The sequence below is a fragment of the Aplidium turbinatum genome, chromosome 18 (genome assembly GCF_918807975.1).
Source record: "Aplidium turbinatum chromosome 18, kaAplTurb1.1, whole genome shotgun sequence".
NCBI lineage: Eukaryota > Metazoa > Chordata > Ascidiacea > Aplousobranchia > Polyclinidae > Aplidium > Aplidium turbinatum.
The window spans coordinates 8,740,277-8,812,365 of NC_137489.1; the positions used below are offsets into that span (position 1 = coordinate 8,740,277).

At 38.5% G+C, this 72,089-nt stretch overlaps 2 protein-coding genes across 4 annotated transcripts; one reads left to right on the plus strand and one right to left on the minus strand.

Annotated features, from left to right (window-relative positions):
* The first annotated feature begins 4,025 nt into the window (after positions 1-4,025).
* On the plus strand, positions 4,026-28,507 carry LOC145787381 (palladin-like). Of its 2 annotated transcripts, XM_082599113.1 has the most exons (16): positions 4,026-4,109; positions 4,426-4,622; positions 5,427-5,543; positions 7,947-8,040; positions 11,522-11,627; positions 19,323-19,394; positions 20,250-20,375; positions 21,357-21,455; positions 22,053-22,202; positions 22,860-22,954; positions 25,022-25,090; positions 25,960-26,097; positions 26,497-26,699; positions 26,807-26,969; positions 27,498-27,631; positions 28,096-28,507. In XM_082599113.1, the coding sequence occupies exons 1-16, from the start codon at positions 4,105-4,107 to the stop codon at positions 28,245-28,247; spliced, it is 1,920 nt and encodes a 639-aa protein (XP_082455239.1). In that variant the 5' UTR covers positions 4,026-4,104; the 3' UTR covers positions 28,248-28,507. The 2 variants fall into 2 exon arrangements, with proteins under 2 accessions (XP_082455239.1, XP_082455240.1); XM_082599114.1 differs by lacking the exons at positions 19,323-19,394; positions 25,022-25,090 and adding an exon at positions 19,145-19,255.
* Positions 28,508-28,510: 3 nt separating this feature from the next.
* Positions 28,511-51,480, minus strand: LOC145787379 (uncharacterized). 2 transcript variants are annotated; one of them, XM_082599112.1, is made up of 28 exons: positions 51,300-51,480; positions 50,258-50,380; positions 49,397-49,439; positions 49,049-49,214; positions 48,267-48,391; positions 47,920-47,947; positions 47,201-47,266; positions 46,586-46,688; positions 46,141-46,467; positions 45,599-45,694; positions 45,422-45,478; positions 44,610-44,693; positions 42,639-42,735; positions 41,847-41,926; positions 41,495-41,609; positions 40,339-40,477; positions 39,848-39,965; positions 36,753-36,876; positions 36,437-36,529; positions 36,266-36,315; positions 34,829-34,909; positions 34,529-34,570; positions 34,138-34,225; positions 33,408-33,574; positions 32,974-33,072; positions 32,642-32,700; positions 31,946-31,991; positions 28,511-31,179 (listed from the first exon to the last, which is right to left on the minus strand). In XM_082599112.1, exons 1-28 carry the CDS (start codon positions 51,397-51,399, stop codon positions 30,107-30,109), a joined length of 3,789 nt encoding a protein of 1,262 aa, XP_082455238.1. In that variant the 5' UTR covers positions 51,400-51,480; the 3' UTR covers positions 28,511-30,106. The 2 variants fall into 2 exon arrangements, with proteins under 2 accessions (XP_082455238.1, XP_082455237.1); XM_082599111.1 differs by having other exon boundaries at positions 47,189-47,266.
* Between the last annotated feature and the right edge of the window lie 20,609 nt (positions 51,481-72,089).

Consider the following 72,089-nt stretch of genomic DNA (forward strand, 5'->3'; position numbering starts at 1 on the left):
CTGAACGAACAGAAATTTATATTTCTGAAAACACTGAGAATCATTGAATAGGAAACTTTGCACGAAGGTGTTTTTATCTTTCTGAAACGATTTTGCGAGGTTTGTGAAGAAAACGAACATTAGCAACCAGTGGCGTTGCAATCGAGAAAAATATAAGGGAGGTAGTGCTAAAAAAAATACCCTCAAACTGGCGCATTACAAAAAAAACTACTCTTATGGAAGTTTAAGGGGGGCAGTGGACCGCCCCCGGGTAGGACACCAGTTTTACGCATCAATTACAGTACGGTACAACAAAATTAGGGCAGTACGTAAGGACCATCGGCTCATAAACTACATTCCTTATGATAAAGGCATGGCTCAACCGTGAACATTGCAAGTGGGTGAAGTGGCTCAACTGTTAACATCGCCGCCATTTTCAAAATTCATGAAAAATTGCCAAGAACCAACTGGCTAATCAAGCAACGAGAACTACTAAAACAAAGAGTAAGTTACCCTCACCTATCCCAGTATTTCCATTAAGACAACGATGAAACATCGTAGGAAAAAATAACACATTTCTTATTTTTTTCAAAACTACTTTTACCTACCATTTTACATTTAACTGCTTCACAATTTTTCTGCTTGTAGAAAATCCCTAAAACTACATGTGCTGATGGACTTCAAGTTTTTCCATATTTTTGGTATGAAACGGTTGACTAATCATGCACGACGTTGCGATAAAACCGGATGGATCAACCGTTACCCGGCTCAACTAACCAAACCTTCCCCTACTGAAAATAAACCACATAACTGAGAATAGAATTAGGCATCTGACTGGCAACTAAACACTTGTACAACTAATAATAATGTTATGGTTTTATTTATTGTCGCTCTACAACAGCTAAGGTCTTTTAGCGACAGGGCTCATTTTTAATTTGTATCAGGTTTACGATATTATCACATTATTACCCGACTCATTCTCACTGCGCTATGCAAGAAAGAACACAATCGGTACCGTTTTTAAAGTCTTCGGTTTGACCCGACCTGGAATCGATCTCAGATCTATCAGCACCAAAGCCGAAGGCGAAACCACTCGGCCACTGAGCTGGTTGACTTGTACAACTGATCGGGTTTGTAACGAACTGATTAGTCAACGCACAAGGAACACAGGCACAATACAGAGTAAGTGAAACAAACGTGTCAATCAACGAATACAAATGAACTCAGGCAAGTTTTAAGGCAATTGGCAACACAACGCATGATACAAATTCGTTGCTTTCATTTTTGCTGAAAAAATTTTTTTTGGGTTTATTTTACGTATCGTTTCCCGACCAGTCCTGATTTCTCTCGGAGGCCCTGGGCCTCCGAATGGAGTGTTGGTTGGTATTGGGAAGGACTGTGAATTGGGTTGGTCTCGCAACTTCTCTCCGTTCACGGTTCCAAATTTCGAAAATGTGAAAGTTGGATTTACAGATAGCTGCAGCATGTCGGGAAAACGGGCGTCGAAATTTCAAGCGCTGGGGCTTTTGGACTGTGCAGATGCTTTAAACCACTGACGCAGGCCAATCACCGAGCTTGACAGAGTGAAGTTTCCGATTGTTGCTGAAGTGAAATCAAATTGCCAAACTGAAAAAATGTTGAAAAATTCAATAAGAGCATGTACAATTGTACATTGCACAGCTGTTTGAAAAAAGAGACGTTGTGCTGAGTGTCGACATTGGAGAGCTTTAGTTGCCATTTGCAACAGAAACCTTGAAAGATTTCACTCTGGCTATCGATGAAGTTTCCTTGCAAAGTGAAATTTGAAACGATAATTTTTTTTAAATAGAAATCATTTTTGAAACTAACTTTTATTGACTGCATCAAACCTAAGGAATTGCAGAAACTGGGCTTTTTGAATATAATAGCCCTCCCCACTAGGCTTGTCTGCTGATGTAGCAAAACGCAGTTTTTAAACTTGCTAGGCCTACTATGGAGACTGCAAGTGCAGTAGTTTACACTGATATAAAACCAACCGTGCAAGTGTTCATAGAGTACGAATGTAGATAGTCTGTCATTGGGTTAAAGAACACACTGGTGAAGTGACATCATAGCAGATAACTTGGGTAAGTTTGGAATGGGAGAGCTGATAAGAAACGAAAGATGATGCTAAACATGACGATCCAGTCCTCGTAGTAGGCCTATCACAGTCGCCGCATTCCCAGACATAAAAGTTTGTCATTTTTATATTGATTCAACGTCTGCTATTTCTGTCTTGCCGGTAAGGATATAATAAATTAAGCAGTTCTTATACCAGGCGTTGAAGCACAGAATAGAGCCAATAAAATACATATGAAGCAAAGTCACGTGAGTGGAAATGCGTTTGGAGTTTGCTCATACACTTATCTTTTTCAGCTGTTCTGTTGATGACGTCAAGTTGACTTGCGCCGGCATGCAGACACTGCGTTTGATAGTCTAATAATCTAGCTTTAAGATTTGCAAAGTTCGTAGGCCATAGAAAATTTAGAAATAGCCTATTGAAGAAAATAGCAGCAAAATTTTTAGTGTTTGCTTGCATTCGATATATCATAACGATAACTGGTGCCGTTGTTGAGAAATTTTACTGCGGCATATTATTTTAGTCTATCTATAGTGTAACAACAAATTCAGTGAAAAATATTTTCTGGAAACAAGATCTGCATTTTAACTTCACTCTTCTTATCTTAATTTCGTAACTATTTTCAGTCGTCGAGAGATATGAACAATCTAGTGCAGATCTAATAGTTTCTGAATGCACACTTTCGTATAGTTAGTCACTGATCAAGTGTTTTGTCGGAATTACAACTGCTCAGGAAAAATCCAACTAGTTTAAATTGTCGTCATGGCTGAAAGTTGCGGAACAACAATTAAAGCTATGAGCACGACTTTGGACTGTGTTAACCTAATAACCTACTTTAACTTTCGAATCCAAACGAAAAATTTACATAACAAATTTAGCAGTTGCGCATAAAACTCCAGAAAAAGTTAAATCCTGACTGAGAAGCGGAACAGCGAAGATTCTTTTCCAAGTTGGCAGTTGCTGTCCTCCACAGCAGAGTTTGCTTAGTCACCTTAGTCATAGTTTGATGTTTACAGGACAGCTTTTTTCATCTTTGTCTTTAGACGAAAGCCTTTTAGATGATTTTGGTGAGGAGCAATGTTTATTGATCTAACCAAATCGTATCAGTTTTTTCCTTCTAACTGTTACCAGAGAAATTTGGAGATTTAAAAATTTTAGTAGCCTATATTTCTCTTCAAATATAAAAGCTTGAAACAAACAATTATTGACGTTTTTCGATTTCCACAGAGCACTGATATACGAAAAGGGGCTAGAAAACTGCTGTCTACCCACCATGTGTTTATCCATAATTCGGTTTATTCGGTTAATAATAACTTGACTTACAACGACCGACACATGAGTTCATAGGTTCGTGTAGCCCAGTGGTCTGGAAACTTCATGTAGGCCCACTGCCGTCTTATAAATGAACAAAATTAAACAAGTAGACTAATCATAAATAGTGGACGGTGTTTCTTCAACAAACTCTGTAATATTTGGAGACATTTTAGTTGTATACAATGGTAAGTCACCCCGTTTGCCGATGGAAAAGCGATTTCTAAATACTTTACAACCAGCAGATAAACAAAACACGTTTCGTGATTATTTTAACTTTTTCAGAATGCCCTATCGCAGCTCAATCGCCCTTTCGGGGGTTTTCGCCCCCTATTGCATCTTCATGGCACCTCAAGGGCGATACCGCTCACTTTAAGAGCAATATTGGTGTAACCTACTCCATGAAATTGTTGACTACTTCAGCTGACGCCCATAATAATACCATAGTGATAATACCATATTATTGTGTCTTGTGTCCTACTGTACATTAGCCAGACCCCGTTCTTGAGTCGGTTGTTAAAATGTTTGAAGCTTCTTAAAAAGGTTCCAACGCTTTCAAGCTATTTTTGCATTTTACGAAGCCTGCTGTGTTTAATCAATATTTGAATTTTTTTTCTCCTTTTTTACAGGAATTTTTATGCATATCTTCTTTCCTATTATTGTATCAGTACAATTTTATAAAAGATACTTCTATTTTGTTAAAAAGACAAGATAGTATGAGGTAGGTTTGATCAGTTGGTTTATAAACGATTTTCGAGTACTATGATCCAGCAATACTTGCATACTGCCTTTTCAAAATTTTATATTCTACGACGTGAAATTTGCATCATCCGCTGTTAAATACGCATTGCAAAGTGCACAAAAGATCACTGAAGGGCCAAATCTTCGGTCACTAAATTCAAAGTTCAGGCTGTGTAGCGATCCAGCCGAATCTTTTTTTTCCATAAATTCGTAGAGTAGCAGAAGAATTTTGAATATCATTCCATAACCAATAATTCCTTCGAAGAGATTAAAGTTAGGCTAAAATATCTTTTCAGTGAATCTCAACAACAAGAGAAAAGAAATTTCTTTGTTCCTCCAGTTTTTCATAAAACACTCCAAGATCTCTCATCCTCCCAAGGAGAATGTTTAGTATTGGAATGTCGAGTGAAGGGAGTTCCACCGCCAAAGATCACATGGCAAAGAGAAGGATACGTCATAGATGACTGTGCAGACTTTCGAATGCTTCACAAAGGTTGCAGTATTACTTATAGCATTGGTTTTGACAAACCAAAATAGTGAACAATTTAGTTGAAAAATATGGATTAAAATTGATTGTAGAATTATAAAAGTGATTAGCTTGATGTTGGTTGGTTTGAATCTTTGTCCTCGGACTAGGAAAGCTTTTTTGCGAATATAACCCTGGCAGTTTCGCATATTTGTGGAGGCTTTGAACCACTGACGCAGGCCCGATCACCAAGATTGACAGAGTAAAATTTCCACTTGTTATTGAAATGTTGTTGTCTGCGAGTTATTCCATCCACTAGATGCCGCTGAATGGGAAGCAATCCTTAAAATGCGTTCTTCAAGCGCACACCCCGAGAGTCGAACCAGTGTTGTTTGATCTTGTGCTGATGTCTTCTTGCACAAAGCCAAGCGCTTAAGCAACAGAGCTACCGGGAGGACTCGATGATATTTCCTCACTCAACATTTCAACAACGAAAGTGTCCTCAAAACATTATCACATTGCTAATTTTTATCAAAATCTTCTTGAGCATTTATTATTGTTACATGAAGAACCAAAAATGTTTAGTGTGACCGAATGTGACCTTGCGTGATTAACTGCCTGGAAATTATCAAACACCAGTGATTAATTGTCGCATTGTTAAATGTGTGTACACCAAACGTAACTCAATAGACAGCTATATAAACAAGTCTAAAGTTTTAGTTTTTAGCATCAGTAATATCCTAGTTACGGTAAGTTTTAATTTAGAAATATTTGCAGTGACTTAGGTCGACCAATGTTTTTAACAAGATTTCTTTCTATGGGCACTATCAGGAGAAGTTGCAACACTGGTAATTGGTGAAGTATTTCCTGAAGACACGGGTATATTTACCTGCGAGGCCACTAACAAAGCCGGAACTGCAAGAACATCGTGCAAAATAACAATCAAAGGTAAAAAATGCTAGGCAACCTAGGGTTTTAGCCTACTTTTAAAATCAACTGCTAATTCATGTTTCTAATCTAAGCCCTAATGTTTACAATCTTATGAAGGCTGAAACAGTTGTTTGACGTAAACCACCTTTGTCGGTCCGGTCCACTACTGAGAAAAAAAAAACAATGGCTAAAACAAATGTTTACCCCTTACAATTCAAGGGAGTGAATTTATGTCCTTAGGGTAAATTTCATCCACTGAGGGAGTAAGTTTATTGAATAAAGAAGAGATAAACTACATTTCCAAAAAACTTTGTCTGAAAAAGCATACGGAAAAATTTATTTTGAGCGTAGAGACGGTTGACAATGAGTGAATGAGAGTAGAAAGGCCGGGAACTTTTACCTTCATTGATGAATGGCAACATTTTGTTTCAATGTAGACAACACATTTGTTCCAAGTTAGAAAATTAGCTCTTAAAACAAAGACCTATGGTCAAAATGAAGTTGAAACATTTGTTTAGTATCATCCACGTTGCAAAAAAATGAGAAGGCTGCAGTGTGCGATGCGAAGTGATGTTTCCTACACAGTGCGCAGCCTGCATTGTGCCTGCTGTAAGCATAAGACAGACGATAATTTTATCTTTGTAAACAATATAAAGCGACGTATTTACGCTAGTTCTTGTGCGGTGGGCAATAAAATGTGAGCTTTATTTTCGTCATATCTTGAAGCGTTACCTTGTTGGGCTTCTGAAGTAATTTCTTTCAGCTTAATTATTTTACAAGACTCCTTTTATGGCAAAGCTGTTGCATGAGTAACTACAAATGCTTTTCCTGTTGCCTTTTCTTAGAAAGATTTGCTTACAATGTTGATAAAGTTGTAAAATCTTCAATTTAGTATATCTTCGCTGTGCTGCAACGCGAAAACAGAAGTTGAAATTCTTCAAATTGCTTTTGCAAAATGATGCTGTTTGTAAATGAAGATTTAAGTTGCAAGACAGGAAACTTTAGTTTGAAAAGTGATCTAGTGGGCAATTAGGTACATTATAAGATACGTACTTTTGAACTCGGCATGGGTCCTCTTCAGTGGCTCGGAGAGTTTTGAGGGGCGTGATATACAGTAAAAATGGTGCTTTTTGTTTTCCCGTAACACACGTGCCTTTATGAGAGCCTATCTAAATTTTTAAAGAGAGCTAGTTTGATTGATTGATTGGCGTTTATTTTGTTGCGAGTATAAATACACACTAAGCAAGGTCAAATAGTACAAACGATCACGTAGAATCTGTGGATACTGCAACGGGTGGCTGCGATTCTGCGAAGTGACCTGGAAGGTCTTGTAGTCAAGCAGCCACCTTCAACAAAAGAAAAGGTAACAAATTAAACATAAAAGAAGCAAACGAAGCAAAACAATTGAAACATAAGTTTACAGTATAGTTGTTGAAGTGAACACAATATAAACGAGTCAGCTAATAAGAGATCTATATAGGCCTAAAGCCATCAACATTAGTAATAGGCTACGATAGTAGAAAATTTTCATAATGATATTTAAATGGGTTATGTGATTTTTTTCTCATTTCCAACGGGATTGAGTTCCAAATTTCCACACCTTTATATTTGAAGCTACGTTGAAGTTTTGACACATGACCAGATACATGACATTTGCTTGAAATTGGGCCTCACGTATTTTCTTTCAGCCCTGTATAGTATTTACCGGTCTTGCAAGGAAGTTTATGTTGGCCTTAAACGTTTAAACCGCCGAGTCCAATTGGTAAAAATAATAATGTTTTGCATTGCTGCATCCACATAAAACTGGGTTGGTTTGATATTTAAATGCCCAATAATGCCAGTTTCAACGTCGTCATATTAGTGATAGAATGTTATCCAACGGTTCGATGTTCAAGTAATAAAGGCATATCTTCAAAATTGAATAAAACGTAGGTACTGTAGCGAGAAGTAGGCTACTGTAGGCTAAACCTAGTTTATGTCAGTGGCAAATCCAGGAAATGAGCGATTGGAGCGATCACCCCCCCTAAAACACAGAAAAGTAACATTAATCACCGTGTAGGCCTATTTGAAAGGTCAGTTTAATGTAGACTTACACATTTTTGTGTTTTGTTGAAATTGACCCTCCTATCCTAAAGCTACTTGCTGGATATCTCCTGTTTCACGTTAAGGTGAAGTAGTGAACGCGGTTTATAACTAATCATTTTGCCTTCACTTGTGATCCATTTCCAATGTGATATGCTAACTAAACAAACTATGGTGCGCCTTAATAAATTTAACACAGAGCACGAGTCAGCATACTCGCGAGTGACCAGCTTTTAACTGGTAGGGTTTAACAGTCTTTAGGCTAGAAGTTTGGTAGCCTTGTAGAATCTTTTATCCTATTGAATACAGTGGATTATGAAACAACGATATTCTTTACAGGCGGTGGTCAAAATAGCATTGCAACTAAAGCTGCTGCCGTATCTGTACAGAACTTTCAACAACCACGTCTGACTCAAGTTTTGCCTTCCACTACGTAAGATTAGTGAGATAAAAAATGTTTTGCAGCTAATAAGATATTTTGAATGAACTTACAACGTACATTATAGGCTAGCAAAGTAGATTGGTCAAGATCATTACAGCTCATTGAAGATAATACTGTATGATTTAAATTAAAAGACAATATCATGAAGTTTTGTTATTATTATTATTTATTTTACAGCCAATCATCGTGCACGTTTATGTCATCGAGTTCATCATCCATAGATTATCACTCAACTTGTGAAAATCATATTTCTCATTTAAATTTTGAACCGAAAAACCCACTTCACAACTGCAAAGAAAAGAAAAACCCATTTAACAGTAACTCATCGTCAGCAAACACACCACTGGCTATCCAACGACCTTTGAGTCCTCCTCTAACGGAAACAACGTCATCATCCGCTAAAGCTTGCTCATCGGTTCAACTTCAAAATTATCATTCGCGCTTGACATCCTCGAGTGGCAGCAGGTGATAAAGTTTTTCAGATAGTCACAAAGTATGACACATCTTCAATGATGAATTTTAGCCTACTGTTTCGAAATCAGCGCAATTTTTCAGACCTGCACTCCTGCGCACAATAGCCATACAATTTACAGTATGTTCTTAATTTGAAGTGTTCGGCAAGAGCCTGTTTCAAGGCCCATTTTCGTATAATTTTTCATAGGATCTTATGAGGTCTTAAATCAAGCAAATGCAGCAAATCTTTGCAGCAGACTACAAAGTTTTGCTGATGGTGCGCAATGTGCATGCATCAAAAGATCAAAAACGGTGCATTGCGCACTTGGGCAACCGAATTTTATTTTAATTTAGTCTTATATAGTAGAGCTTCGGCAGAGAGTTTGTCTTGTTGAACCATGGGCATATACAAAGCCGAGCAACTTGATCAAGTTTAACATTATTCAAGTTTATCACATTTACAGAAACACAAAACTACGCAACAAATTAAATATCGAACGTTTTCGACATCACAAGATGTCCTCTTCAGGAATAACATAGCCTACATACAATTTAACTAGGCCTACGTTCGAATAAAACACAGTGGTTTACTAAATCTATAAACAGGAAAAAACAAAAAACTGCGCAGTACTTCTGACTAGCTCAAACTCAACGATATAGGCTTAACGAGAATCAAAGGTAACTGCATCAAAAGGTGTTGAACAGATTCACATGATGTGGTAGAAAGGAAGGTGCGAAAAAACTAATTTTAAAATAAAGAGAGCAAGAAAGATGAGCCGCAAACATACAGTTGTCTGTTCAAAGGTGGATTGTTACGTTTTATGTACAAGGTTTCTAAGATCTTCGTTTGACACTCACACCTGCCTCTGGACATGATCTCAAATGGCTTGATAGAAACATTTTTTTGCATTCTGCACATGAGATATTGTTGCGTAGTTAGGCTATGTATTTTTGTGAATGTAATAAACTTAAATATGACTTGATCACGTTGCTCGGCTTCGTATGCTTATGGTTCTCATATAGTGAAACCAAATAGTTGCTAAAGTTTTCTTTTTCTCTCTTGTTTTTTTTTTCATATCATCAGCATCAATTCATCGTCATCCTCATCTTCAGCATCGAGACAAGTAGCCATGGCAACTGCTATCTGCGACAATGAGCTAACGTATGAAGTTTTTGCACAAGCAAATTATTATCTTGCGGAATAGTCTATAAGCTTTGTATAGGCTACGCCTGATGGTTTTCGTTTTTCATTTAAAATATTTTGCAATGAAAATTTTATCTCTGATGGAATTCAGAGAGACAGTTGGTTTACTACAAGCCACATGCACAGGATTATCATATGCATTTCAAATTATTGAATTCGTGCCACACATCTGCCACATTGTCTACACTTGGTGATCGTTTACGTGTCGCTGCAGTGGTTCTCAACCTTGTTACCTTGACAGGCCCGTTTTGGTGCCTTTGAAGCGGTCGCAGACCCCTAAAAGATTTCTATCGGAAATTTTGGTATATTGCGTCTCCTAATGGAATCAACTGTTCTATAAGTTTCGAAGTGACACACTTTGAAGAATTTGCTGAACTCGCGACGTAGTTATGACGATTGATGGCATAGACTATGAGCTATTTACTTCGGCACACATTTAATGTTTTGTCAAAAATCAGGCTATCTATCAGAGTCATGGCAAATCTGTGAGTGCTGGTAGACTGCTGACAAACGTTTGCATTTTTAAAGAAAGCATTGATCAACAATCTTTTGTTTAAAAAGAATTAATTTGAACATAGCCATCACAGTATTATTAAAAGATTTAACTCATTTATAACTTATGACTTTTTTTAGTTACGAAACCAAACCTTTGTGCGATGTCCTTTGAAATTTCAAACGAGACACCACTGGGTTGCAAAGTACAATTTGAGAATCACTATAATAAACAAATAAAGCACAACCAATTTTTAAATTTTGTAATTTATCAATCATGCTGCAAACTTGGGAACTTCTACGGACTCCCTGAAATCGCTTCGGGGACCCCCCGTTGGGAACCATTGCTGTATGCATTCAACAATCTTACATATTCAGTTTCATGTAACAATTGGATTTTTAGCCAATTTGTTGTTAAATCTGCATTCACACCAGGGATTCATAGTATAGGGATCGCCAACTAGGCTGGATTTCTGACAAGCGGAGTGTAAAAGTGTTGCCAGATATTAAATTTTTAGAAAAACTAATTTTTTTGGCATTTTTAAAGAGTAGTGGTCGCCCAAAGCTGGTCTATTTAAAAAATAAAACTCACCTGAAGTTTAAAGTTGCACAAGATTGAGTTAAAGTAGTTTGTAGTTGTGTTACTTTGCAATAAGAATGTGAATTTATGCACAAACTTAAATAAAACTTAGAAAGAGAGGTTAAATTTGCAAAAAATATGATAGTTTAGTAAGTGAATAATAATTTTTTTTTAGATTAGTTTTAAAACAGTTATTCACGGGCAAGCTTTGGAGGACTATTACTTTAAAAATACCAAAATAATATTTTTCTAAAAATTAAAAAAATATCTGGCAACACTTTTACACTCCGCTTGTCAGAAATCCTGCCGAGTTGTTGATCCCTATACTATGAATCCCTGATTCACACCATGTTATGATTAAAATTTATTAATTGGACGATTTATATTGTGAAGATCTTTATCCACAGATTGAAAAACTTTGGAAGTTTCATACCTGGCACTTTTGTATACTTGCAGATTGCAGAAGCTTTGAACCATTTTCCTCTTGTTGTAGAAATCTTGTCTACCAATATTGTTCCATTTAATAGGTGTTGTTGAAGAAAAGCTGTCCATGAAGAGCACTGCATAAGCGCATAAACCTAAAGTTGATCCATGTTGGTCCTTGTTAGGCTCATGATAAAGCAAACAACGTTTTTAAAACATTATAAACGCGTTAGGATTACATCTACTCAGCTACTTGGTAGCCTACGATTGAGTTATGCGTGACCAATTTATTTGCTGATTTTAAACATCTGTATTTCTAGACATATTCCAGATGAAAATCACAACTTCAAAGTAGAAAAAGATCAAGTAATACAAGAAGTGGCTAACACTGTATCTTCTCCACCTCAAACAAAACTTGGAAACCAGGTAGCGAAGTTTTTGTGTTTATCACATAGAACCAGCATTAATTTGACTTTTTGTGACTAAAGGCTACCTTTGCAACTAGACCACTAAACTGTCTATTTTATTCTTAAAGTGAACAATCTTTTTTAAGTGACTTACTTACAACCTTATTATAATTAATTATGTGAAACTGGTCACAGCGGTAAACCATAATTCTTCGTGGGAAAATTGTAACATAAAGTTCCCGGATCCGTTTGTCTGTACGTAATGACCGAAAAATAAACACACCTTCGAAACGTCTATTCAAAGTGTATTCCAGTAAAATTAGCCCGTGGCTATCGAAATGACTGATGCAATGCCTACACCTCTAAAACTGTCACTACGATACAGATTACTTGGATAAAAGACGGAGAATTTGTCCAGCTAGCAAGCACCAAATAAACCAGTTAAATGTGCGACCGACTTCCAACAAACAACTTCGAGAATGAATCAGAAAAATTTGTGATAACTCAAAGGCACGCCAGCAGTAGCGCGACGCAACAACATGTCCAAACAGGTTTAAACCGGTCTGACACGAGTCTTACGGACGATGGTGCAATTTTGGCTCATGTTTTAGGAATTTCCATGACGTAATATTCAGTAGACCCGAACGGTTTCTACATGACGTTTGACCAGGCGAACAACCGTCTGTAACATAGCGGCCCCTAGTTATGACAGTCTGACATGGCATAACTAAAAAAGAATTGACGACAATTGTGAGCCAATGAATAAAAACACATGATACACAAATTGTTTGAATCACTCACGTTTAAGTTAATACGCAAATACAAAGGGCATGCAAAGAATGAACAGCAATAAGAATAAACACGACGATACATGAAATTGGTACCATTGGTAGTAGGTACACGCAAAAAATGACGCTATATACCATGGTTGCGATAATAACCGACTGTTCTGGGCTCAGACAAGTGTCGGCCACCGCAGACAAAACCAGGCTCAAACCCTAACACTTAGGTGTTCTTTACGGGGGCGAGGCACGAAATATCCCTCAACACACAGTCTACTTTCACTTTCCCCGTACTCTCATCATAGTTGCAGACGGCAACTTTAGCTCTACGAACCACAGGCTTCCCTTTCCTAATTTGTGGAACTACCTCATGCACCCTCCCAAGTTGATACTTCCCACGTTTACCAATGTCCTGGAGAGAACCTACCACTACAAGTTGACCAGGCTCCAAATTCTCGGCCATTTTTAGCCATTTTTTCCGGCCCTGAAGACCTGGCAAGTAAAATTCGATCCATTTACTCCAAAACTGATGAGAAAGTGACAAATTGAACCGATAATCCCTTCTTAATTGGTCACGATCATGTGGTTGCCCAACAGCACAGTATGGGTCTAAGTATGGGGTCAAAAGTGAGGCAGGGGTGATGACAGTAAAATCCCTAGGGTCGTCACTCAAAGGTACTAAAGGGCGTTCGTTCACGATCCGAACGGCACTGCCTGTGTACGTAAGCAGTTCAATAAAATTGGGCTTACGAATTGAAGAGTCCAAATTGTGAAAAAATGCGATTTTAAATTGTTTATCCATTGCCTCCCAGGCGCCACCTTGCGCCGAAGCATCACTAAACCCATGCAATTGATATGAAACAATATCATCCGGACTGCACACACCAGAGTTTGCAAAATACCATCTCGGTAACGAAAAATCCTTAAGCAGGTCCAAAGAGCGAAGCCACGACTCCCACTCTTTAACAAAGCTATCAGGGACCTCGGTGTCCCAATCAAACTTGTCTATCGCCAATTGCTGAAGTATAAGGCGTGCTTTTAGAAAAAATGGCGCTCCAAAGCCTAGCGGATCAAAATTTTGTCCAAGCTGACTGAGCATACTTCGGCGCGTGTGTTTAGCTAAGGGCTTTAAGGAACATGCGATACGCATCTCGTCAGACTCGGTTTGCCACACACAACCCAATGTCTTCGCTGATGGCAAAGTCATATTTTCAGTCTGAAAGTCAATGTCACGAATCAAAGGTGAAAGCATCTCATTATCCAAATTTGACAAGACAATCATAGCCTCCTTGTTAGCACTCCACTTACCAAGTTTAAACCCACGGCTATCAAACAAAGCAATTGATTCATGAGTGATTTGCTGAGCTTCCTCTAAGCTATCAGCCGAAAATATAAAATCATCCATGTACATATTATTTGCAATATTGCAGAGAGTCAATTCACCAGCACTGCTGGGATTCTGCTCGATCATTTTCTTTATAGCCAAGCAAGCGATATACGGGCTACTCTTTATTCCCCAAGGGTGTACACAAAAACGAAATGGTACCATCCTACCATTTTCAAGGTCATCATCTTCAAACCACAATATACGAAACAAATCCCTTTGCGACTCAGGTAACTTTATTTGAAAGAAGCATTTAGTCACATCAGCCATGAGACCAAATCTACCAAGCCGAAATCTAGCCAAGACATCTACCAGAGGGTTTAACAAGTCAGGACCCGAAAACATTACATCATTAACACAAGTTCCTCGAAATTCAGACTTGCCATCGTAAACAATGCGCTTTTTTAATTGTGACGTAACAAAGTATGGTAAATACCATTCAAATCCCTTGACATTTCCTGCTTCACCAGTACGCTCAATATAGCCATTTGATTTAAGATCTTTCATGGTGTCAGTAAGGAAATCACGAAGTTCAGGTTGTTTTAAAGCTTTCTTCCTTAAAGCAGCAACTCTATCTGACGCCAACACAAAATTGTTAGGTAGATCAATATCTTCCTTCAACGGAACAGGTATCTCATTTCGACCATCTTTCAACTCAATATTCGGTTCAACAAGTTCTCTAGCCAACTTATCATTGCGAGACAATTCACAGGTTTCATTTTGCAACGTCAAATCCTGAATGACTTTATTCAGGTCTGCTATTTCCATATCACGAGACTCAATTTTACGCTGAAAGCCAGAGATTACATCCGACTCTGAAGACGTCTGCACTCTGCACACTTTAGCAATGCTTTCCTCTAAGGGTGACTTACCACCACAAGCCAACCAACCGAGAGGAGTGAGTAAAGCATGCGGTTCACTACGATTTTCACCAACACGTTCTTCTTTTGCCCACATCAAATAAGCGTTGTCGTTGCCAATCAGTACATCTACAGTACTACAATCATTCAAATGAAACATATTCACGTCATGAAAATGACGGAAACCATTTAAATCTTGTTTATGCGGTAAAGTTTTAACATCATCAGCCCAAGCTGGGTTAACCACCGAAGTTATATCACAAAACAGTTCATCTGTCTCTAACGACTGGATGTTGAGTTTGACAAGGTCAGCACAAGTAGCTTTCTGACCAGCCAGGGTATCCATTTTAAACGACGCTTTATCGTACGGTTTAAGATCAAGTTCACACACCAAGTCACTCGAAACAAACGTCAACTGCGAACCAGGATCATGCTGACAATACACCAACTTCGATTTGCCAGTCATTGGATTCAAAACACGAGCAGCAGTAACGCGGTTAAAGGCTGCTTTAACATTTCCAATCTTAACATTACGCACAGGAACTCTGGCACGAGCATCATCTTTCCCAACAGAATCCAGAGAATCATGTGACGTCACATAAAAATCATGCAGAAGAAAATAGTGTTTCCTATCGTTGTTAGGCCCACACTTACGACAGTTATTTGCATGAACGCAATCCCTAACCATATGCTGGCGCAAACAATTCAAGCATTTGCCAGCTTTCACAATGACATCTCTCCGATCTTTAGGTGTCAAGCGCAAAAATTCTTTACAATTAGACAAAAAATGATATTCAACTTGACCACGTGACGAACAACAAATGCATGCCGGTAGGTTTTTACGTCTGGCTTCACCACCGCGCGGTGCGCCAACAACAGTCGAGTACTGCGAACTCCCTGACATCACATCATCATGGGGTTTTACGGACGTCTGCCTAACCGGACATGAAGGCAATTTTCCTTTGCCAAACTTTTTAAATTGCTGCGACTCACCAGAATCGCCCATTAGCATAATGCTAAAATCAGTCGACTTACGCGTTTCCTCCCGTACTACAAATTCAAACAAACTCTGAAAGGTAGGCTCATCAGTGCCACCATACTGATCACCTAAAAAGTCAAGATAACGCTGCTTAGCGTCAAACGGGAGTCGCTTAGCCAAATCCAAAACAAAACGTCCTTCTAATTTATCACGCTGACCATAAGCTTGCGCGTAAAGCAGACACTGCGACAATTCATCTTTAAACTCTTTCAGATCACTGGAAGAGGTCGAAGTCAATTTGCTACCATAGCGATACTTTCTAATTTCCGGTTCTGCAAAAAGACCTCCACGAACCCCAAAACGCTGGGACAAGCGAGCTAACGACATTTCTATCCTGTCTTCCTCTGACAAGCCAGGGGTGTCAGAAACCAAATTAGCAATCGTTTGCGCAGCTGTCCAAACACAAGCTGCTTGTAACAAAGTCAAACGAGTCCCCTTAAAGGGCGAAGCTGCCATTAAGGCCGTAACACGATTTTTAAAGAAGATAAATGGCATATTATTACCATCGTAACCAATCAAGGCCGCCTTATCGAAAAACGTCCTACTATTTTGGTATTCAAAAAAGCAATCCTGCTGTTGAGAACTCGATTTAGCGGGAGAAGACAAGCTATATCCCTTAAGGGGCTGAGTGGGCTCAGTCACATGCACAGCCCGACCACGATCCTCACACACGTTAAAATCAGGAGACGCGATACGCCTCTCACAACCACCCAAATTACGTGTAGCTGGGCGATCAAAACCTAGCGGCGCAGAAAACTGTAAAGGGGGCAAAGCATTACTACTAATGGCGGCCCCGTGACCTGTACGCGCTGGGGGAGGAGTTCGGTTGTAATTCGCAGACCTTGGCTCTACAGCATTCGGAAGACCCTTAGCCGCGGCCCCGAGACCTCCTGAAACAGCTGGAGAACGTGTGGATTGCCCTGGTCCACTCACAGGTTGAACGGGCGTTTGGAAAAGGTTATGTAAATTAAACTGCGATTGATGTTCATTTCTGGAATGCCTAGAAGAGCCCTTCTTAGAGCTACGCCGAGAGCCCACCTCTGATCGATATTCAGCTAAAACTACCTCTTTACGTTGTTCAGCCCTCAACTGAGCGTCTTTGAGTGCGAACTCAGCAGCTCTCGCGGCTGCCTCAGCTCGAATGGCCTCAGCTCTCGCGGCAGCCTCAGCAGCTCTCGCTTCGGCCTCAGCTCTCGCGGCAGCCTCAGCTCGAATGGCCTCAGTTTGTATCTGGAGCTCCTCTCGTCTTAGCTGCAGGTTAATTTGTGCCACTATCCGAGACGAAGTCCTAGACATCCCAGTGCTTACATTTGAGGCGCTATCCTCAGGATGTATGTCAGCATCCAACATATCTGAGAACTCACTTTCTTTTTGTTCAAAGTTATTTTTTAACGAGTTAAATTCGGGATCTACCCTATCACGAAGTTCTGCCAAGATTGCAGAGTTAAAGATTTTAGTCAAAAGAGCATGGAAATGCCGTAATTCCTCTTCTAAAGTAGATAACTTAGATCTAAAAATTAACAGTTTCTGCTTATCACTCAAAGAACCTAGGGCTACAGAAAGTTTCCCAATTTGAATCAAAATATCCCGTCTAAGATGCCGGGCCTCTCGAACTGACTTAGCCTCATCGTTATTGGGTCCCTCCCCAGAATGGCCTGCCCGACCGCAAAGAACATCATCAGGCTTAAACTCAGTCGAGTCTACGGCGGTCGAGTCCTTGTCGCCACCGAGTGTAGACATATTAAATGTTGGGGCTAAATTTAACAATTAAAAAAATTAAGTTACACAAACACACAAATTATTAGGCTACAGTAGTTATAAAAAACTTAACTGCAAAGACAGTAAAAATACAAAAAAGAATTTAAATGCACGATACCGTAGCTGTACGAGTATGAAGTCCTAAAGTCCACAAAACTTGCTTGGATTCTTCCACTTGAATCTACAAGCACAGATGGATTGTCTTTTAATCTTCTTTCTTGCCAATGATTGTCAAAGTTATTTTTCTTCAGTACCAAACTGAGAAGAAATGTCTTTACTTTTCTTTGCTTCTGTAAGAGTGTAGACTACCAACCAACAAATCTTCTTTTATTATTTCTTGTACTTCTAATTAGTTCTTCTGCACTAGCTGACAACAAACACGTCGTTTATTTTTATGCCTTCAAGTGCTTCTTGGCCTACCAGCTAACAAATTCGTTTTTTATTTTTCTTGCTTTAATTTCTTCTTGACCTACCAACTGACAAGAACTCGTCTTTTATTTTTTATGTTTTAATTTCTTCTTGACCTACCAACTGACAAGAACTCGTCTTTTATTTTTTATTGCTTCTAAGTGCTTCTGTGCCAAACACTAGACAGAGAATCGTCTTTTATTTTTTATGGTCACAGCGGTAAACCATAATTCTTCGTGGGAAAATTGTAACATAAAGTTCCCGGATCCGTTTGTCTGTACGTAATGACCGAAAAATAAACACACCTTCGAAACGTCTATTCAAAGTGTATTCCAGTAAAATTAGCCCGTGGCTATCGAAATGACTGGTGCAATGCCTACACCTCTAAAACTGTCACTACGATACAGATTACTTGGATAAAAGACGGAGAATTTGTCCAGCTAGCAAGCACCAAATAAACCAGTTAAATGTGCGACCGACTTCCAACAAACAACTTCGAGAATGAATCAGAAAAATTTGTGATAACTCAAAGGCACGCTAGCAGTAGCGCGACGCAACAACATGTCCAAACAGGTTTAAACCGGTCTGACACGAGTCTTACGGACGATGGTGCAATTTTGGCTCATGTTTTAGGAATTTCCATGACGTAATATTCAGTAGACCCGAACGGTTTCTACATGACGTTTGACCAGGCGAACAACCGTCTGTAACAGAAACTAGTCTTCGCAAGTCGCAACCATACGTTTCAGTTGTAAAACCACAAACAACTCACACAAGATTGGCCTACACATATTGTAAAGATACGACAAATGTTAATAATATCACAAAAGAGTGCTCAATGTCAAGCGCAATGCTAAGCAGAGCTACTTCAAGTAGATTGAATCACTATTATCAAAGCAACTTGTATACAGTCTGTTTTACCTTTTGAGGGATCGTCAGAAGCACCTTCTGACAATCCCGCAAAGGGTGAAAGGCTGTATGTATAAGGTTACTTTGATAATAGGGATTCAATCTAGTTATATTGTAGAGATGTGATCTGTGGCTATAGCCTACGTTGGAATGCATATTCATTGCAACTTCCGCATTTAAAGTTGGTCTGATAGAAAAAAACTTTTACAATCTCTTTTCTTGATAGAATGACGTTACGTCATGACGTGGTCCGTGGACATAGGGATAAACTAGATCGTGAAATTTTCATGAAAGTGAATTTGGACGAACCTGTGAATTCCTCTGGTGATAAAACCCACAAACCAAAAAGAAAAGAAAGTTTTTGAAAAAAAAGCTTAATGGAATATGAATTTGCAGAAAAGGCCGTCCCGAGAAATGGCTATTATAGAGAGAGACATTCAACATATTCAGCTTAGGCATTCCATGGCCGCAACAGCTACAATTCCAAACCAACTTCCAGATGCGCAGGTGCCGATGATAATTATTGAGGCTGAAAGCTTAACCTTCTTCTTTTCTTTCTCTTCTGTTGTCGTAGGAAGGCCAACAGCAAGGGGATTACATTCTTTACTCTCCAACGCTTGCAGCAATTCTTGAAATTGAACCCCAGGTATTTTCTCTTTTCTTCATGCTGAAAGTCAACCAGTCTACATTTCACACAAATCATCTTTGCGTGATGTGAACATATCGGATCATATTAGTTGTTTGGACTTTAATGTAAACATGTGGCCTGAAGGCAGCTTATTTTGAATCTTTTTTTCTTTTAAAACACTGGATTTTAGATAAATCGCATAAACAAACTAGTCAAAGTCGGTTGTAGGCCATCCTATTAATCTTGCTTGAGCATGAAAAACATTGTTTTTCAAGATGTTTACACATGTCGAACGTTTTTAATGTGGTTTGAAGTGTAATATAATATCACTTACTTTCTTTTCAAAAGCCTTCATCTCTATCTTTCTTACTAATGATCTTCCCCAAATAATGTTCTTTCTTAGCTGCATGATTGTTGTGCTTTTTGCTACCATGTTTTCACCCTTATTTTATTTCACTTGGTTTTAATGAGGAACCAACGACCAAGCGATTCTTTGTTTTAAATGCGATACATAAATGCAAGATATTTAGTAGTTTCGCATACTTGTGGAGACTTTAAACCACTGATGCAGGCCCGTCACTGAGATTGACAGAGTAAAGCTTTCGCTTGTTATTAAAGTGTTGTTTTATTATCTATGAAATATCCCATCCACTATAGGTGCCGCTAAATGGAGAGCTGTCCATAAAATGCGCTGCTCAAGTCCACATCCCGTCCACATAGCGCTGCTTGATGTTAGCGTTTCTTTGTTCAGAACGTTACAACTCAATTGAGCAATAGGGGGTAGATAATGTAAAAACGCATATACGCAGGTAGGCTAAGATGCCTGTCTACATTTTTTAATGTGATGTACCATAAATATTTACTTCATTGCAGGAGTACAAGATATCCACATTTGAACAGAGGTTAATGAGCGAGATAGAATATAGATTGGAGAGAACTCCTCCCGTCAATGAAGACCCGGAAGACGCAATTTTTGAAAATGTTCCTGTCGATAAGCAAGTAAGCTAAGCAACGCCGATTATGATCGATGACACTCCATGACAGTTTTTAAACATTTTCTCATGATTGCTTGAGCAGTTGAGTGTTTGTCTCCGAAGTGTCAAAGTCTCTTCTGAAGTTTGCAATACATGGAAGTTTTGCATAGTGATCCTAGAGTAGAAGACTACAAGTCCAGGTCAGGTCACCGAGTTAATGAAAAGTTCTCGCATATTTGTGGAGTAATGTTGCACTAACTGTGGTTGAGTGAAGCATTCTTGAAGCGCATTGCCCAGCTGGACAAACCAAGTTCACCTGACCAGGCTATTGCGTGAGTCACAAAAAGCCAAAGGATAAAGGTGACCTACTGCCAAAATCGCTCACATTGATAAAATGTGAGTACGGTATCCTACAATGGTGCACTGCATACGAACAGCCAGGGCCGGATTTAGCTGATGGGGGCCCGGGGTATTTTTAGATCGGGGGGCCTCCCTGCAAAAAAAAATCACTTCTGCGTCTACAGTAGCATCAATCCAGCACTGCACAGCATTTTGCAGAAACTTCAAAGGCTGAAAGGAAGAAAAAATAACACAAAATCACATTTTTTCCACGTAGGGGGGCCCTTCAAAAGTCGGGGGGCCCGGGGCACCTGCCCCCTCTGCCCCCCCCTAAATCCGGGCCTGCGAACAGCAGTATTAGATAACAATCATGCTGGTTAACAACACCACTCTTTGAAGACAAAATCAATTTGAAAGTAGAATATTTCTATGATCTTAATTGTTGATTTTCTTAATTCTGTAACATGTTAAAACTAAGATAGGCTATCATTGCGTACAACTATCAATACTGGATCGGACAGTAGCATGTAGGCCATATAGGATATTCGACATTAATTTCATGATACAGTATGGTGCAGTTCGAACAAACACAGCAACACCGTATGTTCACTGCACAAATAATTTGTAACATCGAAGCGATGTCTGCATTTCTCGTTTTGTATTTTAGGCTCCACCAACCTTCACACAAAGATTAAAAAACTTTAAAGCTATGGACACAACGTCTGCCACATTTTCGTGTCATGTTTCCGCCAATCCCAAAGCCAAGGTAGGCCTACCAATTTCAATGTGAAAAGACAGCTTTCAAGGCCATAACCTGACTTTGAAAATTTGTGACACTTTATCGGAGACACGCAGATCGTAATTGTAGATCGTATACTTTAGGATAGGTCTTGTAGCTTACAAGCACCTTTGTAAGTCTTGGTTAAAATTCGTGTCCTACATTTTCAAGTGTTTGTAAGTTTAATCTCAACTTCATATGCAGCAAAAGGTATAGTTTTAGAAATGAAAACAACAACTAGAATAGGATTCTAAGACAAACAAAAACACTAGGGCTCATTAAACCAGCTACAGTTTTCATTGTCACCGATAGGTTACTGGAAGGATTTTGCTGCAGTTATCTTCTCATTCGATGCTTGGATTCAAGCATAGGACTCGACTTTACCTTTACATCCAAAAGACTTTTGCTTTCCAAGATTAGCCTACTGAATTTATGACGTCGATCAAATTTGTTCAAGCTCTGCAAAAAAAAACAAAAAAAACAGTTTCATTAAGTTTACAACCCTATTACTAATTTTTAATTTGATTAAGCTGTTTCAATCTTCACATTTCAGTCTGATTACTCCTTCAAATAACATTGCTTCAGGTTTATTGGTTCAAAGATGGAAAGCAAATTTCAAAGCGATCTCAACATTTCATTCAAAAAAAGAATGAGGATGGGGGACATGAATTGCATATTCCTCATCTTTGCGTCGAAGATGATGGAAATTATACCGCATTGGCAATAAATCCACAAGTAAATGCATTGCTTGTGTGGTCGTCAGATCACTCAGCATGCGGCAACTCAGCAAGTGCTTCAACTCAGCAATTACATTTCAGCAACTGCCAAGTCAGCAAATAAGATTTACCTGAATACCTGCTCACGTCTGACTTGCTTGGTCATCGCTTGCCAAACTGAATTTGCTGACTTGTGACATGCCAAGTTTTGGCTCGCTCAGGTGTTACTTACTCAGTTTCATCATTTACCAACTTCAGCCACTTGCTGAAATGTTGCTAGCTCAGTTGTCACTTGCTCAGATGTCGCTTGCTCATTTCACAACTGCTGACTTATAGGGGACTCTGTCAAAGTAAACTTTAAGCATTCTGGTTGAGTTTGGGGATGAAATTTTGGTATTTATTAAACTAACTGTAACCTGTAGCTTATTTATCTCTGGCTGTTGTATTTGTTTCATAATTTCTTTATGCCTTTATTTTGTGTTTGAAATCTGAGAGCATTGGAAACAAAATAGGTGATCAGTGAGCACATTTTAGCTATTTTTCCCCTTGACAAAATCACAGATTGTGCTATCGAGAACTTTTCTTGAAATAAATGGGCTCCGTGCACTGTAAATATCAAACTTTACATAAAAACAACGTCACTTTACATGATTTTCTTGCAAAACTCCTACTCCAGGGCAAAGTTAGCGCAACAGGAAGGTTAGCCATGATATCTGAATACCGCGGTGGGGGTGAAGTGAAGTCTCCAACAAACTCAATTTCAAAACAAAGGTAAATAAAGCAACTGGTTACAGCTAGTTACAACTAGTTATTAGCCTACAGCAGTGGTTCCCAACCGGGGTGCCACGGCACCCTGGGGTGCCAATTGCAATGCTCAAGGGTGCCGCGAGATATTGCAATACTGTGGCCCAATCTTTATTTTAACTTTAACCCGTTAAGTGCGGAATTTATTTATTGTAACTCTAATCCGCGGTAAGCCTTTGTTTTCTCGCCCAGGAAAAACAACGTAAAAAAGATTTTGACTCGTTGCTGTTCTTTCCAAAAAAACGTCCGCCCCGATGGCTCAGTGGTTACGCGCCCGGCTCAAGATCACGCGGCGCTGGTTCGACTTTCGGGGTGTGCGCTTGAGCAACGCATTTTTAGGACTGCTCTAGATTCAGCGGCACCTAATGGATGAAATAATTCCCCGGCAACAACACTTCAACAATCGGAAAACTTCACTCTGCCAATCTCGGTAACCGGCCTTGCGAGAGCCTCCACAAGTATGCGAAACTACCAGGAATAACCTATCAAGGCTTTGTCAGTCCGAGGATAAAGATTCAAAACCAACGCATCATTACCGCCAGGTTTCATGATTTTATTTTGCGTTTCACGGCGCACAAAGTCAAATTGCAGTGATGGATTTTATCGAATTGTGTGAACCAGCACGATTATAAAATTGCACGATTGTTTGCGAAACATTATAAAATTGGAAACTTATGTTGGATAAAAATTTGACGAGTTCTGGATAAAAATTCAAAATGAATATCCTTGCGTTAGAAAGAAAGCTATTGTACTTTTGCTGCAGTTTCCACATCATACCTATGTGAGAGTGGATTTTCCGTATTAACGAACATTAAAACTAAAAAACGAGAACGACTGCTTATAGTCGAGGAAGAAATGCGAGTGGCTTTATCGAATGTGCCCCCAGATGTTAACCCTTTGAAGGTTGGGGGGGGGGCTGCCATTTCAACTTTTTTGCATCAACAGTTGTATCTCTAAAACCACTGAGGCTGCGACTACGAGATTTTTTGACTTTTCCGAACTTTTATTCACCTTTATTGAGCTGAAATTTTGAGCGAATAAAGGTTATAAATTAAGAGATATAAGGCATTTCTCAGCACATCCTCTGAAATATTTCATATTCTATTGTTCAAAATTTTCCCACCAGCTGGATGAAAGTAATTAATTTGGCCCATGTCTCGTTAATTAAATGATTCAAATTGAGATTATGTAAAAAAAATTTAATCACAACATTGCAATGCATGTTCTTCATTACTCTACCAAAAAATACTAAATAATCCAAACGTCATAAGTCACTTCAACATTTCAACGTATATCAGCAGTTCTAAAATTCACATAGCTTTAGTTTTCGGATATGCTCAGCGTGAATAATTTTACAAAGTGATTCCCAAATTTTGAAACCGTGCCTTAAAAAGTAACAGAGATATCACTCCTAAACCATAAGAAGAATCGACAGCCCCCCCCCCCCCAAACTGAGCAAGACTCCAGGAGCCCAACCTTCTAAGGGCTAAGGGACTTTGTGCAAGAAATCAAGCTCAAATTATACTGTACAACTCATTCTGTGTTATTTCATATAGTTGTTTGAAATACAGAAACCTCATAAAATTGATCCAGTTTTGCTAGGGTGCCGCAAACTATTTATCTCTTTGATAGGGTGCCGCAAGATCAAAAAGGTTGGGAACCACTGGCCTACAGCATCAAAAACATGTTTTTGCATGTTCGAAGTTCTACACTCATGTCAAATGTCTCAGTTTTCTATCATGATACCGTGGTCTTGAGTTGATTGTCTTATTTGATTTTCATATTTGTTGTGTACCCAAGCAAATCCTTTATTAAAGCTTTCTCCTATTGATGTTAAATATGACATGAAAGAACTTTATTTGCATGCATCAGACTAAACTACAGGCACTTGTACAGTTTTCTTCAATTTTTTTTAGAACTAATTTGTCTTATTTGTGAACTCCTTTAGCATTTTTCTTTTAAAACACCAAATAATTTGAAAAATTTAAGCATGGCGTCACCACACTCACTAACAACGCTCATGGCGTCTTCTAGTGCCACATCAAATCATGTTGCCTCTTCGGGTGCCAAATCATCAAAGTCACCGTCATTTGAAGAATGCATGTAAGAAAATGTGTATACAAAAGTTTCAATTTGCTGTGCATAGATATAAACCATAGTCTAACACTGCTTTTGTGCTCCACAATTTGATAAGACAGGCCTATATGTGCCTAGCAAAGAAACCGAAGTGTGTTGCAGGAAAATTCTAACACAAACATTTTTTTTAGCTACTTTAGCCTATTTTAGCTTATTCTCGGGCTTGCTGATTTTTATTTGTATCAAAAATACTATAGTTTACAGTTGTGATTTGTGATTGCGTTATTGAATATAACCACCAATAATAAATATTATAATTGATTGTTATAATCAAAAAGTGAGTTTGGATCCCCACATTTTATTGTTGTTCTGTAAGCATGGCGGCGAAAATAAAAGTAACCTATTTTGGCAATTTTTTAAACGTTTGGAAGTGCACCATCAGAGAAAAGTTGTGAAGCGTTGAATGTTACTAACAATGCATGCACTAACCTTGCCTGCTCATTGCTCGGTGTATACCACATTTAGGGTCGCGGAGAAGAGAATTGGGCTCGGTACCAATGAGATTCTCTGGGCCCAAGTAAACCCACTTCTAATAAAAATGCACCATATGTAAAGAATAAGCGGTGATTCATTTTAGTTGTGATGGTCCGAAATAAAAACAAACTAAACTGAACTTCTAAGAACGGAACACAATATTTAAGGAATAATCTGTGACTTCTGTAAGTTCCTGGGCTCTTTGGAAGAGTTTAGGCCTGGGCCGGGTCCACAAGTACTCCCTGGACCTCCCTATCAACGCTACTGTTTGTAGGCTACTACGAAAAAATTATATTGTCTAGTTTGATATTTTTAATAGAGACGTGGATTGGTTTACTTACCTATGCCGTTCAAATATATAGATTACCTGGAAAAGGCGAACTAGCTGCAGATGAAGAAAGTCCAGTAGAAAAATATTATCGGCCAGCATTTTTACAAAAGCCTGCAGCAGAGGTCCAAGGCGAAGAGGGAAAGCTTATTCGGTTTGATGTCAAGGCAAGCTATCAATAGTTCATTTTTTTTCAATACTTTAAATTTACAGAACCAGAAGAGCAAAAGCCTAGGCTACTCGTTGAGAACCTGGTACCTGCAGCTCTCACAACAAAGAAGTGGGCTATCCCTTGTGCTAACTGGATGGTCATAATGTCACCGAAAGAGTGATCCCTAACTACAGCATATTCTTTAATTGGGGCAGCTCTGCAGCCAAATGAGTAAACTACAAGCAAAAATTAATGCATCGTAAGTCTATAGCTACTCCCAGTAAACAAGGCTAAAGCCTTTTTATTTTTACACTTTGTGTCCACAACGAGTGTGACTTATGGGTAATGTTTTTTTTAATTTATTTAATATTTTAGTTTCACAGCAGAAAGACGGCAATAGTACTTTTCTTGTTAGGTCACTGGATTACCGAAGCCAGATATAGTATGGTTAATTAACGGCCGAGCCGTGCGACAAGACGCTTATCACAAAATCTTGGTGCGTGAAAATAATGTACACAGTCTACTCATTGAAAGAGCGTCACCAATGGACGAAGGCCTATACACCATCACAGCTTCTAACATAGCTGGAAGCTCAGTCTCTCATGTCAAACTGCATGTTACACGTAAGTAGCGTGGATTATAGGCTAACTTAGCCTACATCTCTAGCTTTTCGTGATTAATTATTTTAAAAACTGGTTTAAATTTTGGTGATCTTTTCGCTATTTTGCAGCGAGAGAGCACATGACACCACCAGCGTTTGTACAGCGCCTGGCTGGCCAATGTATCGCTGAAGGAGATTCTGTCCGCTTGGAGGCTCGCGTCATCGCTGCTCCTCGACCTGTCATCACTTGGAAGCGGGGTTCCGATCAAATAGTTGCCGATAGCAGAACTCAGTAAGTGCATTAAAACTACGTGGATATATGAAACACACAGAAATTTGTTGGTTGCAGATGGCTTACTTCATTCATACCGGTAGCCTATATGTGAACTTTAAAGTTTCTGCAAAATGCTGTGCAGTACTGGACTGATGCTACTGTAGACGTAGAGATGGTTTTTCGCGCCGTAGGCTTGAAAAAAATTTTTGCACGGGGCCCCCCCCGATTTAAAAGTGCCCCGGGCCCCCCATCAGCTAAATCCGGCCCTGGGTGGCAGCAAGTTTCCACCTTTCTTTTAACCAACCGCAACTCAGCTACCACTACAGACAGAATAACACGAGTCTTTGTTCAGTTTTCAACGTGGAGAGAATAGTTTACATGTGGGCAGTGGGCTAGCCTAATTTAATTGGTTAATTTAAAGTCTGGTAGGAGTCACTTGGAAAAATATGCCTGAAGCACTTACTAAAGACGCAGCCTTCTGGAATGTCTAGGTATAAGTGAGTATCGCAATAATTCATTAAAGCAACTCAAGAGATTTTGTTGCAGGTTGTACTCTGATGATTCTGGCTACGTTTGTCTTCAAATTACTAAGTCGTATGCAAGTGATGGAGGATGGTACACTTGCAGCGCGGCCAACAAAGCAGGAATTGCAAGTTGCAACTGCAAGCTGGATGTGTATTGTAAGTATTCCCTCTCCAAAGTGATCCACACTTTCGTTTTTACCTGCCCTAAGCTTTGGGACACGAACATGAGTACAGCACCTCATTCGTTCACATTCAGTGCTCTATTTTAATGGTTGGTTTTGAATCTTTATCCTCGGACTGACAAAGCCTTGATAAGTTATTCCTGGTAGTCTTGAATACTTGTAGAGGCTTTTGACGCAGGGCTGGTTACCGAGATTGACAGAGTGAAGTTTTTCCGATTGTTGCCGGGGAATTAATCCATTAATTGTCCTTCAAATTGATTTGATCTTTGTCCTCCACGGAAATTTACCAGCGCCATTTGATTTTAGTCGGGCGCGCAACCACTGAGCTAACCAACGAAGCAAATATAATGCAAAAATAGAGAAATTTTTATTCGCAATGGTTTCGCGCAGAACTGCCTACATGTCAAAACGTGAATTAAAATACAAATAATTTTTCAGCTCCGATAGCCAATGTACCAAGCAACCGTCGCCGCATCAAGACGCCTCACCGGTACGCAAACCTGGCCAAAGTGGCAGGCGTCGACATGAGAGAAGCACTTTCGCCAGAAGCCCAAGCCCATCAGATGCTCACCGAATCAGAAGAATTATAAAGTTTCGATGATCTTGTCAAAATCTATTTCACAATTTTTGTATAGATTGAAAGCGTGGGATGCCGTACGAAGAAACTGATATCTTGCGTAGTTTTTGTGCGCTTGTCACGAAACGATACATATAAAGCAGTTGCTTAAAATTTAACAGCTAACATTAGAAGCTGCAACTTCTATCTATAAATTATTTAAACATGTGTAAATAGCCGATACAGTGCATGCGAATGGAATGTTACAAAAGTCTAAATAAATTTTTATCGTGAGAATAATCTGCGTAAGGGTTATCACGCACCCAGACGCGGGTGCATTAGACTTTTAAGATATTTGCCGGCAGTGGCCCAGTGCCGGCAGCAGTGGCCGAGTGGTTAGCGCGTTGGGCTCGCAGTCGAGAGCCTGCAAGTTCGACTCTAGCCACCCGCACTTGCTGTTGTTTCTCCGGGCAAGAAACTTTACGATAATTGTCTCTACTCAGTGATCAATTTCGAGTAATGGGTAGTACCAAATTGAAGTCATAAGGAGAGTAGACAAGCGGAAACAGACATTGCCGTCGGCTGCAGCGTGGGTCAGGTGTACGTCGGAAGGCGTACACCGATGCATAGCGCTCAAGTCCGCTTTCCCGCAATGCAGGATAAAGATATGAAAAACAATCAAACTATTTTAAGATAACGAGTGAAAAACTTTCTACTTTGTTTTGGCACAAGCCAACACCTCAAGTACTCACGGAGTAGGCCACAATGCTTTATTTTCACTGAGCAACTTCTGCACCAGCTGGAAAAAATTTTCATTTTTACGTCGTTTCATCTTCCACAGACGTTTGGAGTTGAAACGATGTAAAAATGAGAACTTTTTGCTAGTTGACGTGCGATCTGGCATTTACACATACGAAAAACGAAAGAACACACTGACGAAAGAAAGAACATACTAAATTCCAAAGATACAAGCTGTGACGATTACGTGAAGCAAGTCAGGTATTTGTGTCATTTGAAGACATGTCATTGAAAGTCAGTTTTTTTACATTTATTCAACGTCTGCAAACGACGCATCAACGTAAAAAGAAGTGATTTTCCTGAACTAGTTAATGCATGATATTGAGTTGACGAGAAATTTTGTAACGAGAATATGTAAGATCATTGCATAGGCGCCGCGTAACAAGACACGAGTTAAACAAATAGCACCCAGACTGCAAAATTCGTCATTTTTACACTGATTCAACGTCTGCTGGCGTTGAGATTTTGCTGTCTGGGTAGAAAATATTGTGTAGCAAAATATTTTGTTAGAAAACTATATTCACAAAGTATTTAACAGACAAGGCAAGTATTTGAACGAGGATGTGAAACATTGAAGCAGCGTAATAAAAAAAACTGCAATAGGATGTTAAACTCAAAAATACATCGCTGGACACTGATTATAAAAGTAAAAGCAGCAGGCAAAAAGGTAAACAACTTGTCAGTATCTGAAGAGGAAATTTTTTTTACTGCACGTGGTTAACTTGCATATAAAGCGAGCTTGACAAGTTAAAACGAGTGAACGGAACATGTACACGATTTGAACTCAACAAAGACTGCAAAACACGCAAAACAGTTTTATTCAAGACTGACGAACGATTGCTTTGCTCGCTTTTTGGACAATTTAAGCTAATAAAACCCTGACCACCACCAGGGTGCTAAAACACACCCAAGCGTTCTTGCGTGAAAACAGTTTGTTCCAGTCTGCTTCTTCCTTCAAGACAAAAGTTTCATTGTAAAAAGAAAAAAAACGGCGGCATTTTTAAACAGTCGTGTTGTTTAGATGTGAATGTTTCTCTGGTAAAGCACAGTGAAGAAGTTAGTATTAAAGTCAGAAGAAACGTTAGAAATGAGCGTTCACGATTCGCCGCTCTTGCCAGCTGAAGACGTTGATTTCGATTCGCTGTTCGACCTCGATTCGAAACGGTTCTTGGCACTCAAGAACATCGGGTTTTTCAAGGAGGCAGCTGACGATTTGGCAGCTTTCTTTTCTTCTCTGTCGTGTCCAGTAAAGTGCTTGCTCAGCCTGCTGACAATGCCCTTGGTAATCTTTGTGGGACTAGAGCTGTGGCGATATTGGGAGTCCTCTGTGAACCGTTCGGACAATTCAATGGCTCTCGTCGTCTTTGCTTGCTGTTGCTTTGAAGAAATTGCTGTGTCTTTCCCTACGTTACTTTTGCGTTGTTTTGCTCTTTCTTTGCTCTCTCGCTTTGTTTCTCTTTGAAATTGAAACCTCTCATCGTCATCGACGGAGTAAGCTATCTTAGGAGACTTGACCGATTTCTCTTTGAAAGCAAATACACCGTTTTGCCTGCTTTTCTTGTCAGGCAGCCGGGCCGACTTGGGCGACGTGGTCCGCCGTGATTTTGGTGAAACAATATTGAAACGCTTCATGACTTTGTGAGAGATGGTGCTACGGTTTTTCTTCAACTTTCGTCGGCCATTTTCGTTGACCAAAAGAGGTTCCACAAATGAGGGATCAAATCTGAAACTTTTTCTCATTGACCTGCTGTTTTGTAACTTGGTCACCTCCCAACGCCTTCGCAGTTCGCTCAGCTGCCCTTTATTCATGATTCTTCTCGTGAGGGATGTTGTTCTAGAATGTGACGCCATTCCAGTGTCGTCATCGGGAGGATTATCGGTCACAGAGGGTGCGCTGCTTGACAGACGTTTTCTCGCTTTTAAGGTAGAGTTCTTCCGGTCTACCACAGTGACCGTGTAGCGGCGATTCCCTTCGTGTTCCTGCCATCGATCAGCCAAGCGGCTGATGTTCGAGCTCAAACAGAGATCGGGCAAACTAAAATACATCAGCGGGGATTCGAGCTCCTCAACTAGGGGCGACATCGAACCCGGAGAGGTCATGACGTCACACGAAGACAGATGAAGCGCTCCGACGTGTTTTGATCGCCGGGAAGAAAGGACACTTTGATCTGTACACAAATGTTTTGTAAATTCTTAGCAAACCTGACGGAGTTGCCTGGTAACAGAGATTAAACAATTTTTTTTTAATAGATTTTTAACATCAAATTAAGTGGAGTTTGACTTAAATAAGCTGACAGTTAAAAATAATTATATTTTTCAAATGAACCAATGACACATGATATTCATGCAGCACACGTGCAGAGTTGATGTTTCGAAACCAACTCAAAGAGACTATTCGTTGGATGCAACAACAACGAATCTTCTAAGCGGCTGATAGCCAATCGTTCGATTAGTTAATCGAGAATCAGTAGGTGCGGAGTTTATGCAAGAGTCAGTAATCAACGAATTATGGTTGGTGCGTACGAAGAAGTGCTTAATCCGCGTAAAAAATTACTTAATCAGTATGTTAGCAAAATCGGTGAATAATTCACTGTTGAGGCAAGTATTTAGAAAGACAAGTGGAGACAAAAGGTGTTTTATTTCAAAAAGAAATCGAACATGCCGTACAAACCTTCTTCGGTCTGCATCCCCGGATCCCGCGGAATCTACGATAAATTGAAACCAAAACAAAATGATGTGAAAACATAAAATAATAAAAAACAAGAGTTTTCAACGCAAAAAGAAATGTAACTTGTTGAAATCATGACAGAAATAATAAAAAAAGAAAACATTTTATCTTTGGTAAAACAAGACCAATGGGAAGTTAATTTATAATGACAATAAATCAAACAAATTTCAAAAAAAAACAAAACAGTTATTACATTTGAGACTAACCCCTTAAATAGGATGCTTGTTCCGACTCACCGTCCATTTTATGCAACTGCAAAAAAAATCCAGTTCAAACGATGAGTAAATACTGTGGCAGCTCTTTGAAGCGGAGAAAGTAAAATCATTTCAATAGGATTTCAATCAATATCATTTAATAAAGAGCTTTGGTAGAGAGTTCACTTTGTTAAAGAGTACCACAAACGCACAAAGCAAAGTAACATTAAGGATTTCGGCTTATTTCTTTCAAATACATAAAACTTGTTGAACCATAGGCATACGAAGCCGAGTAACGTTATCAAGTTTAACATATTCAAGTTTATTACATTTACAGAAACACAAAACTACGCAACAAATCAAGTATCGAACGTTTTCGACATCACAAGATGTGTTCTTCAGGAATAACATATATACAATTTTACTACATCTGAATAAAATACAATGGTTATTATAACTATAAACAGGAAAAAACAAAAACTGCACAGTACTTCTGACTAGCTCAAACTCAACGATATAGGCTCTGCGGGAATCAAAGGTAACTGCATCAAAAGGTGTTGAACAGATCACATGATGTGGTAGTTAAAGCAAGGTGCGGAGGTACATAAAACTTGCTTAACAAGTATATTTAACATGTCGACACACCATAGCGTTCTTGTTATTGTTACTTCCTATTGTGGGGTTTATCTACGCATGGCTAAATGTTACCTTCTCTCTCAGGATGGCGGTGTTTCTTCTCAAGTGAATCAATTCTTCATCGTTTGCACCTAAGCAAATCAAAGTGTTTCTCAAACCAACGAAATTTAGTCCAGAAATGATACATTTGGTGGAAAATGCGACAATTTAAACTTTAACCTGTATCAATCTAGGTGTGGTTTACTTTGGTTTAGGTTAGGTTTATCTTTGGTTAGGTTAGGTTTATTAGGTTATCTTTGCTAAACTTGTTCTGTTTGTGTTGTTGCAATGCCATTTAGCTCGGTTGTTATCATTTTTGTTTGATTGTTTGAAGTTAAGTTATGACTAACGCTTATCCAACCCACCTGTGGAAATACCCTTCACGTCATACTGGTCGAGTTGCAAGGTCAACTGATCTCCCATCGACTCAGCAAGTTCCACGTTCGAACGCAGTTGGAAGTCACCTGAAGTTGAAAACAAATTTGCAGACATGTTATAGGTCAAAACGTACATAATCGTATTAGTGATAATTCGGGAAGTATGTGGTAAATTCAAGCTTTAAACATGACCCATGTCGTGCAAGCAAGTAAACATGACCGTTTTTGTGTTCATTGACATGCTGGTATACCGCAAATCGTAACTAATACTTTTTCGTTCAGGACAGGTTAGACAAAATATAAATGATCAAAAATAGTAGAAATTGATTAAAACCCTTTAAATTGATTAATTGTTTTTCACCACCGACTGGGCACTAATCTGAGTACAAAAAAAACAAAAACACTTTAATTTAGGAACCCACCAGAGTTGGGAAGGTAATACTTGTGAGGAGTTTTCTTTCCAAAAGACCAGTTTCTGCGTTTGTGGGCCTGGTTGCTCTCCTTAATTCTGCGCAATGGCGGTGGCAGACGGGAATGGCCACCATCAGGCAACCTGGACGAGCGTTTTGAAACGGAGTCAGAAACAGCGCTGGTTAGAAAATAACATGTAATTGAATAAAGAATATGAGATGCCCCAGCCAGCAAAATCCGTCATTTTTGTTGTTATGACGAATTTTGTTGTTAACGTCTGAATTTACGTCTGCAGCCGGAGCTTACAGCAGAGTTTACATCTGCAGACGTTAAATCAATGAAGAAATGACGGATTTGGCTGTCTGGGGCGGTGAATGTACTCATGATTTTGCAAACGGGTTTAGAAACTGGATCACGTACAATTTCGGTGTTCAAGAAGAAAATAATGCAATACAATCTACACAATAAACATGTCATTCAGATTAGCTGATCTCTTCGTCATTTGACGTTTGGATATACAACTACGTTCAAAACTGCCAACATAAAGTAGGCACCTTTTGAACATTCATCACAATTTGAATGAAAATGTTGCAAAAGCGGTTTCTTCAAATTAATTGTTTTGCAAGAAATCAGCCTCAGTTGGACGTGTTGAGTTTACACTACTTTGTAAATCCACGTTCCAATTACGTAGACAGTTGCTACATGCTGTACGAGCATCATTACGTCAGTAGCTAGTCTTGCCTTGATAAAGGTTTCTCGTTGAATTGCTCGGATGTAGGAAAGGCTTCTTGTAATCCTGCCCACTCAACGGAGTTTACGGAGTTGTACACTGAATTAGACACAAATGCAAAAATATGTAAATTTAATGTAGGAAATCTTTTTCACAAAAATGCTTCCGTCCTTTTATGTATTTATTTCAGTATGATAATTGCTCTTGGTATTTCAACGCAAGACAAAAATTTGACTAGATAAAAAAAGCATTTATAAAAGCAATTAAGCGTTGAAGGTTGAGTTGAAAAAATGGCTGGCTTTCTGGGCCAATGTGAGTGTGTTGGCAAAACTTTTTAAACACAACCAACTAACAAGGGCTTTCATCTGATTATGGACTTATCGTACTTCAAGGCATGTTTACCTGAACTTTTCTTCGCTTGTTGTAAACGGTTTTCTGAAGAGGCTGCAAATGTACATGATATTTTATTCGTCTAGCAATTACGAAAAAAACATTGAACCATACATCAAAGAGTCGACTAATTTTTATAAAAACTGGGAAAAAAGATCAAAATTTTTTTTTTTACATATGACTTTGCGTAGTGGACTCGGAGTTTTCTGTTCTGAGCCTGGCGCTGTCACAACTTAAAAAACGTCAAATCCTAAACAACAGCTATCGCTGCTGCCCGAGCAAGTGTTTGAAATGATGATGCGACCAACTTACCAGTCATAACGCATGGCATTGACTTGTGGAAGTCGGCTTCAGCAGACATTGTCCTGCTGTGACGTATTGTGACAGGCGCAGCTGCAAAAAACAGCGGAAAGCGATAAAAAATAAATGAAAATTTGAAGTTTTGCGAAGGTGCCACATTAGTAGATACTGCACCGGAACTGTGGTAATGACAGCCAAGAAAGTCAGGTCAAATGAAGATGTTTGGTTTCAACACAAGAAAGAATTGAAAATCGTGTAAGGTCGTTTTCAGTGCAATCACTATCAGGTTGCCAACGAAGACAATTATAAATACTACGCCAGTAATGTACGTGCAAGTGAACTGTCAACAACAAAGTCCACCCTTAGCTATGTGAAAGCAAATCTCCGAGAGCTTGAACGCGGAGTATTTGAACACAGCAACAAAGACTAACAAAGTATCTCCTTTTTACATTGATTTAACGTCTGTAACGGTTAAATCAATAAAAATAGATTTCGTGAGTCGTATGATAATGTTGCGCAATATACGTGAATCTGCCCCTGACGATATGAGATCATGGGAAGTATCTTTGAAAAGGTTTGAAAATCACAATTTGAAAAGATCACGACTTTCATGTTGAGAGATCGTTGTAACGTATTGCAGAGTGTAGCACTGCAGCAGACCTAATTTATACCCTATCGCTGTAAGTATAAATTCTCCTGTGCTCTTGTTTTTTATGGTACCTGTGTGAGGTTCAGCGATAGTTTGACTCAGGCTATGATCTGCAGAGGAATGTCATAGAGAGGCCAGTTTACAAGACGGTTGTAGGTATTAACTTTCTAGTAACTTTCTGCGTCACTTCTGGAACGAAGAAACTTCAAGACCAAGCGGCGCTGGTTCGACTCTCGGGGTGTGCGCTTGAGCAACGCACGTTAAGGACTGCTCTCCATTCAGCGGCATCTAATGGATGGAATAGTTCCCGGTTCCCCGGCAACAAGACTTCAACAATCGGAAACTTCACTCTGTCAATCTCGGTGACCGGGCCTGCGTCAGTGATTCAAAGCCTCTACAAGTATGCGAAACTGCCAGGATTAAGCTCTGCAAGAAGCTTTCCCAGTCCGAGGATAAAGATTCAATCAATCAACCACTAGGCACATGCAGTTTTTGAAAAAAAAGGTTTTGTCTCCGTGTTATAACTAAAAAATGGGCCGATTTGAAAAGTTAAAAAAGTTATTCAAGTCGACTGCGTGACTAAGGGATGGAAAAACGTCAGTTCGACACCTGTTGAAAGTAGCAGCTGCGTCTTGGCAAGAGACTTAAAAATGTGCTTGAAAGGTGGACACGGATTGGCTTCCTTGCCTTCTCGTCCACTTCTCAATCTTCAAACCAAAGGCAAGCATCAACCAGAACGTTACAAATAAATACGGGGTTTGTAAAATCAAAAATAACATTAGCAGCCTTGCAATACTGACCACTTGGTGTGTCCTTGAGCATGTTCATTCGGCCAACAGAATAGCTTCGTCTGAAAAAACAAAAGCGCAACAATTAATTCAAGATTGAAATGTTAAACAACAACAAATTATAGTTGATCACTGATGACGTTGATTTGATGTTTTCTACAGTCAAAAACAACAAACACTTACTTTTCTAAGGATAACTTTTTGGCAGCTGCCTTCTCCCATTTGCTCAACTTCTTTCGGAAGCTTGACTTGTGAACTGCATCTGATTTTTCATCACTGAAGATAAAAAAAACGGTCCTGTTTAGCCCATTAGCATGCGGCCATCAATCTAATGTAAATATTATTATGAGTTTGGTTGATGTACTAAAATAATAGGCCTATCTGTGTAATGCTCCACTCATGGAGACAGAGCATCGCATGTCCCTCAAGGGACGATTCGGCACTCGCGAATGCATGGACACAGATTAAAAAGCATGTTCAAACATCTGGACCAACTTACGCCAACATGTGATGAGCTTTGAAGCGACGAGAATCGTCACCAGATGGAGATAAAGGGACTCCAGAGTTCGACTGGTTGCCTCGGCTGTGAGTTTCTGATCCGGCTTCTGACGAGCGGGAATGGGCTGAAGAAAAGAACAAGCTTTGCAGGTTTCCTTTTTGAAACTAAAAACAACTCCCATCCAAACAATCTCAAGTATATATTTGCAAAAAAAAACTTAGCAAGAAATTGAAAACGCGTTTTCTTGCGCACCTTTAATTCTTTATACCACCACGACATGTTGTACAATGGGTTTGGTCTTCGTCAATTTCAACACCAACAGAAAAGGTTTTAAGCAATCGCTAGGTTATAAGCAATTTACAAATACTATCTTATCGTAAAAACAAAGAAAATCGAGTGCAACCGCATTCAAAAGAACTGGTCAAGAAAAAATTCTAATCATTTCTCCAATTTTGCAGTGAATAGCATTATTTAGATCCAACAGATGATTTCGAGTGTATATCACACGCAAACAACTTAGCGTAACGAATGCAACGGGCCTTAGACGTTTGTAAACGGTAATGTGATTTGATATTGAAGTAACGGCAGCACACCGATGCGTTCAATGAATTTCAAAAATATGTAAAAAATGTTTGAAAAAAAAAATTCAAAAACTTCTTTGACATAATTTGGATATCATTTGGCCAAAAGACTACAGAATTGATAAAACATAGCTTGATTACAGCATTTCACGATCACGACTTGTAACTTACTTTCAGAGAAATCAACACCTCCCAAACCGATAAAAATGTTGAGTTTCTAGATGTTAACCACCGCATTTGCAAAACTTCGAACTTCAAATTTGTGACCACCAACTACACCAAAGAAACAGCTATAGACCGCTTGTACCTCAATGGTAAATCACATCACCCCACATTCAAGGCAATCATACATGGAGAAACATTACGACTCAGGAGATTGAATGAAACACAACACGATTATACTGCAGCACTTGAACAACTTAAAAACAAAGCTTTGAAATCAAACTTTCCCCAGAAAATTACCAAAGAAAAAATTCAACTTGCTGAAAAATGGACAGAACGACTACCTAAACCCACAGAAAAAAATGCAACCAAAGCCAACAGAGTAATCTGGCCTACATCATTTCCTAGTTTACTCAAGACCACCAACGCAGAGAAAAAACTACAACCCAATCAAATGATTACATATAAAAAGCCAAGCACGCTAAGAAATTTACTTACAAAATATAAAAAACTTGCCCTGAATACAGAAACACCAACCAACGGCTTCTCCAAACCATGCGGCAAATGTGCACTATGCGGTAACCATGGAGCGCATAAGCCTATGATAAAAGAATGCACCTCTATTAAATGTAAACCCAACAAAAATTTCAGTCTTAAACAAAAATTAACTTGCCAAAATTACGGAATATACATTGCAACATGCACTATATGTCACGAACACTATGTAGGCCAAACCATCACAAAGTTTTCCACACGTTGGGCCACACACAGATCTATTTGGAACAGTTTTAATCACTCTGATAAATCCGGTGACAAAGCAGCATTATTGAAACATTATGCAAAATTCCACAACAGTGAACTAAAAAAGAAACCAGCTCTGGCAGACTGCTTTGTTGTTACTTTCGCCGAACAACCCAGCAAACAATATTTAGACATCGCTGAAGATAAATGGCTACATAAAATTAAAGCCACCATTAACATACAAAAATTGATTCGACCAACCACTTAGTCTGCTTTGTTACTCCCATGTCATCAGCAACCTCCGACCCCTGTAGTGTAGATTATTCAACTATGCCCATTCACAAGTTATTCTTTTTGGCGTTATATCAATGTAAACTCATGGCAGTGGACTGTAATCTAAATTGCGTTTTTCTTTGTATTTGTCTGGTTGAACGATTGTAATTTACTTGATGGATGATAATGTTCATGTGTTCTTGAATTTTGTACCAGTATAGTGTTGAAAATCGTGGCAGAACACCAGTTTAAGATTTAGGCTTGCAGGTTTTGATTTTGATTTTATGTAACCATCTATTTAGAATAGAATTTTATGCATGTTGATAATATCGGAGTTTGCTTTATTTGTTCGTTTTACGTATTTTCAAATTATCTTTTTTACATGTGCTAGCTGAAGATGCTATTACTATAGCGAAATCGATTCTTATTTAATAAATAACACTAAGAGGTTAGATTGTTGTGCAAATGCCAGCATTTGATGAATGCTGGCAAATATGAAATAGCAGAAATATGAAATAGATGAAATAGCAGTACCTTCTTCAGTAACCGAAGAAAGTGTTCAAGACAACAATTTACTGTCAGGAGCCATGCTCAATGAATTCTTCTAGTTTTCAATTGCGTCTAAACAACGTTTGATAACAGAAGTTAGCCTATTACAAAGTGTAGATTTTTTATGGTCCGATTGTCAAATTGCCATCTTTTCGGTCTAGTCGTGGTGACGTGAAAATGTTGACGTCAAATCTTTCTTTGTCATCAATCGGTAAACGATCTAATGAAACTATTCCGGCACCGAAAGTCCAACCCAAGTAAAACGGATGGTTGGTGATAATAACTCGTATGTACAACATATCAGCTGAAAACATCTCACTCACTAAACTGAGCGATATATCCCTCAAACCGTAACTACACAGAATATTTTGTTGCGTTTTATGCGTATATTTCTGCTGTCGTCAGTACAGGGCACGAGATTTAAATTTACTTTAACTTAAGAAAAATAAACATCTTGATTTTCAAACGACAAATGAAATCAGGACATGAATCAGGACCATGCTATCTTCAGCTGGTGACGTCATTTATTGTGTGATAACGACATCAACTCAGAAACGGTTAAGAGACTAAATTGGCAAGCTACACAAAAATACCAGTTTACTATCAACGCAAAAAGAGTGAAATCGTTGAGTTAAAGTAGCGTAAGGTGACGTGAAGTTACAAAACCAAAGCTCACGGCAGATTCCCAGACAGCAATTCCGTCATTTTTACATCTACAGACGTTGAATCAATGTAAAAATGACGGATTTTGCTGTCTGGGTTGCTTTCGGGTTGTACGACAAAACCTACCTCTGCTTGACTTGACGCTTGACTGCCATTGCAACATCTTTTGACTGAAGTCGTTGTCAATGTTGTTGAGCAGAGCGTCCAATGTCACGCTTGCGCTCTTCAGATGAGTGGCTGAGCCCTTAAAGTGTAGGTCAATTGAATCAACAGATGTGGTAGTTTCGCAACGACTTTTTGTGTGAAACGGGAACCAGTTTACTGAACTAAGCTTATGAAAGAAATTTTGTATACAATCATGGTTGAACGATGCTGAATACGCTTGGACGTAACGCAGTCTCACAATTGCAGAAAGAAAAGTATGCGCGATACAATAAACCCATGCAGAAACAGAAGTTGTTCTTTTACAGTTCCATTTTTGATGTGGCGTGGCAAGGCAAACGGTTTAAAAACCAGTGCTTGTGCTAAACGCTGTAGTAAACTCTTTAGAAAATTGCCAACTGCAAAACACTCAATAGTATCTTTAGCAAAATCTCTGATACCATGTCACTTCATACCTGAGCGTGTTCAGCTTTGATGGACGAGATAACTTGTTTTCTAGATGGCTGGGGATCTATGCTTCTTGATGGAACTTTCCAGAACTTCCAGCGTCCTCTTGGAGAGAGGTCAAGATCGTCTCTGGAGTAAGCTGGCTTCCTATGAGAAGAACAAGAGATTCATGGAGGAGCAGAGTTCAAGACTAGCTCCATTTGCATCACTCTCTTATTGAAATTCATCCAGGATTATGATGCAAAGTTTGATCAATAGATTTTAGACTGTGAATGAGGAGAAGTTGATAAAAGATGATGTTTTTCTAAGAGAGCTTGCAAATTTAACGTAAAACAATAGCTGGAAGCTCAAATTCCAAAAAGGACCATTACCAGTTGTTAGGTTGCAAGATACATCAATACCCACATTACAAGTTGTTAGCTGGCGTTGCTTCATTGAAGCCAATTAAAGAGTTTGTGTCACTACCCGACCTGTAAGCCAGTAACTTTCTGCATTGATTCAACGTTTGTGTCAATGCAAATAACTTTACTGGTTGGGTAGGGACGGTGACTTCGTTGAAGCGTGTCTAACATCTTTGAGCGTGACTGTAGCAATGTTAGCTCTAGCCACTTCTCAAAAAGAAATTCCATTCTAACTAGAATATTAATATTTTTACTAAATAGCGCCAAGGAAAAACTTTCCAACTGAGAATAAATTCAGTAAAACGTAAAATAAACGTCAACGCCGAGCCAGTGTGTTGAAAATGGTAGAGTTATGAAGAGATTATGAACACAATAAAAATTATACGAATGATGAAAGTAATGTCAAGCTTCCAAAAACGATCAAAAGTGGGTTAAAACAAAACGGTTAAAATATCAATGTATGCAAGTGCTGATACCAAATTTCTACTTTTTACATTGATTGAATATTCGCAAACACTAAATCTATGTGAAAGAACATATTCGTTAACTGGGTGAATATCAAAAATATCGTGCACGGACATTTTGCCGAAAGACATTTTGCCGATGGACAAATTGCCGAAAGGACTAAGATTGTGAACGATAGACTAAAACACACTGTGGAGAATATCGATACATATAACACAAAAAGGAGTTTCGGCAAAATGTCCATTCAGCAAAATGTCTTTCGGCAAAATGTCCGGGTACCAAAAATATAGAAACGAACTTGGTATTATTTAAGTGTCCACTGCTTTTGCTGTTGGGAATGTATCGGTCGCGGCGAAGTCCACCAAACGTCGTCTCATGCATGGATGACGCAAACTGTGGCGGCTCATTGAATCCTGAAGCAATGGATACGTTGCCAGGTAGCAAAACTTGTTATTTTTACATTGTTTCAACGTGTAGAGGCTAGCAATGTAATATGATGTAAAAATGGCAGCTTATACGAGCTAGGCAGGTAATTCGACAAAATCAAACTGCAGCCCCGCCAGTAATCAGTCCTTCGCAGTTGAATCAACGTAAAAATTGGACTGATTCGCTGGATGGGATGTATAACTTCAACTCTATGAATCACTTACCGTCAGTCAGCAGGAAGGGCTGACTTATGCCTCTCGAGTCATTGCCAGCTTGGCTCTTTTCAAAGCTTGACTTACGGGTTCTGATTAAAACAAGACATTCGTAGATTAAAATCGTACGGGATTGTCATTGCTTTTGCAGAACAAGTTTTATCACTTTTTCGTTAGAGCTTGTGGTGCTAAGAATCTTTTAATATCACTCCAGGTTCACGATGTTCCCGGACTGGAAAGCTACAAAAGAGCAGCCAGTCTGTGGTTTCATCATGAAAGACAGGCAGACCTTCCACTCGGTTAAATGGGTTGAAGATGGTACAATCGTTGATGATGTGGTCATCACTGAGACTAGTATATGAAACTTATGTACTAAGAGCTTATGAGTTTGTCGCCTATCAAATAGAACAAAAACAGGCTTTATAACAGAAATGACCAATCCAGCAACGTGGGCGTCCGTATCTTAATTTTCACTCTCTACAAACTATCACAAAATTAAAAAATGTTGCTTTCCTCACTGGTACGCAATCAACAACACAATCAGTTACGTGCATCACATTACAAAGAGCAACATGATCACCAGACATTGGCAGTTTGGCATTTATCATGCATCACACAGTAAACGTTAAGCATTGTGTAGCTACCTAGACAACAAAATCCGTCATTTTTGCATTAATTCAACGTTTGCAGACGTTGAATCAATGCAAAAATAACGGATTTTGTTGTCGAGATAAATACATCACACCAAGGCGGGGGCGCGGTTAACTGATGCAAATTCTAACCGAACCAAACCGAGAAACTAACTTTGATATGGCGTTCTTCAGTCTTCCTACACGATCAGCACCTCGCTTGGGTGGGGCGTGCTGTGGATCTGTTGAGCTTGGTAGTGAACTTGAAAAACCTGAAAGCAATTGTTCAAACACCATTTGAGATTTTTTTTACAAGGCATTGTGGTAAAGTAGAATTCAATGTAATCTAAATATATAAAAGTTTATAAGTTGGCGAAAGCGAATGGAGTAAAGTGGTATGGACATGGTTTGAGAGGGGATAAAGATGATGTTTTGAGAAGAGCGCTGGCGTTGTAAGTGGGGGGTCGTAGAAAACAGGGAAGACCCAAGAAAACGTGGAAAAGGCAAGTTGAAGAGGAAAGCAGCAAGGTGGGCTTGACAAGAGAGGACGCGTTAGACAGATCGATGTGGAGACAGGGTGTGAAGGCGATTGCGACACTTGGAGGTGAATCCGGGCACCCTCGGTAACGGGGACGTCACCAGATTAAAACTGGATTGCTACTACTAAAATAGAGAAATAAAACAGAGTAACCTTAGCGGGTTTAACATACTTTTTTACACACAAAAAAGTATGTTAAACTCGCTAAGGTTATTCTGTTTTATTTCTCTATGGTTCAACAAAGCAAACTCTCTACCAAAACTTATGCAATCTAATTTCTTTTGGGGTGAGGTTTTTTAATTGTACTGTACATAATAATACGACATTAATAATTCGGCAATTTACGACATTTAGAACGCAAACAAAAAAGATCAGTTGAAGATTGTTTTTTAACTCGCAAAACGAAATCTGGGTTACGTCTGTAGTGGATATTAATCAAGAGTTTAACTTCCTATAATAAATATAAGTTACGTTAGTATACCTTCTTATGCAACCGCCACACTACAATTCCAAAGTTATCGTTTGGTTTCAGTACTTGTACCAGTGTGAAAAAGGCACGTTAAGTCACCACCCACACCAACGACACCTTCGCACTACTGAACACGAGTCGCTTACGCATTTAATTCAACGCGATGTTAACATCTTTTTGCATCGTTTCAATGTTTCCATAGGTTGACAGGACGTAAAAATGGAAACTTATGCTGCATGGACTTAATCAGCACTGGTTTCCAACAAGCTTGTTTATAGAAACTACGCAAGCGAATGACAGTAGCAAGATATCATCGGGAACCGGAAACAAACGGCACTCAGATAAAAACGAATGCATCAGCTAGAAAACAATTAAAACACAAAGGTATGTGCTCAGACGACGACTGCGCATGAACGCGAAGTGAAAATCGCTCCATTGTTTTCTCATATTAGGTTCTAAATTACCTCAACGTGAAAAATGGTGTTAAAATTGTGAGTTGAGGTAAATATTACCCTAATGTAACCCGTAAAAGAGTGGTGTGCGTTCAAACAGCAGAACCTTTACCAACAAAAAGTAATTGTTCATTTAATTCTAAAAAATCGAAATTCTACTTTTGAAATATGGTTAAAAAATTCTATGTGAGGCGAAATCACGCAATTAATCCAAACACAATGTATAAGACAAGTGATCACGATTCTTCGAATGGCAGATGTACAGTACATCCGGGTCAACCTGCTCTTTCCGAAAGAGCAAGCTGGGTTTCGGAGCAGGAAATTGACTGTGGATCAGGTCATCCATTCACCTAGATATCAAGGAGTGTTTTGAGACTTAAAAAGGCCGGAGCCGCCTTCTCTAGACCTATCGACTGCCGACGATACTGTATGGCACCGTGGCCTTACTGACAAGCTGCTTCCAGACAGAAACATGATCAATATAATCATGGAGCTTGTCGGCAACAGAAAGTTTACTCTCACCATATCAATTGAAAAAAAAAACAACGAAATAACTCAGCGGCAATACATTGATGCGCAACTGATGAAATGAAAGACAAGTTGATGTATGGACAATTTTAGAAATTACATTTTTCCTATGGTTCGAACAAGCAAAAACAACAAAAATTTAAAGAAACAAGAACTGACTTTTTTCTTCCGTCAATTCCTTGACTTGCCTCTCCAGCTGCCGCACCCTTTTCAATAAAGCCCGATTTTGATCACGAAGATCACCTGACAAATACATCAAATGTTAATCAATGTATTTCAATTTGACTTAATCTTTGACTGTTCATGGTGCTGTGATGACGTCATCAGCCATGCCATTGTCGTGGCAGCAACAAAGTTAAAATAGCCAACAACAATATTTGCGGCTTGGTTGCAAATGATTTACCCTAAAAGAGCCTAAAGAAACAATATGCGATATACCAGCAAGCCAAGGAACTGATAGCAGATCTTAGTTAAATTGAAAACGTGCACGAACTACGGTAGTGAGGTGAATGTCTGCAGCCAGCAGGCAACAAATTAGAATCATTTTTTTTTTGACTAATTGCTTTGTGTTGAAAAAATTATACCCAGTTCAAAAGGAACGGCTGTTACCACTGCGTATTGCAATACTACACAAATGATACTTGACTAAAAGGTCAAACCTTACGCGTTACCGATTTAACGTTGCACAGACGTTTTCTAACCAAATAGCAACAACAAATGCCAAGTTTTGCCATAAGCGTGTCAGCCAAATGCTGTCTGCCGTTTGATGCATGACTTGGCAAAACGACTCATTCATTTGTGAAGCTGTGTGTTTTGTGAGATCTGGAAATATTTCACTTGACTTGTAGATAAATCAAAGCAGTTTCGTGACTGGCTGGCGTGACGGGCATGACCAAAAGTTTATCCTTGCTACAAAAACTCACCCTCTTTGCATTCAAACAACGTCTGCTGAGACAACGTTTCAAACTCACCTATTTGTTCCATGAGTTTACATACTTGCTCCAAATGCGCTATGCCGTAGTCCAGATCTTAACAAATAAAACAAACAAAAAATCAAAACAAAATCTAGAATCAAATTATTACTGTTCAATTTCCGCTCGTACGCTGAGGTTGGTGATAGCTTTTCAATGCGCCATAATGTTTCTTACCTTTAGGCTTTTTTTGTTGGGACTGGGTGCGGTCCATAAGACCTAGTGCAGACTTGTCGCTAGAAATCAGTCTTTTGAGAATACTTGTATCATTGTCTGTAAGAGAGCAACGCTTTGTCAAGTTGAAATTTGTAACTTTGTCGCTTCTACGCAAAAATGTATTTGTATCAAGACTGAACCACTTTTTTTTATTCACAATGCTTGATTATAAAATTAAGTTCAAAAGTTTTTAAACTGCCTGCTCAAGTCTCCAAAATCTGAGCGTATCCTAGATTTTGTTTTTCTTTAGTACAGTAATCGTGTATGCTGGTATTGAAAAAGCACATCCCAGCCGGTTTTACATAACCTGAAACCGCCAGAATATGACACCTTTCCAAAAAGTGATTCGGGAGTTGGAAAACGAACAACCGTGGTTTCAATCTTCATGCTGGTCATTAGAATGTTGATCTGTTTTCATCGATGAAGCTTACTTGGTTACTTAGAATAAGATACTTAACTTAGAAGCTTACTTAGATAAATGCAAAAAATATTTCCACACTCACCTATCCCAATGTCCATGACTGAATGCGATCTGTGGGATCGTCTTATCCCATCTGAGGACGTCTTAATTAAAGGAGGATGCACAGCAGTCATCATTGGACTCTGCTCCATGGACACATCTGGATCAGACATGAAAACGCTTCCGGACACAATGCTATGTTGTCCAAAGCTCTCGGACTTTTGATGGCTGTGTAAAGGGGGCTTTGAAGAGGAAGAAATCTTCCTGGAAATCGGCTCAGGAAGATCAGGAGGAATGTTGGGAGCTGAATAACAACCTTTGGTGTCTTCTACCAGCTCGCTTAAAGATCGAGATTTCCTCAAGCTGGGATCTAAAAATGAAAATAGAATTTATATAAGATAAAGACTAAAGAGTTTCACTTGTAAAACAATACAACATCAGTAAAATACTTCAGCACATAGTAGCAAACAGTTGAGTTTTTTTCTAACCTTTTTTTCTTTCACCTTCTTGTTGCTTAGCAACAGTAGTAGCTTCCTGGACTTCAACCATGAATGCGTTCAGAGTGGCAAGGGCATCTTGTCTGTTCAGCTTCTGTGCAAAAAAACGCGATATTACTTGAAGTCACGTGAAATAAACCCAACGTTAGTATCATCTTGTCGCATGTAAAGAAACCTACAAAATCAAACACAATGTGACACAAAACTACATTGAATAGCAGCTAACCAATTGAAAGAATCCTTTTTGTCTTGTTTGTTGTGACGACATACAGTCGCAAGAATCCCAGTTGCTATGGTAACTCAGTTTCGCAACAGACAGGAAGCAGCGAAAGACTATGTCACCAGTTCAGCTAATTTCCTGGTGATGTCCACCTTCTGACAGGGCGATAAGTGAGTCGCAAAAACATAGCCGCAATGGGTGGCGAACCAAGCATTCTCACCAGAACAGAACCAGCAGTCAACCAAGTATTCTCACCACTAGGCCACTTGCAGGTATGTAGTTTCTTCATACCTACACGCGTGTTATAGAGAAAACGTCAAACGGTTGGTAAGACGAGGAAAATATTGAACAATTGACAAAAATAATAAACGCACCGGACAAGGTACCTTCTTGATTGGCTCTTGAGAATCGACGCTGGTGTTTTGGACTGACGAAAGAGAAGGCTGGGAATTCTAAAACAAAGCAGAACGTGACACAATCTAGAACTTTCTCCTGGAAGCGCGAGATTAGAGAATGAGCAATTTTTACATCAACGTATTACGCGACTACATTAAAGTGATTTCATCACATGCATGTCTGCAGTAGAATTAATTTTCTCAGTCAAACTTGACACACGAGTGCTTTGAAAATATAACCCAGCACCAGAAGAATTTGGTCAAGAATGTGCATTTGATTGTTTTGCAGAACGTTGTTTGGTACCATCTTCAAATCAAGTGCAGTAAGATTCATAAATCTGTTTTTAAACGAGTACGGTATAATTCCGTTCTAATAGTAGAGATGTGAGGATTGGTAGGTCATTAAGGAGAAATTAAGAACGAAAATAGAAGCCGCCATACTCGAGTTCGCCACCCTTGTTTAGAGTCATCAGTGGTGCAACTGGTGCATATCCAAGCTGTCTTGAGCGGGAATCGAACTTTCATCCAGATGGAAATTGAGGACGTCCTTGACTGAGTAGGCCCGCTCAAGACCACATGGATCTGTATTCTGTATCACTGATGATCCTATCAAGGGTGAAATTCGAGTAGGACGACTTCTATTTTCGTTCGATCGTGGCCTTGATGAGTGATGTGATGATGTCAAAGTGATGTCATATAAATCAACTTACGTGGGAAGGAATAGATGTTGATTCTGATCTACAAATTCAATATACCAGTTTTAAAAAGCAAATAATTAAAATTAAGAGCCTTGCTGCCTGATATTGTACCATACATTATATATATAATCTACACGGTAGTCTGCTATACAATGCAGTTTAAAAGCAAACATCACACACACATCACATCGGCAATGCCATATTAAAGGCAATAATACAATTTGCTACACTTCGTTTTCGGCATCCAATAAACAACTCCGTGTAGAAAGTGAATTATCTTCTAATTTAAACGGTCAGGCATTGAAGCACGCCTTGTGAACACCTCGCCATGGCGACCTTTAAATAGTGCAACTACGTACGGTATTGTGTCCGGCAAGGAAGATGTAGTAGCTGTCGAAACATCAGCTTCAGAGTTATCCAATATCATTCCACGTCGATTATTTTTAAAAGAACTCCGCTTTTTTACTCGTCTTCTGACCACAGCCTATCACGAAAAAATCAAAAGCGTATATAGATAAGTTAGGAAATGCAGAGATTGCCAAACTACTGCAGGATAAACACTGGTGTCTAAGCCAAAATAATGAAATTGTGTGCATATCGCTCACATATCACTATTTATGTATTTTACTTTAAGACAAATCATTACATCTTGGAGCTGTGGTATGGTAAAAAACAGTGTACAAAAAAGCATCGTTTTCAGTACATTTTCCACGAAAATTTGAATCACATCTGTATACCGGTAATTAATATCTAAATAGCTCCGTGATTTGTGACTTTAGTGAAATGCAATCTGGTATAGCAAATTATTTATTGTCCAGGGCCAACTGCAAAACCATGAAACCTGAAACAACATTTCTTTAATAAATCATATCTTTAGTGTGACAGTTTTGCAGGTGATGCTTAAAATTTAAAGGTGATGTTTAAAAATAAATACAAGATCATTTTTTGAAAAGATTGTAAATAATGTGTCACAACATTCTTTCTTGAGCAGTAAGTAAAAGTATATTATAACTAAAACTATAACACCATTTTATTAAACAAAACAAACCAGACAAAGTCTTATCAAATACGAACCAGAATTAAAAAAAATGCCCCTAGTAGGCTATACAGTAACTCTAGATAGAGTCTAGAACATCCTTACATCTAAGTCTTGGTTTTGATTAAGTGCTTTAGTGTTGTGTTGTTGATCACGTGTGATGACATCAGAAAATACCAGTTTGGATTTTCTTTTTGAGTCCTTTTCAGACAAGGAAGATGAGCGCCTAGGCACCTTGCTTTGGCTGCTATCAGAGCCAGTTGAATGTGATCTGAAACATTGAACATTTTACATAATTTCACTAATGCAAGCACATTGTATGTTTAAAAAAAGTCATAATTAAGTTTCCATTAAGATAATTGTCATTATAAAGCAACTATCAACACACTGAAAAGAAACTAGAAAGTGACACTTTAATTCAGAAAATCATATCACACAAGCTAGACTACTTACGGAATAATATCATCCAATGTTTTGATGCCACCTTCTTCCAAAGCTGCATAAACAAAATGGTGATGCTTTTAATTAACATTTATGTTTCCTGAAATACAATGTCACATGAATTAACTTGCAAAAAGAATATAAAGTTTTAGTTTGTGTATGCTGAAAGGAAATATGCTATGTTTTTTTTTTACAATCGAATGAAGGAAATAGGATGGTGTGTTCACTGTATATGGTAACAGACTGACAGGTTCTACGTAATTAAGTTGTTATTTATAGATAATTTCAAGCTAAGGTGTAGCTTCACATTGTCTTCATGATCAGGATTTGTTACATAGGCTACAGTTTTACTCATGATCAATGATCATGCCATTTTTATTTGAGCCTATAAAGTAGACAAGTTATTCACTTAACACTCAATGTTGTTGACATATGTCCAGTCCAGATAATGTCCACTGTCCAGGTTATCCCGAAAAGCTACGGTTCTTAATAGCAGAAAATTATGAACTCTAACAGACGGATTTTGTTTACTAGCCTACTTCAAGACACCAGCTACACCTGCTTCAGTAAGGACATGCTTATGAGGGGTGAAAGAGTAAAGAAACGAAGCCAAATAGTTTTTTGCCTCTACACTGCTTTACACTGATGGTCTGCCCAACATACAAAAAAATATTTTGTTTGATTAACAGCTTTACAAAGTGAATGGTTAGTGGCATTGAGCACTGAAACACTAAATGTGTACACAGCACTCAGGACAAAAATAGACAAGAGCTGGTATGAGCAGTGTGCTGCAGCACTTGCATTTAATGAAAATTAACATTGGAAAGAGAATTTTCAAATTCTATTGTAACATCAATCCAATAAATTATTCACCAAGATTGGACTTTTTCTTTCTTCTTTTTGATTTTTTTCGTTTACGAACTGTCATAGAGCCAGCTCGATTAACAGAAACTACTATGCCTGAACCCGACTCTTCTTTTGCATTAGTAGTTGAATCTACAACAGAAATAATTCAAAGCAATAATAAGAAATAAATTACATTTCATCTGAAATACCAGTGCCAAAAAAAGAATTTATATAATTCAACATAAGTTACATGATTGCTGATGCTACCGGTTTACCAGTATCTAAATGCAAACAATACACCAGAGTATTATCCAGAGAACAAGTGCCATGCATCAAACTGCTCAGTTGAAAACTACAGATACCTTAGGTTGGTTAAAAGTGGCCAAAAAATAAACCATTGCTGCCCAAATTTTTTCTATTCGCTTACAATGCAAAGTTTTGTATATACAGATTTTGCATAACACCTATATCCATAAAAACACAAAAATATACAATAAATAACAAAAAAGTTAACAAATATCACTATCAGTACAGGGCTCAAAAACAAAAAAACGACAAAATATAGGCATCATAGTTTTAATAAGGCGGTGTATATAATTGTTTTTCTCCACTAGTTGGTCAATGGGAGGAATAACTTTGCTAATAGGGCATCTGAAACCATGCCTCATAGCATACCTAGTCGCAACAAGACAGTTCCAGTTTTCAGTTTGTTAATTAATTATTATCAAAACCCTGTAACGTCAAAAACACTTGATCCTCCTCTAGAATAAAATGAATTATGATATGATACAATAATGTACAATCTTATCTAACTCTTGTCAACTAAAGTGAGTTGCTCACATTATACCTGGAAGACTCTCATGTACCACAGCTTGGAAACCACTGTTGTACCCTAGGCTATGAAATTAATACCTAAGGCCTAACTAATACTTTCATTCAATCATAACCCAAAAATACTGTAGAAACATAAATGCATGCCTTGTTACAATTATTTTTTAATCATTGATTAACAAATTTAAAATATTGTGCTTAGTTATAAGTTTAACAAAACATCTATGAATATGCATACCTGATTTTTCAGCCATTTGACCATTTACAGTAGTGACATAATAATCTAAACTTGTTTCACTGTCAAGTATTGAAGTTTGTTCTGTTTTGGAATCGCTCATCTTCAATTACGAATTATATACATTTAACATAAAACATACCGTAATTAAGATTATACAAAATTGTTCTTCCGTTAAAAAAATTACAATAAAATTACATTTTTAACTAAAAACCAAATATTAGGTTATTTTTTAATGTAAAATAGGATATATAAAAATAAAACAATGGCTGCATTACACTAAGTATCTAAAGACCTAGTTGCAAGACATCATGTCTTAAAATTGAGAAAATAGATTCATCTACCTGTAGTAGATTATACCATGGTGTTACAACCGTGCCAAAATCCTTGTAGTTAATAAATCATTTCTTTATCGAGCATGCTATCAGTGGAGGGTCCAGTGGGAAAGGCGACTCGTGATGAAGTGGTGGAGGCAATGCGGCAAATGAAACTGCATAAAGCAGCCAGTCCATCAGAAGTGAGCGTAGAGATGATAAAAGCAAGTGGAGAGTTGGGAATTGAAGTAATGCTACAACTTAGCCAAAGGGTATTAGATGGAGAGGGAATGCCGGAGGAGTGGAAGCATAGTACTGTTGTTCCACTGTTCAAGAGAAAAGGGGATGTGAGAAGTTGCAGTGCATATAGAGGTGTAAAACTACTAGAGCATGGAATGAAAATTGTGGAGCGAATACTAGAAAAGAGGTTGAGAACATTGGTGAAATTAAATGATATGCAGTTTGGATTTATGCCAGGAAAAGGTACGGTACAGTGGATGCTCTGTTTATATTGAGAAGAATGCAGGAGGAATACCGAGAGAAGCAGAGAAAACTATATATGTGTTTCATCGACTTAGAAAAGGCATTTGACAGAGTACCAAGGAAAGTGATGGAGTGGGCAATGAGGAAAAGAGGTATACCAGAGGTGTTAGTGAGAGCTGTGATGTCTATGTATGAGGATGCAAGAACAAAAGTGAGAGTTGGATCAAATTATTCAAACGAGTTTTTTGTGAAGGTTGGTGTCCAAGGATCAGTTTTGTCACCTCTGATATTTGCTATTGTGGTTGACGTTGTAACTGAAGGAGTGAGGGAGGGCTTATTGAGTGAAATTTTGTATGCAGACGACCTGGTCTTGACAAGTAATAGTATGGAGGGACTGGAGAGAAAGTTTGAGAAATGGAAAGAAGCATTTGAAACCAAGGGTATGAAGGTGAATCTTGAAAAAACAAAAGTGATGGTGAGTGGAGCAGAAGGAACAGTTGTTGAGAGCTAAGTAGATCCCTGTGGAATATGTGGCAAGAGAGTGATGAGAAATTCAATGCAATGCAAGGAATGTGGGCACATGCAAGATGTGCTAATGTCAAGAGAGCCGCAACAAGATTGGCGAAGTGTTTTGTTTGTGGGAAATGCAGTAAAGGAAGGAATGAAGTGGAAGGCCATGATGATGAGTTCTGCCATGGCATCGAAACAGTGACAGACTTCTGTTATCTGGGTGATCGGATAGATGGAAGTGGTGGATGTGAAGCAGCGGTGACAACAAGGGCAAGATTGGGCTGGGCAAAGTTCAGGGAATGTGGGGAAATGTTGTATGGCAGAAAATTTTCACTAAGGATGAAAGGGAAAGTATATCGGAGCTGTGTGCGGCCTGCAATGCTATATGGTAGCGAGACATGGGTATTGAGAGAGAGTGAACTGGCAATCCTGAGAAGAACGGAAAGGTCAATGGTGAGAGCAATGTGTGGGGTGAAAACGAGAAGAGAAAAAAGGACTAAAGAATTGTTGGATATGCTAGAGATGAGAGAGACCATAGACCAAATGGCAAGGGCAAATGGAGTAAGATGGTATGGACATGTGATAAGGAGGGAGGAAGGAAGTTTTCTTAGAAAGGCACTAGATCTACAGGTGGATGGGAAGAGGAAATGCGGTCGTCCAAGAAGAACGTGGAAACAACAAGTGAAGGATGAATTTAAAAAAGTTGGACTGAAGGAGGAGGTTGCAAGGGACAGGGTGAAATGGAGAAAAGGGATAAAAACAATTGCTGCGCGGAAACAATCGGCCACCCCCACTAGTGGGGAACAAACCGACGATGGATTATGATGATGATGTCAACACAAGTGACTTCAATTATTTTCCCTTTTTTCGAACAGTTTATGGTTTAATGTTCAACAGTACAGTAGACTTAATGCTTGTCTTCTATTCTTATTTTTGCCGAGGTCAACAAATACAACTGTTCTTTATCACCAATTTAATGTGCTCAGAATTGGCAATACTATTAAATTAGAGACTGCAAAATTTATGTACAAATATGTGCACAAAATGCTGCCCGGGCCTTTGCTGGCTGCTTTATTTTTGTAAACAAAATTCACCATCATAAAACCCGTCAAAACAAAAAGAATGATTTATATTTGCCTTCTGCAACATCAAACTCTGGTAAGGAGATGCTATGTTTTAATGGAGTGAAACTATGGAATCAAATACCAAAAGAAATACAAGAAAAGTCTTAAGTTAAATTTAAATATAAATGTTTATTAAAGAATTTGTGCAATGATCACTCCTAAAACATATCATCTGCTTATTTCTCTGCACAGTTTTTTTTTATGTTGCCCCAAGGTGTTATTCCACTGCTAAGGTATTATGTAAAGTGCTGGTATTGTGCTATACGGTATGTGTTGATGTTCCTAATTTTGGGTCTTTTGTTTAAATGTTTGGGTGGCAGCTGACTTTGGTGACCTTTTGCTGCCATCCTTGTGTAAATTATTTGTGTTTTTGTACCGTATATTGTTGTTTTTTTCTTTCTTTTTCGCCAACAAAACAAACTGAACTTCTGTAGTGTAGCAACAATTTAGATAATATTTATGTTGCGTTATTACTTGATTTATCTATCTAAGCTGCTGTAAGCAATTAAGCATAAAGGAACTTAACCGAGACAGTACGGTATGACTTGATCTGATTTAAAGTATAATGACCATGCTATATTTTAAACTGATAGTCTTGTCATCAAACAGTTGCATTTTATCGCTTCTATATTCTTCAAGACCTCTGCTATATTCGGCATATATTTTTTGTTGTGATGGTCAGAAATAAAAACAAACTAAGCTACTGGTAAGTGAAGACTCAACTGAGTGTTCTGTCATTGAGTAGTTATCATATTTTATGTCTTTGAGCTAGTTAAATTTTGCCATAACAACCCCAAGACGATTCGATTACTGGACTGCCGCTGCGAGTTTCCACCTATGCAGCACAGTGGGCTGTAGCTGGTGGCTGATTCTAATTTGGGTGCTCTTCCACAAGACGCCCTGTTGGTCAACCAGACAAAATGATGACGTCACACATTGGAATGGACTATTATGAAGGAGGAAGTGCGGGGTGGAAATGGAACGAAATACACCAGAAGGAAATTGTCTCCCATTCATTCATTTCTTGTTCAATTTCAACAAATTTGCTATTGTTGGAAAGCACAAGCATAGATCTAACCAACTAAATTAATACCAAGTCCTAAAATACTACTAGCTCTATCTGGTGGCCACCTAAACTTGACCAAATTCAAACCATCACCAAAACTTCATTTTAAATGATAAACAATCTAAATCAAATCTAATTAAAAGAACATGTTACTGTTTATTGAAGTGCTAACTTTCATTGTTATATCTTATTGAATATGCGCGCAATCGTTGTTCGAAGACAGCCCCCCAACGAAGCTTTTGCCCTATGCATTTCAATGGCGAATCGATCGTCTTCCAGTTCACGCCCTGCATGTTCACGATAATTAATTGTCTCCCATTTATTCATTTCTTGCTCAATTTCAACAGATTTAGTATCGTTGAAAAGCACAAGCATAGATCTAACCAACTAAATTAATACCAAGTCCCAAAATACTACTAGCTCCATCTGGTGGCCACCTAAACTTGACCAAATTCAAACCATCACCAAAACTTCATTTTAAATGATAAACAATCTAAATCAAATCTAATTAAAAGAACATGTTACTGTTTATTGAAGTGCTAACTTTCATTGTTATATCTTATTCAATATGCGCGCAATCGTTGTTCGAAGACAGCCCCCTAACGAAGCTTTTGCCCAATGCATTTCAATGGCGAATCGATCGTCTTCCAATTCACGCCCTGCATGATCACGATAATTAATTGTCTCCCATTTATTCATTTCTTGCTCAATTTTAACAGATTTGCTATCGTTAAAAAGCACAAGCATAGATCTAACCAACTAAATTAATACCAAGTCCCAAAATACTACTAGCTCCATCTGGTGGCCACCTAAACTTGACCAAACTCAAACCATTATCAAAAGTTTATTTGCAATGATAAAAACATTAAACGACAACCAATTAAAAGAACTTGTTACTGTTTATTGAAGTGATAACTTTCATTTTTATACCTTATTTAATATATGAGCAATCGTTGTTCGAAGACAGCCCCCCAACGAAGCTTTTGCCCAATGCATTTCAATGGCGAATCGATCCTCTTCCAGTTCACGCCCTGCGTGATCAATGGTGAATCGATCGTCTTCCAGTTCACGCCCTGCATGTTTACGATAATTAATTGTCTCCCATTTATTCATTTCTTGCTCAATTTCAACAGATTTGCTATCGTTGAAAAGCACAAGCAGGGATCTAACCAACTAAGTTATAACCAAGTCCCAAAATACTACTAGCTCCATCTGGTGGCCACCTAAACTTGACCAAAATCAAACCATTATCAAAAGTTTATTTGCAATGATAAAAACATTAAACGACAACCAATTAAAAGAACATGTTACTGTTTATTGAAGTGCTAACTTTCATTTTTATACCTTAATTAATATATGAGCAATCGTTGTTCGAAGACAGTCCCCCAACGAAGCTTTTGCCCAATGCATTTCAATGGCGAATCGTTCGTCTTCCAGTTCACGCCCTGCGTGATCAATAGCGAATCGATCGTCTTCCAGTTCAAGCCCTGCATGTTCACGATAATTAATTGTCTCCCATTCATTCATTTCTTGCTCAATTTCAACAGATTTGCTATCGTTGAAAAGCACAAGCATAGATCTAACCAACTAAGTTAATACCAAGTCCCAAAATACTAATAGCTCCATCTAGTGGCCACCTAAACTTGACCACATGCAAACCATCACCAAAACTTCACTTTAAATGATAAACAATCTAAATTAAATCCAATTAAAAGAACATGTTACTGTTTATTGAAGAGCTAACTTTCATTTTTGTATCTTATTCAATATGCGCGCAATCGTTGTTCGAAGACAGCCCCCCAACGAAGCTTTTGCCCAATGCATTTCAATGGCGAATCGATCGTCTTCCAGTTCACGCCCTGCGTGATCAATAGCGAATCGATCGTCTTCCAGTTCAAGCCCTGCATGTTCACGATAATTAATTGTCTCCCATTCATTCATTTCTTGCTCAATTTCAACAGATTTGCTATCGTTGAAAAGCACAAGCATAGATCTAACCAACTAAGTTAATACCAAGTCCCAAAATGCTAATAGCTCCATCTAGTGGCCACCTAAACTTGACCACATGCAAACCATCACCAAAACTTCATTTTAAATGATAAACAATCTAAATTAAATCCAATTAAAAGAACATGTTACTGTTTATTGAAGTGCTAACTTTCATTTTTGTATCTTTATCAATATGCGCGCAATCGTTGTTCGAAGACAGCCCCCCAACGAAGCTTTTGCCCAATGCATTTCAATGGCGAATCGATCGTCTTCCAGTTCACGCCCTGCATGTTCACGATAATTAATTGTCTCCCATTTATTCATTTTTTGCTCAATTTCAACAGATTTGCTATCGTTAAAAAGCACAAGCATAGATCTAACCAACTAAATTAATACCAAGTCCCAAAATACTACTAGCTCCATCTGGTGGCCACCTAAACTTGACCAAATTCAAACCATTATCAAAAGTTTATTTGGAAGGATAAGAACATTAAACGACAGCCATTTAAAAGAACATGTTACTGTTTATTGAAGTGCTAACTTTCATTTTTGTATCTTATTCAATATGCGCGCAATCGTTGTTCGAAGACAGCCCCCCAACGAAGCTTTTGCCCAATGCATTTCAATAGCGAATCGATCCTCTTCCAGTTCACGCCCTGCATGTTCACGATAATTAATTGTCTCCCATTTATTCATTTTTTGCTCAATTTCAACAGATTTGCTATCGTTAAAAAGCACAAGCATAGATCTAACCAACTAAATTAATACCAAGTCCCAAAATACTACTAGCTCCATCTGGTGGCCACCTAAACTTGACCAAATTCAAACCATCACCAAAACTTCATTTTAAATGATAAACAATCTAAATTAAATCCAATTAAAAGAACATGTTACTGTTGATTGAAGTGCTAACTTTCATTGTTATATCTTATTTAATATGCGCGCAATCGTTGTTCGAAGACAGCCCCCCAACGAAGCTTTTGCCCAATGCATTTCAATGCTCGTTGTAGGACCAATTCTAGGTTTGCTTTTTTGTGTGGGGAAATTGAGAGAACATCTAATTTTAAAAACACATTTTGATGGTAAAGCAACTTGCAATAGATTGAGTTTCGCTTTTAGCAGCATGATCGTTGTTAAAGATCGAACAAGGTAAACAGCTTGATTAATCTTTCTGTTGATATCAACAGTTTTTCTTTTCATGTCACTTCAAAGACATCATGCAGCTCTCTTCCTAATATGATATCACAACCTACAAAAAATTTTTGAAACTTTAAATACTAAAGTTCGAGACTCTAATTCACTTGTGTTACTTGTTGGACGGCGCGATCATGGCTTTTCCCAATTTTAGTAATATTACGTATGACGAAATGCACGAAAGTGGAGTGTTTTTAAGCACTACCAGTGCAATTGGTTGGTTGAGGCAGCATGGGTTACTTTCGACACGACGTACTTGTGGTAAGTGTGGAAGCGATATGGCGGAAGGAGTAAAGACAAGCCTGGTGGATGGGAAACTTTGGCGATGCAAAGAACAGGTAGCGCATGTTCAATTGATTTAAAAAATGGAAAAAATTAGTTGAGCTGTTCGAAACGAAACGAAATCCTTCTAAAAGATGTTTTATTTCGAAACGAAACCAATATAAATTATATTTTCGGTCTAAACGATTTTTCGGCTGTTTCAAATGAATGCTGCTGCAGAAGCTCGATATTCAATAGATTACATCAATAAAGTTTTGTTTATTGGCGGTCATCATTTGCATGCAAAGCGTACTTTACCTCAGCCTTGTACTTCCTCTGGGATGGGGTATTTAACTTCAGACAGTAGCCTACTTGAGTGATTAAATGTAGTGGTAAGAGGCATACTTTTGTTTAGGAAAACTGCATTGACCAAGTTCCGTTACCAGCGCAACTCTTCTACTAACTTTAAATATGCATCGATATCCAAGCTTGATAGGCTATCATGTGATTGAACGAGTAAAAGGAGGAGACAACTTGACAAAAATATAAAACAAATTGCACTGCTTTAGGGTGGACGCGTGACTAAGCTCCCCTTTGGCCTGATACTGAGTAGGTCATGAAATTGTTTCAGCTCCAGATCACGTAACTTACTTAATGTGAATTGAGATCAATGGACTTATTTCTGTGGGCCTGTGGCTGCAGCCTTTTTACATCTCGCCTTGATCCTGCAACAAGTTGTGATATCACATTTTTATGGCGAATGTTTCAGCAAGCATTTGAAATTGTAACAATTTCATCAGCCGTTCCTACATATGTTTCGTGTAGACCTGCAGAACAACAACATCACTTCGGAAAGGCTCCTTCTTCGAAAAATCTCATTTAGATCTCAAAACGGGAATCAAATTAATTTTTCATTGGGCAAAAGACGCTTTACCGCAAAGAGGAATTCAGGAGTACACGAAAGTTGGTCATACAACAATTGTGCAATGGATGGCGTTTCTACGCGAGGTTTGTCAGTTAATGTAGCTTTTACATGTTTCCCATTGCAAGGACGTGATCTCAATAGCAATAATGTGTAAACAGGGGCGCCGGAAGCGGGGGGGCAGGGGGGCAGATGCTTCCCTTGCCCTCAATTTTTCTGCAGATGGAGGGACAGGGGGGCAATGGCGCCCTTTTAAATTCATGTAAGCTACTGCACATATTGCAATATAACAATTTCTGCTATTCGCTTTTAGCCTAATTATAATCTTTCATTTTTGCCTTAAAATAATATAGCCTATACGGCACAAAATTTTGCAACACAGTTAAGAGGTCTTAAAACTCTTTTTTTTTCCGAAAGCCATCGTGGCCTATCGGGAGCACCTTCTCGGCGGCCAAATCTGCGTGCTTGGAGGCCAAAATACAAAATAAAAATAACGATAGCACAAGTAAATAGAATTAAACTTGAAACAATGCAAAAATGATCACTTAGCGTTGTTGAAGTCTGGGCCTGGGCGACGTCCTAAAATTGAATCGTTGCACCACGTAATAACTGCTTTATCGGGATTGTAATCCAGTACTGCGGGACCATCTAACGACACTGGCACGAGTGTCTCCAATGTGGCTGATTATAAAGAAGTTCGCCACTCCCCTAGAATTCAGTTTAGCAACGAAAAGCAACGTTCAACATGTGTTGACGATGACGGCAAGGTAATAAAATAAGTATTTCAATGATCTGAAGGACATTACTAAAAGAAGCATAATTTTTGCAAAATATGATCAAAAAATGTTTCCACTCGGATGTCAACTAACCTAGTTCTCCTTCTTAACTAATCTAGTTCTCCTTTTTAATGTCCGACAACATTGAATCGACATAAAAACGACAATTATTGCCAGCCGATGTAGGCTAAATTAGCACTTCGGATTAAGACTGTGTTAAAATAAGCGTCTGGAATTACAATCAAGACTTACAACGCTGGTGACCGCAGATGGATATATTCCATCAATAACAAATATTCCCGCACTAGTGCAACAGTGGCGATTATGACGCGCTGACCTAATTTTGCGTAACTCTTTGATACTACATATTTTCGACAGTTAATCCACGATCATTCTATTGCGAAATTAAATAATTGGCTAAAAAAAACCGGCGGCCAAACTTGGCCGACCGAGGAGGTAGCACCGGCGGTCATTCAAGCACTACTTAGCGGCCATGGCCGCAGGCTGCTTTGAAGCTTGACAGTAGGTTACATCATTATAACATAGCATGATGCCCTTCTTTGTAGCCTACACCGGACACTCGTAGGCTATCATTAGCCTACTCAATACATAGTGAGCTGATAGATTAGCATTGTCGCTATATCTTATCTTAAAACTTGAAAAAAAATTGGCCTTTTAGTGAACAAAAGTGCCCTTTTTTCGTAATCTTGCACCCCCAGTCAAAAATCGTTCCGGTGCCCCTGTGTGTAAAGCAGCGTTTCTCAACCTGGGGGTCGCAAAGGTCATTTCACGGGGTTCGCAAAGATATTCATAAAAGATTTTCGAAATCGCAAAGAATCCTGGAAAAGTGAAAAATCTTTGCAGCAATCACTTTAGTACACAATAATGTACCGTAGTCGATTGTTGTAGAAAAATTAAATCTTCGTGTTTTTTAATAGTTGCACTGAGGTCTCCACAGGGCCTCTGAAAGAAATTTTCTGTAGGGGTACGAAGAGTCATTCCGGGCCCCCTTTGTCTTTGGCAAAGCGCGTGATTTTGCTTAGGCGTATTACACACCATACAACATTTTACTGCAAAATTGGTCATCTGTGCGCAATAATAGCATCAGGCTGCAATAAAACTATTATTTAGTGTTTTGTGTTGTACATAGCCTATCATGTGATCTGTTCCTCGCCAATTATTCCTCGCCAATTGCGTAAGCTATCCTGCATTGAATTCGTGTGTCAGTTGTTGATGCCGGTGCTGTTGAGAGGTGTCGCTTGTAGCTTACAGCTTTAATGCAAAATTTTCAAATTCATTCATTTATTTCTCTTAGATGTAGCCTATAATTAGTCCTGATGAGGACACTATGATTTGGTGTCGAAAACGTTGGATTTAGTAGTTTTTTCTTGTTTTTTTGTGTGTTTAATAAAAAATGTTAAATCCACTAACGTTACTGAGTGTTATATGTATCTGCGGTACAACAAGTCAAGCTCTCTACCAAGGCTCAAACGTAACATCTTGTCAAAACATCATCAAATTAATCGTCTGACCAATAAGCTTTCTTCATTAACTTTTGTATTCACCACATGCCTAGCAGAGGTGAACGAAGTTACTTTTTTTTGACTCGGTTCCGTTCCTGCTCCGAAAGTATTCACTTCGGCTCTTGCTCCAACTTCTAAATTCATTTTGAAGTGAAATAAGCGTGAAACTACCTTTTTCAAATAATTTTAAAAAAACACAAAAAAGCCCAAAAACACCCGAGCTTTTTAAGAAAAGCCCGAGTTTTTCTCAACCCTGCTTTTGCTTCCCTATGTCCTAACCGAACAGGAGAAAAACCAACTTTGACGATTTAATTTTGGGTGCTTTAAAATGGAACATTTTTGCACGTAAAGCATTAAATCACCACTTTGGGCCCCTAATTTGCGCGCAATGCACTCAATTACTTCTCCGGGCCTTTTTGCTACATTACGGGCCCCCCAGGACTAAATGATAACAACTTTTATGCTTGAATTTAGTCGTTTAGGGTGGTTTTAACCATCATGTTTTCGCGTAAAGTATAAAATCACAATTTTGGGCCTCCCAACAATCACAGGCCTGGGCCCTCAAGGGTACGCCGTACCCTCAGTATCCCCCTCTCATAGGCCCTGGGTCTCCAAGCAAAACATTCAAACACAAACGGTTATTTAGTGTGGCTTCGTGTGGTAATGAAAGAACACGAGAATGCAAGCCCAAGTCATTTCATTACGGTTTCGTTACTTACCTTTGATCCATATTTAAGCCTAGGTTTATTAGGCTTAGCCTATGTGTTGCGAAAAAATTTCTTGGCTAAGCATTGAACAAAACATAAGTATCCGCACCCACTGTCTCGCTGGTTGTTGTTGCTTTTTATTATTTGCAGAGGTTTCTCCATCCAAATAGGAACAATTTTCTGGCTCCTGCACTTGGAGCTGACATCACTTGCTTCCTCAACCGAGCTTTTCCAATAGATGTCGACTGAGGGCCGAGTGACAAGAATTCTTCCACGACCTCCCAAAGGATCAAAGTTCTACACCGCTCTAGAGCACACATCGCTTTCCTATTGATCAGTGTTTGTTACATTACTTGATTCGGACAAGCCATCACACCACCAACTAGGCTATTTGTGTGCCTGATCCTAATACTTTCTATGACTTTAGCATTTTTTCAATATAAATGGGACACAATTAATTATCGCGATCACGCAATGTGAATCCAGAAAGACGATCGATTCGTAATTGAAATGCATTGTGCAAAAGCTTCGTTGGGGGGCTGTCTTCGAACAACGATTGCGCGCATATTGAATAAGATACAAAAATGAAAGTTAGCACTTCAATAAACAGTAACATGTTCTTTTAATTGGATTTGATTTAGATTGTTTATCAGTTAAAATGAAGTTTTAGGGAGGGTTTGCATGTGGTCAAGTTTAGGTGGCCACCAGATGGAGCTAGTAAAATTTTGGAACTTGGTATTAATTTAGTTGGTTAGATCTATGCTTGTGCTTTTCAATGATAGCAAATCTGTTGAAATTGAGCAAGAAATGAATAAATGGGAGACAATTAATCATCGTGATTACGCAGGGCGTGAACTGGAAGAGGATCGATTCGCGATTGAAATGCATTGGGCAAAAGCTTCGTTGGGGGGCTGTCTTCGAACAACGATTGCTCATATATTAAATAAGGTGTCAAAATGAAAGTTAGCCCTTCAATAAACAGTAACAAGTTCTTTTAATTGGCTGTCGTTTAATGTTCCTATCCTTCCAAATAAATTTTTGATAATGGTTTGAATTTGGTCAAGTTTAGGTGGCCACCAGATGGAGCTAGTAGTATTTTGGGACTTGGTATTAATTTAGTTGGTTAGATCTATGCTTGTGCTTTTTAACGATAGCAAATCTGTTGAAATTGAGCAAAAAATGAATAAATGGGAGACAATTAATTATCGTGAACATGCAGGGCGTGAACTGGAAGAGGATCGATTCGCTATTGAAATGCATTGGGCAAAAGCTTCGTTGGGGGGCTGTCTTCGAACAACGATTGCGCGCATATTGAATAAGATACAAAAATGAAAGTTAGCACTTCAATAAACAGTAACATGTTCTTTTAAATGGCTGTCGTTTAATGTTCCTATCCTTCCAAATAAACTTTTGATAATGGTTTGAATTTGGTCAAGTTTAGGTGGCCACCAGATGGAGCTAGTAGTATTTTGGGACTTGGTATTAATTTAGTTGGTTAGATCTATGCTTGTGCTTTTTAACGATAGCAAATCTGTTGAAATTGAGCAAAAAATGAATAAATGGGAGGCAATTAATTATCGTGAACATGCAGGGCGTGAACTGGAAGACGATCGATTCGCCATTGAAATGCATTGGGCAAAAGCTTCGTTGGGGGGCTGTCTTCGAACAACGATTGCGCGCATATTGAATAAGATATAACAATGAAAGTTAGCACTTCAATAAACAGTAACATGTTCTTTTAATTGTTTGTCGTTTAATGTTCTTATCATTCCAAATAAACTTTTGATAATGGTTTGAATTTGGTCAAGTTTAGGTGGCCACCAGATGGAGCTAGTAGTATTTTGGGACTTGGTTATAACTTAGTTGGTTAGATCCCTGCTTGTGCTTTTCAACGATAGCAAATCTGTTGAAATTGAGCTAGAAATGAATAAATGGGAGACAATTAATTATCGTGAACATGCAGGGCGTGAACTGGAAGACGATCGATTCACCATTGATCACGCAGGGCGTGAACTGGAAGAGGATCGATTCGCCATTGAAATGCATTGGGCAAAAGCTTCGTTGGGGGGCTGTCTTCGAACAACGATTGCTCATATATTAAATAAGGTATAAAAATGAAAGTTATCACTTCAATAAACAGTAACATGTTCTTTTAATTGTTTGTCGTTTAATGTTTTTATCATTGCAAATAAACTTTTGATAATGGTTTGAATTTGGTCAAGTTTAGGTGGCCACCAGATGAAGCTAGTAGTATTTTGGGACTTGGTATTAATTTAGTTGGTTAGATCTATGCTTGTGCTTTTCAACGATAGCAAATCTGTTGAAATTGAGCAAGAAATGAATAAATGGGAGACAATTAATTATCGTGAACATGCAGGGCGTGAACTGGAAGAGGATCGATTCGCCATTGAAATGCATTGGGCAAAAGCTTCGTTGGGGGGCTGTCTTCGAACAACGATTGCTCATATATTAAATAAGGTGTCAAAATGAAAGTTAGCCCTTCAATAAACAGTAACAAGTTCTTTTAATTGGTTGTTGTTTAATGTTTTTATCATTGCAAATAAACTTTTGATAATGGTTTGAATTTGGTCAAGTTTAGGTAGCCACCAGATGGAGCTAGTAGTATTTTGGGACTTGGTATTAATTTAGTTGGTTAGATCTATGCTTGTTCTTTTCAACGATAGCAAATCTGTTGAAATTGAGCAAGAAATGAATAAATGGGAGACAATTAATTATCGTGAACATGCAGGGCGTGAACTGGAAGACGATCGATTCGCCATTGAAATGCATTGGGCAAAAGCTTCGTTGGGGAGCTGTCTTCGAACAACGATTGCGCGCATATTGAATGAGATATAACAATGAAAGTTACCACTTTAATAAACAGTAACATGTTCTTTTAATTGGATTTGATTTAGATTGTTTATCATTTAAAATGAAGTTTTGGTGATGGTTTGAATTTGGTCAAGTTTAGGTGGCCACCAGATGGAGCTAGTAGTATTTTGGGACTTGGTATTAATTTAGTTGGTTAGATCTATGCTTGTGCTTTTCAACGATAGCAAATCTGTTTAAATTGAGCAAGAAATGAATAAATGGGAGACAATTAATTATCGTGAACATGCAGGGCGTGAACTGGAAGACGATCGATTCGCCATTGAAATGCATTGGGCAAAAGCTTCGTTGGGGGGCTGTCTTCGAACAACGATTGCGCGCATATTGAATAAGATATAACAATGAAAGTTAGCACTTCAATAAACAGTAACATGTTCTTTTAATTGGCTGTCGTTTAATGTTCTTATCGTTCCAAATAAACTTTTGATAATGGTTTGAATTTGGTCAAGTTTAGGTGGCCACCAGATGGAGCTAGTAGTATTTTGGGACTTGGTTATAACTTAGTTGGTTAGATCCCTGCTTGTGCTTTTCAACGATAGCAAATCTGTTGAAATTGAGCTAGAAATGAATAAATGGGAGACAATTAATTATCGTGAACATGCAGGGCGTGAACTGGAAGACGATCGATTCACCATTGATCACGCAGGGCGTGAACTGGAAGAGGATCGATTCGCCATTGAAATGCATTGGGCAAAAGCTTCGTTGGGGGGCTGTCTTCGAACAACGATTGCTCATATATTAAATAAGGTATAAAAATGAAAGTTATCACTTCAATAAACAGTAACATGTTCTTTTAATTGTTTGTCGTTTAATGTTTTTATCATTGCAAATAAACTTTTGATAATGGTTTGAATTTGGTCAAGTTTAGGTGGCCACCAGATGAAGCTAGTAGTATTTTGGGACTTGGTATTAATTTAGTTGGTTAGATCTATGCTTGTGCTTTTCAACGATAGCAAATCTGTTGAAATTGAGCAAGAAATGAATAAATGGGAGACAATTAATTATCGTGAACATGCAGGGCGTGAACTGGAAGAGGATCGATTCGCCATTGAAATGCATTGGGCAAAAGCTTCGTTGGGGGGCTGTCTTCGAACAACGATTGCGCGCATATTGAATAAGATATAACAATGAAAGTTAGCACTTCAATAAACAGTAACATGTTCTTTTAATTGGCTGTCGTTTAATGTTCTTATCGTTCCAAATAAACTTTTGATAATGGTTTGAATTTGGTCAAGTTTAGGTGGCCACCAGATGGAGCTAGTAGTATTTTGGGACTTGGTTATAACTTAGTTGGTTAGATCCCTGCTTGTGCTTTTCAACGATAGCAAATCTGTTGAAATTGAGCTAGAAATGAATAAATGGGAGACAATTAATTATCGTGAACATGCAGGGCGTGAACTGGAAGACGATCGATTCACCATTGATCACGCAGGGCGTGAACTGGAAGAGGATCGATTCGCCATTGAAATGCATTGGGCAAAAGCTTCGTTGGGGGGCTGTCTTCGAACAACGATTGCGCGCATATTGAATAAGATATAACAATGAAAGTTAGCACTTCAATAAACAGTAACATGTTCTTTTAATTGGCGGTCGTTTAATGTTCTTATCGTTCCAAATAAACTTTTGATAATGGTTTGAATTTGGTCAAGTTTAGGTGGCCACCAGATGGAGCTAGTAGTATTTTGGGACTTGGTATTAATTTAGTTGGTTAAATCTATGCTTGTGCTTTTCAACGATAGCAAATCTGTTAAAATTGAGCTAGAAATGAATAAATGGGAGACAATTAATTATCGTGATCACGCAGGGCGTGAACTGGAAGACGATCGATTCGCCATTGAAATGCATTGGGCAAAAGCTTCGTTAGGGGGCTGTCTTCGAACAACGATTGCGCGCATATTGAATAAGATATAACAATGAAAGTTAGCACTTCAATAAGCAGTAACATGTTCTTTTAATTGGATTTGATTTAGATTGTTTATCATTTAAAATGAAGTTTTGGTGATGGTTTGAATTTGGTCAAGTTTAGGTGGCCACCAGATAGAGCTAGTAGTATTTTGGGACTTGGTATTAATTTAGTTGGTTAGATCTATGCTTGTGCTTTTCAACGATAGCAAATCTGTTTAAATTGAGCAAGAAATGAATAAATGGGAGACAATTAATTATCGTGAACATGCAGGGCGTGAACTGGAAGACGATCGATTCGCCATTGAAATGCATTGGGCAAAAGCTTCGTTGGGGGGCTGTCTTCGAACAACGATTGCGCGCATATTGAATAAGATATAACAATGAAAGTTAGCACTTCAATAAACAGTAACATGTTCTTTTAATTGGCTGTCGTTTAATGTTCTTATCGTTCCAAATAAACTTTTGATAATGGTTTGAATTTGGTCAAGTTTAGGTGGCCACCAGATGGAGCTAGTAGTATTTTGGGACTTGGTTATAACTTAGTTGGTTAGATCCCTGCTTGTGCTTTTCAACGATAGCAAATCTGTTGAAATTGAGCTAGAAATGAATAAATGGGAGACAATTAATTATCGTGAACATGCAGGGCGTGAACTGGAAGACGATCGATTCACCATTGATCACGCAGGGCGTGAACTGGAAGAGGATCGATTCGCCATTGAAATGCATTGGGCAAAAGCTTCGTTGGGGGGCTGTCTTCGAACAACGATTGCTCATATATTAAATAAGGTATAACAATGAAAGTTAGCACTTCAATAAACAGTAACATGTTCTTTTAATTGTTTGTCGTTTAATGTTTTTATCATTGCAAATAAACTTTTGATAATGGTTTGAATTTGGTCAAGTTTAGGTGGCCACCAGATGAAGCTAGTAGTATTTTGGGACTTGGTATTAATTTAGTTGGTTAGATCTATGCTTGTGCTTTTCAACGATAGCAAATCTGTTGAAATTGAGCAAGAAATGAATAAATGGGAGACAATTAATTATCGTGAACATGCAGGGCGTGAACTGGAAGAGGATCGATTCGCCATTGAAATGCATTGGGCAAAAGCTTCGTTGGGGGGCTGTCTTCGAACAACGATTGCTCATATATTAAATAAGGTGTCAAAATGAAAGTTAGCCCTTCAATAAACAGTAACAAGTTCTTTTAATTGGTTGTTGTTTAATGTTTTTATCATTGCAAATAAACTTTTGATAATGGTTTGAATTTGGTCAAGTTTAGGTAGCCACCAGATGGAGCTAGTAGTATTTTGGGACTTGGTATTAATTTAGTTGGTTAGATCTATGCTTGTTCTTTTCAACGATAGCAAATCTGTTGAAATTGAGCTAGAAATGAATAAATGGGAGACAATTAATTATCGTGAACATGCAGGGCGTGAACTGGAAGACGATCGATTCGCCATTGAAATGCATTGGGCAAAAGCTTCGTTGGGGAGCTGTCTTCGAACAACGATTGCGCGCATATTGAATGAGATATAACAATGAAAGTTACCACTTTAATAAACAGTAACATGTTCTTTTAATTGGATTTGATTTAGATTGTTTATCATTTAAAATGAAGTTTTGGTGATGGTTTGAATTTGGTCAAGTTTAGGTGGCCACCAGATGGAGCTAGTAGTATTTTGGGACTTGGTATTAATTTAGTTGGTTAGATCTATGCTTGTGCTTTTCAACGATAGCAAATCTGTTTAAATTGAGCAAGAAATGAATAAATGGGAGACAATTAATTATCGTGAACATGCAGGGCGTGAACTGGAAGACGATCGATTCGCCATTGAAATGCATTGGGCAAAAGCTTCGTTGGGGGGCTGTCTTCGAACAACGATTGCGCGCATATTGAATAAGATATAACAATGAAAGTTAGCACTTCAATAAACAGTAACATGTTCTTTTAATTGGCTGTCGTTTAATGTTCTTATCGTTCCAAATAAACTTTTGATAATGGTTTGAATTTGGTCAAGTTTAGGTGGCCACCAGATGGAGCTAGTAGTATTTTGGGACTTGGTTATAACTTAGTTGGTTAGATCCCTGCTTGTGCTTTTCAACGATAGCAAATCTGTTGAAATTGAGCTAGAAATGAATAAATGGGAGACAATTAATTATCGTGAACATGCAGGGCGTGAACTGGAAGACGATCGATTCACCATTGATCACGCAGGGCGTGAACTGGAAGAGGATCGATTCGCCATTGAAATGCATTGGGCAAAAGCTTCGTTGGGGGGCTGTCTTCGAACAACGATTGCTCATATATTAAATAAGGTATAAAAATGAAAGTTATCACTTCAATAAACAGTAACATGTTCTTTTAATTGTTTGTCGTTTAATGTTTTTATCATTGCAAATAAACTTTTGATAATGGTTTGAATTTGGTCAAGTTTAGGTGGCCACCAGATGAAGCTAGTAGTATTTTGGGACTTGGTATTAATTTAGTTGGTTAGATCTATGCTTGTGCTTTTCAACGATAGCAAATCTGTTGAAATTGAGCAAGAAATGAATAAATGGGAGACAATTAATTATCGTGAACATGCAGGGCGTGAACTGGAAGAGGATCGATTCGCCATTGAAATGCATTGGGCAAAAGCTTCGTTGGGGGGCTGTCTTCGAACAACGATTGCGCGCATATTGAATAAGATATAACAATGAAAGTTAGCACTTCAATAAACAGTAACATGTTCTTTTAATTGGCTGTCGTTTAATGTTCTTATCGTTCCAAATAAACTTTTGATAATGGTTTGAATTTGGTCAAGTTTAGGTGGCCACCAGATGGAGCTAGTAGTATTTTGGGACTTGGTTATAACTTAGTTGGTTAGATCCCTGCTTGTGCTTTTCAACGATAGCAAATCTGTTGAAATTGAGCTAGAAATGAATAAATGGGAGACAATTAATTATCGTGAACATGCAGGGCGTGAACTGGAAGACGATCGATTCACCATTGATCACGCAGGGCGTGAACTGGAAGAGGATCGATTCGCCATTGAAATGCATTGGGCAAAAGCTTCGTTGGGGGGCTGTCTTCGAACAACGATTGCTCATATATTAAATAAGGTATAAAAATGAAAGTTATCACTTCAATAAACAGTAACATGTTCTTTTAATTGTTTGTCGTTTAATGTTTTTATCATTGCAAATAAACTTTTGATAATGGTTTGAATTTGGTCAAGTTTAGGTGGCCACCAGATGAAGCTAGTAGTATTTTGGGACTTGGTATTAATTTAGTTGGTTAGATCTATGCTTGTGCTTTTCAACGATAGCAAATCTGTTGAAATTGAGCAAGAAATGAATAAATGGGAGACAATTAATTATCGTGAACATGCAGGGCGTGAACTGGAAGACGATCGATTCGCCATTGAAATGCATTGGGCAAAAGCTTCGTTGGGGGGCTGTCTTCGAACAACGATTGCGCGCATATTGAATAAGATATAACAATGAAAGTTAGCACTTCAATAAACAGTAACATGTTCTTTTAATTGGCGGTCGTTTAATGTTCTTATCGTTCCAAATAAACTTTTGATAATGGTTTGAATTTGGTCAAGTTTAGGTGGCCACCAGATGGAGCTAGTAGTATTTTGGGACTTGGTATTAATTTAGTTGGTTAAATCTATGCTTGTGCTTTTCAACGATAGCAAATCTGTTAAAATTGAGCTAGAAATGAATAAATGGGAGACAATTAATTATCGTGATCACGCAGGGCGTGAACTGGAAGACGATCGATTCGCCATTGAAATGCATTGGGCAAAAGCTTCGTTAGGGGGCTGTCTTCGAACAACGATTGCGCGCATATTGAATAAGATATAACAATGAAAGTTAGCACTTCAATAAGCAGTAACATGTTCTTTTAATTGGATTTGATTTAGATTGTTTATCATTTAAAATGAAGTTTTGGTGATGGTTTGAATTTGGTCAAGTTTAGGTGGCCACCAGATGGAGCTAGTAGTATTTTGGGACTTGGTATTAATTTAGTTGGTTAGATCTATGCTTGTGCTTTTCAACGATAGCAAATCTGTTTAAATTGAGCAAGAAATGAATAAATGGGAGACAATTAATTATCGTGAACATGCAGGGCGTGAACTGGAAGACGATCGATTCGCCATTGAAATGCATTGGGCAAAAGCTTCGTTGGGGGGCTGTCTTCGAACAACGATTGCGCGCATATTGAATAAGATATAACAATGAAAGTTAGCACTTCAATAAACAGTAACATGTTCTTTTAATTGGCTGTCGTTTAATGTTCTTATCGTTCCAAATAAACTTTTGATAATGGTTTGAATTTGGTCAAGTTTAGGTGGCCACCAGATGGAGCTAGTAGTATTTTGGGACTTGGTATTAATTTAGTTGGTTAAATCTATGCTTGTGCTTTTTAACGATAGCAAATCTGTTAAAATTGAGCTAGAAATGAATAAATGGGAGACAATTAATTATCGTGATCACGCAGGGCGTGAACTGGAAGACGATCGATTCGCCATTGAAATGCATTGGGCAAAAGCTTCGTTAGGGGGCTGTCTTCGAACAACGATTGCGCGCATATTGAATAAGATATAACAATGAAAGTTAGCACTTCAATAAACAGTAACATGTTCTTTTAATTGGATTTGATTTAGATTGTTTATCATTTAAAATGAAGTTTTGGTGATGGTTTGAATTTGGTCAAGTTTAGGTGGCCACCAGATGGAGCTAGTAGTATTTTGGGACTTGGTATTAATTTAGTTGGTTAGATCTATGCTTGTGCTTTTCAACGATAGCAAATCTGTTGAAATTGAGCAAGAAATGAATAAATGGGAGACAATTAATTATCGTGAACATGCAGGGCGTGAACTGGAAGAGGATCGATTCGCCATTGAAATGCATTGGGCAAAAGCTTCGTTGGGGGGCTGTCTTCGAACAACGATTGCGCGCATATTGAATAAGATATAACAATGAAAGTTAGCACTTCAATAAACAGTAACATGTTCTTTTAATTGGCTGTCGTTTAATGTTCTGATCATTCCAAATAAACTTTTGGTGATGGTTTGAATTTGGTCAAGTTTAGGTGGCCACGATTGCGCGCATATTGAATAAGATATAACAATGAAAGTT

Bases quoted from the DNA above. Each gene is read 5' to 3' on its own strand.
- LOC145787379 (XM_082599111.1), bottom strand. From the start codon at position 51,399: ATGAGCGATTCCAAAACAGAACAAACTTCAATACTTGACAGTGAAACA. The intron at 34,910-36,265 runs GTCAGTATTGCA...TGTTTTTTGCAG, and splicing joins GCTCAAGGACACACCAAGTG to CTGCGCCTGTCACAATACGT. The intron at 33,575-34,137 runs GCAAGACTAGCT...TTTTCTAACCAG, and splicing joins AACGAGAAACCTTTATCAAG to CGCTGTTTCTGACTCCGTTT.
- LOC145787381 (XM_082599113.1), top strand. The intron at 22,203-22,859 runs GTAAATGCATTG...CTCCTACTCCAG, and splicing joins CATTGGCAATAAATCCACAA to GGCAAAGTTAGCGCAACAGG. The intron at 25,091-25,959 runs GTAAGAAAATGT...TCAAATATATAG, and splicing joins CCGTCATTTGAAGAATGCAT to ATTACCTGGAAAAGGCGAAC.